At 44.1% G+C, this 72,089-nt stretch overlaps 1 protein-coding gene across 2 annotated transcripts; it reads left to right on the top strand.

The window, feature by feature from the left end:
- Positions 1–15,407: 15,407 nt before the first annotated feature.
- Positions 15,408–65,745, top strand: LOC309556348 (protachykinin-1-like). Of its 2 annotated transcripts, XM_082258802.1 has the most exons (5): positions 15,408–15,569; positions 28,340–28,445; positions 31,097–31,120; positions 43,001–43,054; positions 65,587–65,745. In XM_082258802.1, the coding sequence occupies exons 1-5, from the start codon at positions 15,459–15,461 to the stop codon at positions 65,634–65,636; spliced, it is 345 nt and encodes a 114-aa protein (XP_082114928.1). In that variant the 5' UTR covers positions 15,408–15,458; the 3' UTR covers positions 65,637–65,745. The 2 variants fall into 2 exon arrangements, with proteins under 2 accessions (XP_082114928.1, XP_082114929.1); XM_082258803.1 differs by lacking the exon at positions 31,097–31,120.
- Positions 65,746–72,089: the final 6,344 nt, after the last annotated feature.

Raw genomic sequence — 72,089 nt, 5'->3', positions numbered from 1 at the left:
GCTCCATCATAGCTGCTGGTTCCAGAATCCTGGTTTTGACTATGATGCCCCACTCTGCCTGTCCACCTGATTTAAGCTAGCCAAGCCTGCAGTCTCAGGCTTGTGATAGCATGTGTAATACATGGTCCAGTCTCCTTGTTTTTCTGCCCTTCTCTGCTAGATTGGATTCCCTCGTTGAGGACTTTGGATCTGATATCGACTATTCTCTGAAATCTGGTTGCCTTTTAACTTTAGATTTTGACCCTGACAATTCTGAACCTTGCCTGTCTGCCAACCGCAAGTACCTGTTTGCTTTGCTCAGTTTGTGCTTGCCCTGGCGTAGTAGCCAGGCACTATAGCATTGTATATAAGATCTGGGGCAACAGAGTACCGGTAGGCCTGCTTGCCTTATGGGAAAGGGGGCTGCTAAAGCTGCTATAGGTGAACACAGAAGCTAGCTATAGTGTTTGACCACCTGCGTTATGGGTAAGCTGACAAGAAGTTATTTAATGTGGTTATGTGTTACCTACCGGGTAGCTATGGTTAAGGCCCACATGGCTGAAACGCGTACGTTTCTGTCATGCTGGATTTTAGCCTTATATGCCAATAAAGTTGCTATTCATCAGATCTTTATTGTGGTGCCAACTTTTCATTTTGGAGATTTATTTGTTAGATGTCAGCGGTGCATTTGGTGAAACAATCCTCTCATTTTTGGAAATGAATGACAACGTGAAAGAAGTTTGTTTAAAATATTTTGCAAATTCATTAAAAATAAAAAAAAATCACTTGTACATGCTGTAAGTATTCACAGCCTTGGCCATGACACTCAAAATTGAGCTCAGGTGCATCCTGTTTCCGATGATCATCCTTGAGATGTTTCTACAACTTGATTTTCGAGTCCACCCGTGGTAAATTCAGTTGATTGGACATTATTTGTAAAGGCACACACCTGTCTTTATAAGATCCCACAGTTAACAGGGCATGTCAGAGCGCAAACCAAGCCATGAAGTCTAAGGAATTGTCTGAAGACCTCTGAGACAGGATAATATCAAGGCACAGATCTGGGGAAAGGTACACAAAAATTTCTGCAGCTTTGAAGGTCCCAATGAGCACAGTGGCCTCCATCATCCATAAATAGAAGAAGTTTGGAACCACCAGGACTCTTCCTAGAGTGGGCTGCCTGGGCAAACTGAGCAATCGGGGGATAAGGGCCTTTGTCAGGGAGGTGATCAACAACCCTATGGTCACTCTCACAGAGCTCTAGCGTTTCTCTGTGGGGAGAGGAGAACCTTCCATAAGAACAACCATCTCTGCACCACTCCACCAATCAGGCCTGTATGGTAGAGTGGCCAGACAGAATCCACTCCTCAGTAAAAGGCACATGACAGCCCACTTGGAGTTTGCCAAAAGGCACCTGAAGGACTTTCAGACCATGAGAAACAAAATTCTCTGGTCTAATGAAACAAAGAATGAACTCTTTGGCCTGAATGGCAAGCGTCATGTCTGGAGGAAACCAGGCATCGCTCATCCCCTGGCCAATATCATCCCTACAGTGAAGCATGGTGGTGGCAGTATCATGCTGTGGGGATGTTTTTCAGAAGGAGGAACTGGGAGACTAGTATTGATTGAGGGAAAGATAAATGCAGCAATGTGCAGAGACATCTTTGATGAAAACCTGCTCCAGAGCGCTCTGGACCTCAGACTGGGGCGAATGTTCATCTTCCAACAGGACGACGACCCTAAGTACACAGCCAAGATAACAAAGGAGTGGCTAGGGAACAACTTTGTGAATGTCCTTGAGTCCAGAGCCCAGAATTGAACCCGATTGAATATCTCTGGAGAGATCTGAAAATGGCTATGCAATGACGCTCCCTATCTAACCTGATGTAGCTTGAGAGAGAGGTCCTGCAAAGAAGAATGGGAGAAACTGCCCAAAAATAGCTGTGCCAAGCTTGTAGCATCATACTCAAAAAGACGAGGCTGTTATTGGTGCCAAAGGAGCTTTAACAAAGTATTGAGCAAAGGTTATGAATACTTACTGTATGTACATATGTTTTTTTTTTTAATACATTTTCAAAGATTTTAAACAAACTTCTTTCATGTTGTCATTATGGGGTATCGTTTATAGAATTTTGAAGAAAATAATTAATTTAATCCATTTTGGAATAAGGCTGTAACATAACAAAATGTAGAAAAAGTGAAGCGATGTAAATTCTTTCCGGATGCACTGTATGTAACAAAATATTCATAACCATTTTTTTTTAACCATGGTATAAAAAAATCTGTCAGAACACAAGTAAATAAAAAAAAAAAAAAAGATCTCCTGCAGTTTTCTTGTTTCGATACTGGTAACCTGCCCTCAAAATGATACAAATTTGACACTTCTAAAACAGTAATTACTGTGTTTTTACAGCAAAGCAAAGACGCTGCCGAGCCGAAGACACTTGAAACACAACGCCGGGAGTGTAATAGACTAGAATTTAGGTTATTGGCTAACAGACTACCCACCCTGCTAACTACTCTTGTGATGGGAGATGAGTAATATGTACGAAGATGGCTACAGGCTGTCAGTGGATGTCAGAGATGAGATTAAAGATATCTGGAAGAAAGGCCATTGTAAGACCTAGTGGTAGATCATTAGATCTCATCTTCTATCTTCTGTAGTCTCTGTAAATGTTTTTCCTTCCTTGGGGCCTATTAACAAATGTTGGGTAATGTGTTCTCATTTGCTTTGATGCCAAAACAGCCATCTATTTACTGGAACACAACACAGGGTCAGTAAAAGTAGTAGGAAAGTATAGCAGTAAGTCCTAGTTTACTGTAGTTTAATAGATAGTTGTGCTGAGCGAAAAATGTAGGCTGCTATTGCGGAAATAATAAAAAATCAAAATTCTGCGCTTATGGTGGAACAGTTGTTCAACAACACTGCAGCTGGACATTTTTTGCACTCTTTTCTATTTGTGTTTAACCACTTCTGAAATGGGAGGTTTTGCCCCCTTAAAGCGGTTGTAAACCCAAAATCGCGAACAAAAAAAAAAACCCTGCAAGACAAAGGCATAATGAGCTAGTATGCATCGTATACTAGCTCATTATGTATTACTTACCTTAGAACGAAGCCCCGACACGGACCCCCGGACATCACTGCGGGCACTGCCATGATCCCTCGCCGTCTCTTCCGGGTTCGGCGGCTCCGGCGCTGTGATTGGCCGGAGCCGCGATGATGTTACTCCCGCGCATGCGTGCGGGAGTGATTTTCCGGGAAGCTCCCGGCAAGCAAAACCGAAGGTCCCCCCGGACCTTCAGAGCGCATGCGCCGCTCGCGTGAGCGGCTGCATGCACTGCAAATATCTCCTAAACCGTGACGGTTTAGGAGATATTAATTGTACCTACAGGTAAGCCTTATTATAGGCTTACCTGTAGGTAAAAGTGTAATAAAGCGGGATACTACCACTTTAATGACCAGGCAATTTTTTTTCGATTTGGCACTGCATTATTTTAACTGACAATTCCGTGGTGGTGCGATGATGTACCCTAATAAAATGAATGTCCTTTTTTCCCCCACAAATAGAGCTTTCTTTTGCTGGTATTTGATCACCTGTGCGATTTTCTTTTTTTTTTTTTGCGCTGTAAACAAAAAAAGAGCAACAATTCTGAAAAAAAAAAAAAATTATATATATATATATATATATATATATATATATATATTTCACTCTCTGCTATATAACACCCCCCCAAAAAAAATGTTTTTAAAAATCGAATTTTTTCATCCTTTTAGGCCAATTTGTATTCTGCTACATATTTTTGGTAAAAATAAAAAAAAAAACCCAATAAGCGTATTCTGGTTGGTTTGTGCAAAAGTTATCGCGTCTACAAACTAGGGGAAACATTTATGTCATTTTTTTAAATTTATTTTTTTACTAGTAATGGTGGCGATGTGCGATTTTTAGCAGGACTGCGACATTGCGGCAGACAGATGAGACCCCTGGCTGAAATTTTTGACACTTTTGGGAGGTCCAGTGACATTACTACAGTAATCAGTGCTAAAAATATACACTGTTACTGTAATAATGACACTGGCAGGGAAAGGGTTAACACAGTACGTGATCAATGTGTACCCAGGGGAGTGTTTCTAACTGTACGGGGGGCGTGGCTTGTGAAATGATCACAGAGACCTGTGATCCTATATAGAAGGATCACAGGGGCTCTGTGATCATTCCAGAGAGAAGAACGGTCAGCGAACACACAAACAGCTGATGTTCAAATCGAACTTACATTTGACTCGAACACAGAGCCCATCCCCACTTCAATATATTCTCTTCTTTAAAGGGGAGAAGGTAAAAAAGAAACCAATGGATCACATAAAACTGCTTATAAAAACACATCACACTAGAGAGATGGTAGTGGTGCCACGCGGCAAGCCCAGAGACATCTCACTTGACAGGATCCCCAGATGCCATTCTTTATAGATGTTAAAGTTGGATTCACCCAAAAAATCACCCACTTGGATGGATTATAGGAGCCTGAAAAATGTGGGGCAGGTTGCACGGATTAGTGATCAAAGAATGTGACGCCTGTGGAAAGTTGCCTGTGGATTAAAATCCCCATAGATGAGCACAATGAACACATCTCCATCTATACTCTGTCCTCTTCTTTTTCAATAGTTTTTGTCCTCTTTCCTTCTCTCCATCTGTTTCTGTCTTCCTCTTCCTCTTCCTCTGTTTTTTCTCTCTTCCTCCTCTGTTGTCTCTTACATTTTCTCCTTTCCTCCTCTAACAAACTTTTCTTACAGTTATCTTATTATTCCCTAGTCATTTATTTCTTGGTAATATCCCAATGCATGGCCGAATAGGAAGAAGCCGAAACGCGTTGGAATTTAGACGCCCCCTGAAACATCCAAAAACGCATGGATGTCAGGGAATGTGTTTCTAAAAAGTCACTATAATCACAAGTGTCACACCTTTACTTTCTTGCACTCCATCACGGATGGGTATCTCACCCACCCAGCACAAAATATATTTATCTGTATGAAATTGTAAATAAATATGTTTTTTACGGGAAAACTTTGAAAAAAATCGCATAATCGCTCGAATTGCATTTCTTCAAAAAACTGCTTCAAAGTCCCACCCCCCACTGGCATGAGGAACCAAATATTTATGTACTATATCCCAATGCCATTGCTTACTAATCACTGGTATTGTACATAGACTGTGAGTCTATTCTTCAGACTAGGATTCATTATATTATTTTTTACATCTTTTTAAAAGACCATTTGTAAATGTACGACATGAAAGAATCTTCTTAAAACCTCAGAATGATTTTTCTGGGATATCTTTTTCATGAACCATTTAATTGCTACAACCAAACCACTCCAAATCTGTCTGTGGCTCTATTGTTAATCATTTTCCTGGTAGCTTTGCAACAAATTAAATATGTTCTTGGATATCAGACTTCCTTCATGTAGTCAGCGGTACCTGTTTAGAAATCACATCTCATTTCCTTTCTAGCTGAATACCGCAAACAAATCATATCCTATCGCCTTATATCAACAATTTTTTTGGAAAGCACCCATAGCAATCAACATGAAAGAGAGTATAAACAAAGCTTTCGTGACACCCACTGAATGCATGTATGTTACTTTGTATACACGGGGCACGATTTTCCTATGAAATCAATGAAGTCTGTACATGTTTTTAAACTTTACGGCGCATCATGACATCACGATGCCCGGCAACATGGAAGCACTGTCCAGCATACGATTCCTTAGAAGCTAGCAGACACGAGTTGACATTTACAGACTACGCACCTAGGAGGTGCCAGGCCATGACTTCACAGCTCCAAATTTAACTAGAAGGTCTAGGCCAGCCTTCTGTTTTTTCCAATGCTCACTCATCGGAACAAATTCTTCAACATGGCTAGGTAATCAAATAATGATTAAAAACAAACACGGGGAAGCTGTCACTGTTCCTTGTTTTGGGAAGAAAAATTTCAAAGTTTATTAGCTTTAAGCAAATTAAACTCATTTGCTGGGCTGGTCATCGGGGATATAAAAACGTAGAGGCTGTCTGGAGACGTTCAGATACTCTTAAGGCTGGAAGCTGATCTGCTCTACAAAGGAGTAAGTACTGAATATGACGTTTAGTGGTTTGTTGGCTTTATGATGGTCTTTGGATCTTTTCTAAATTGTATCTATAGCCTAATTTTTTGGGAGGTTTAAGAACCTTTGTCAGGCTTTTATTGCTTTCTCTGTCTCTACTGGGAGATTCACACTCTCTATTTGTCCCCAATGGCAAAAAAGTTTGGGAAATCCAATGACAACTGTCCAAAAGATTTCTACCCACTTCAAAGATTTTCTCGTATTTCCTGTTGTGTCTCCAGAAGGTGAAAAGGTTTTTAAAAACTGTTTCTGGTTTTTATTGCTTTCTGTGTCCCCACTGGAAGATTCACACTCTCTATTTGTCCTAGTGGCCCAAAAGTTTGGGAAATCCAACATTTTACAATTGTCGTCTAATTGAGACACATGTCTCAATGACAACTGTCCAAAAGAAGATGTGCACTCACTTCGAAGATTTCCCTTTTATTTCATGTTGTGTCCCCAAAAGGTGTCCAAAAACTTTGTCAGGATTTTATTGCTTTCTTTGTCTCTACTGGGAGATTCACACTCTCTATTTGTCCCAGTGGCACAAAAGTTTGGGAAATTCAACATTTTACAATTGTCCTGTAATGGAGACACATGTCTCAATGACAACTGTCCAAAAGAAGATGTGCACTCACTTCGACGATTTCCTCTCATTCCTGTTGTGTCCCCAAAAGGCATTTAAAATATTTTTCAGGATGTTATTGCTTTCTCTGTCTCTACTGGGAGATTCACACTCTCTATTTATCCCAGTGGCCCAAAAGTTTGGGAAATCCAACATTTTACAATTGTCGTCTAATTGAGACACATGTCTTAATGACAACTGTCCAAAAGAAGATGTGCACTCACTTCGAAGATTTCCCTTTTATTTCATGTTGTGTCCCCAAAAGGTGTCCAAAAACTTTGTCAGGATTTTATTGCTTTCTCTGTCTCTACTGGGAGATTCACACTCTCTATTTGTCCCACTGGCACAAAAGTTTGGGAAATCCAACATTTTACAATTGTCCTGTAATGGAGACACATGTCTCAATGACAACTGTCCAAAAGAAGATGTGTACTCACTTTGAAGATTTCCTCTCATTTCCTGTTGTGTCCCCAAAAGGTGTTTAAAATCTTTTTCAGGATTTTATTGCTTTCTCTGTCTCTACTGGAAGATTCACACTCTCTATTTGTCCCAGTGGCCCAAAGTTGGGAAATCCAATATTTTACAATTGTCGTGTAATGGAAACACATGTCTCAATGACAACTGTTCAAAAGAAGATGTCCACTCACTTCGAAGATTTCCTCTCATTTCCTGTTGTGTCCCCAAAAGGTGTTTAAAATCTTTTTCAGGATTTTATTGCTTTCTCTGTCTCTACTGGGAGATTCACACTCTCTATTTGTCCCAATGGCAAAAAAGTTTGGGAAATCCAACATTTTACAATTGTCCTGTAATGGAGACACATGTTCCAATGACAACTGTCCAAAAGCAGATGTCTACTTACTTGAAAGATTTTCTCTTATTTCCTGTTGTGTCCCCAGAAGGTAAAAAGGTTTTTAAAAACTGTTTCAGATTTTTATTGCTTTCTCTGTCTCCACTGGACGATTAACACTCTCTTTTTGTCCCAGTGGCCCAAAAGTTTGGGAAATCCAACATTTTACAATTGTCATCTAATTGAGACACATGTCTCAATGACAACTGTCCAAAAGAAGATGTCCACTCACTTCAAAGATTTTCTCTCATTCCCAAAATGTGAAAAGATTTTTAAAAACGTTGTCAGGTTTTTATTGCTTTCTCTGTCCCCACTGGACGATTTTAACTCTCTATTTGTCCTGATGACCCAACATGTTGGGAAATCCAACATTTTACAATTTTCTCCAATAGAAACACCTGTCCCAATGACAACTGTCCAAGAGTAGATGTCCACTCACTTCAAAGATTTGTTCTCATTTCCTGTTGTGTCCCCAAAAGGTGAAATCTCTACAATAGAACACAGAAACAAAAATTGGCAGGGCTTTTAGCCATTTCTCATGCTATCCAATAAAAAAAATAAAAAATTGGCTGCATATAGCTTTAAACTGATTCTGGTAGGAAATTCAGATGTTTAGTGATGGTTTATTTGAGTTGCTAGCTTTGTGTTCTATTCCTGGGCTTACTAATTAGAGAATCAGTGACTGTATGGTCAGAGACCCTCTTATGAGAGACGTTTGTATTATCACTCCACTAAAAAAAAAAAAACATGTCAGCTATGACAGCTCCCACATTTCTGTACTCACCTTCACTTTATGTAATTGTGTTATATGTGATGTATGATCACATGGTTGTAGAAAAGCCTAAAATAATGTAGGAAACACTTTTTTACTATTAATGCTATTAAAGTGTTATGCTATATCTGTTCAATAAGTGCAAAACAATACCTGTTGATCCTGCCAGAATTCCGGTGAGCTTCTATTGCCCTGGGCTCTCTTCCTGTGCTGTACTGTTATCTGCTGCACTGTTCTCAGTTCTCTTTGCGGACAGCAGGGTGTCTACCAGCTATGTTATGGAGGGGCAGAGGTTTTCCATAGTTCTAATACACTTCATGCCCAAGAGTGACAATGCTTTCCCCCATAGATACAGTACAGTGAGTGAGCGTTTTCACCCTAGAACAGGAAGCATGGATTACCAAGGTGAAAATTAGGTTTAACCGGTTACCGACTGCGCACAGTATATTTACTGCGGCAGTCAGCCCCGGCCAGGCAGAGTGACGTAGATCTACGTCACTCGCCTGTCACTGCTATTAGAGCCAATAGCGGGCGAGCGCGCGCCCGCTGAGGCGCGCACCCACCTCGGCTCGTTCAGGGAGGAGTGCGGGCGTGTGACCGGCGGACCCGATGTCCGCCGGTCACTCGCCGATCGTCGGTACAGCAGGAGAAAGGCAGAGCGGCTTATGTAAACAAGCCGCCTGTCATTCTCCCCTGTGTAAAAATGAAGATCAGACGGTTCTACTATGTAGAACCGTTGATCTTTGTTTTTACACCAATAGCATTGTCCCACTACAGTTAGAAACACGCCCCTAGGACACACTTAACCCCTCCCTGTCCAATACAGTGAACCCCTTCCCTGCCAGTGTCATTTTTGCAGTAACAGTGCATATATATAGCACTGATTACTGCAGTAATGTCACTGGTACCCCCAAAAGTGTCAAAAATGTCAGTCAAGGGTCCGATCTGTCCGCCGCAATGTCGCAAAAAAAATCGCAGATCGCCGCCATTACTCGTTAAAAAAAAAACACCAAAAATGACAAAAATCTTTCCCTTTGTTAGTAAACGCGATAACTTTTGCGTAAATCAATCAAAATACGCTTTTTGTGATTTTTTTTTACCAAACATATGTAGCATAAAACAATTTGGCCGAAAATGTTAAAAAATTTAGATTTTTACATTTTTTTGGGGGGGATTTCATATATAAAAAAAAGTGAAAAATATTGTTATTTTTGCAAAAATTACGCTCTTTTTTTGTTTATAGCGCATGATCAAAAAATCGCACAAGTGATCAAATACCACCAAAAGAAAGCTCTGTTTGTGGGGAAAAAAAGGATGTGAAATTCGTTTAGGTACAGCGTCGCACGACCGCGCAATTGTCCATTAAAAATCGCAAAAAAAACCCTGGTCAGGAAGGGGGTAAAATCTTCCGGGGCTTAAGTGGTTAAAAAAGCAGGGGAAAAAAAGGAACCACTACATCTAAAAACTGTAAGCTGCAATATGTTACTGGGGTTTGGATACACTTAAAGTGTATTTCCACTTTTGCAGCCAAATTGAGATAACACCTACTTTATATTTGTTTTATATTCTCATTCACATAGAATAATGTAAAGAATATGTAAACCCAACAATACCATGTACTTGTATGAAAAAGTATCTTGTTCTCTTTGAAGTGCTCCCTTTAAATGAAATCCCTGGTGTTCCTGCCAGTCCCTCTGCTTTGTAAGCTGGTCTTAGCACCTGGGGGTCCCCAAGGAATTCCCCTATTTTGCAGATAGTTCCTCTCTTCTTGTTTGGCTATGACAAAGGAAGTGAAGCAAAATCTTTGTAATGGGACATAGATGGTGAAATAAAATCTGACAGGGGTTATAACCCTCCCTTGCTCTATCCAAAATGAAAAAAAAAAGTTTTGCCTATAGTTCTATTTTACCCACTTCTGGACCGGAAGATTTTCCCCCCTTAAAGCGGAGTTCCGGGCCCAAAAACGATTTTTTTTTTTTGTGCCCCTCCGCTAGGTAGACCTCACCTGAAAAGGAATTGGATAGTTATTTTTATTTTTTTTGTTTACTCACCTTTTTATTGAAGATCGTCAATACTCACCTCTGACTGCTTCCTCCCTCGGAGCCGCGGCTCACCCCGTCACTTCCTGCCTCGCTATGATTCCTGGGAGCTGAACGTCACAGCTCCCAGGAATCAATGCGACGGCACCGGCCCCGCTCGTCATTTCCGGGCGACGCCGCATTCCCCTGCTAAACAGCTTCTGGGCATGCCCAGAAGCTGTTTAGGAATGCCGCGCCGCGCCAGAAGTGACGAGAGGGGCCGGTGCGGCGCATTCTGGGACAAGAAGACGCGGAAGAAGACAGAGAAGAGGACCGCGCCGGCTTCAGCTGCCCACAACAGAGATGGAAACGCTGTGGAAGAAATTTTATAAGTAAGTATTTCTTCCAAAAGGTAAGTGCGAACCGGGACAGATCAGAGGCTAGCCATTGTGGAATGTGCTAGCCCTGACTGTCCCGGGGGTATGTTCAGTAAAAAATCATTTCTGTGCCCGGAACTCCGCTTTAATGATAGGCCAAATTTTAAGATTCGGCACTGCGTTACTTTAACGGACAATTGTGCAGTCATGTGACACTGTACCCAAATAAAATTGATATCCATTTTTTCCCACAAATAGAGCTTTCTTTTGGTGGTATTTGATCACCTGTGCGATTTTTTTTTTTTTTTTTGCGCTATAAACAAAAAAAGAGCAACAATTCTGAAAATATTTTTCACTTTCTGCTATATAACATTCCCAAAAAAAAATGTAAAAATCAAAATTTTTTAACATTTTAGGCTAATCTGTTTTCTGTTACATATTTTTGGTAAAAAAATGTCAATATTGATTGGTTTGCGCAAAAGTTATCGCGTCTACTAACTATGGGAAAGATTTATGTCATTTTTATTGTTTTTTTTTTTTTTTTTACTAGTAATGGCGGCGATCTGTGATTTTTTGCAGGACTGCGACATTGCAGCGGACAGATCGGACCCCTAACTAAAAAAATATTGCCTATAGTTCTACTTTAAAGTAGGGTGACCAGACGTCCTTGGTTACTGGAGACAGTCCCCGGACTGAGGACACTGTCCCCGGACCAAGTTGGTCCCCGGTTTTGTCCCCGAATTGGACTTGAACAGGGGACCGAGCAATTTCAAAGACAGTCAGTGCAAAAAAATAGTTTTTTATTTATTTATGAGTTATGATACCATGCATGATGCCAGGGAGACTGGCACAGTGCAATGTAGTCTATTCACAGACACCCCCAAAGCACACCTGTGATGAAGCCTTGATGGCGCTGGCAGCCCCCCGATGGGATCCGCTTCTCCTCTGTTCCTGCTGCTGGACACTGTCAGCTCAGCTGCCTCTCTCTGCCTGTCACTGCTGCCGATGCCCGCCTCACAGCTTCTCAAGTCTCACTCCCGCTACTACTGGGTGAGGAGCGTAGCAGAGTGGAGGAAGATCACTCCGCCAGTGAAGGCAAGGAGATAGGCAGGCAGGCGGTTGCCCAGGACTTGAGCCAAGGCAGAAGAACATGCGAGCAGGAGCGCAATGGGCATGCATCCGAAACTGAAGAATTAGTCCCTCCGCTCCAACCAACACATGATCATCAGAAAGGGGCAAAGATAATGGAAAAAATACACCCTCCTGAGCTAGTAGGAGCGGCGGCGCAGGGGTGTGTAATTCAGATTTTTTTTTTTGCATTGACTCTCTTTGAAATTGCCCGGGCTTGGTACGGGGACAGTGTCCTCAGTCCGGGGACTGTCCCCAGAAACCGGGGATGTCTGGTCACCCTACTTTAAAGTAGAACTATAGGCAAAACTTTTTTTTTTCATTTTGGAAAGAGCAAGAGAGGGTTATAACCAGTGCTTTAAGTGGCCCAAAAGAGGTGCCAGTACTCTATTATAGCCTATAATTTTTTTTATATCAGGGCCCCCACAGAGCGCCCCTCCACCTCACATCAGGGTCCCCACAGAGCCCCCCCCCCCCACATCAGGGTCCCCACAGAGCCCCCTTACATTAGGGTCCCCACAGAGCCCCCCCTCACATCAGGGTCCCCACAGAGCCCCCCTCTCACATCAGGGTCCCCACAGAGCCCCCTCACATCAGGGTCCCCACAGAGCCTCCCCACATCAGGGTCCCCACAGAGAGCCCCCCCCACATCAGGGTCCCCACAGAGCACCCCCTCACCCCTCATCAGGGTCCCCACAGAGCACCCCCTCCTCACATTAGGGTCCCCACAGAGCCCCCCCATCCCATCCCACATCAGGGTCCCCACAGAGCCCCTCCCCTCACATCAGGGTCCCCACAGAGCCCCCCTCACATCAGGGTCCCCACAGAGCCTCCCCGCATCAGGGTCCCCACAGAGCCCCCCCACATCAGGGTCCCCACAGAGCCCCCCCTCCACATCAGGGTCCCCACAGAGAGCCCCCCCCCCCACATCAGGGTCCCCAAAGAGCGCCCACCCCCACCCCACATCAGGGTCCCCACAGAGCACCCCCCTCCTCACATTAGGGTCCCCACAGAGCCCCCCATCCCATCCCACATCAGGGTCCCCACAGAGCCCCCCTCACATCAGGGCCCCCACAGAGCACCCCCACCTCACATCAGGGTCCCCACAGAGCCTCCTCACATCAGGGTCCCCACAGAGCCCCCCCAAATCAGGGTCCCCACAGAGAGCCCCCCCACATCAGGGTCCCCACAGAGCGCCCCCCACCCCACATCAGGGTCCCCACAGAGCACCCCCCCACCCCACATTAGGGTCTCCACAGAGCACCCCCCTCCTCACATTAGGGTCCCCACAGAGCCCCCCATCCCATCCCACATCAGGGTCCCCACAGAGCCCCCCCTCACATCAGGGCCCCCACAGAGCACCCCCACCTCACATCAGGGTCCCCACAGAGCCTCCTCACATCAGGGTCCCCACAGAGCCCCCCCCAAATCAGGGTCCCCACAGAGAGCCCCCCCCCCACATCAGGGTACCCACAGAGCGCCCCCCACCCCACATCAGGGTCCCCACAGAGCGCCCCCCACCCCACATTAGGGTCTCCACAGAGCACCCCCCTCCTCACATTAGGGTCCCCACAGAGCCCCCATCCCACATAAGGGTCCCCATAGAGCACCCCCCCTCACATTAGGGTCCCCACAGAGCCCCCCATCCTATTCCATCCCATCCCACATCAGGGTCCCCACAGAGCACCCCCCCTCACATTAGGGTCCCCACAGAGCCCCCCCATCCCATCCCACATAAGGGTCCCCAGAACTGCTCCTACTCAAGTTTTTAGGCTGAGACTGACACACGGGACTCACTGTGCTGTGCTGGCCTGGAGTAGCTGGAGGGAGGAGGTGGGTGGAGCCAACACTCCACTCGGCGCGCAGCAGAGGAGGAAGGCTCCGCAGTGTATGCTGGGGCCTCTCTCTCCTCCTCCTCAGATGACCTCAATGGTTGCTAAATGCGATAGCAACCAGTGAACTGCAGTGAACTGCAGTACAGGCACTGCCGCTGCTGGCCTGGGCTGGGACTCCGGAGCAGGGGGACTCACTGGTGGTGACTGTTCTGGCTCTGGAGTGGGAAATATTCTCGGGGGGGGGGGGGGGGTGGGGGAATGAGTGTACCGGTATGCTAAGGTGCACGGAGAGGTGGCGGTATGCTCAAGAGCCATATTTGGAAGTGGCGGTATCAGTGCGTATCGGCCCACTTAAAGCACTGGTTATAGCCCCTGTCAGATTTTATTTCACCATCTGTGTTCCATTGCAAAGATTTTGCTTCACTTCCTGTGTCATAGCCAAACAGGAAGTGAGAGGAAATCCCTGCAAAATAGGGGAATTCCTTGGGGGCCCCCAGGTCACCAGAACTAGTGTCCCCATTAGAAGATTTCCCCTCTATTACTTTTCTGGAGGCAACTCAAAATGTGGGATTTTCTTTTACTTTCACTTTCAATGATAATGGTAAACAGGACAAACAGAGAGGGCGAATCTCCCTAATGGCGGCTCAGACAGCAATAAAAGCTGACGGGTGTTCTAATCCATCTCTAATCTAAAACTAAAAAAAAAAGTTTTGCCTTTAAAGGGTAATTCCACTTTCATTGGTAAAAAAAAAACAAAGAAAGAAAATTTATCATAGCGTATACAATTGCGACACAAGTCATATTGTAATTGAATGTTTACCTTTCCTTTTCAATCTGTAGCTGCTGTAATTCTATGAAAATGCAATACAATATGGCCACCTGGAGCTGTTCTGTACACAGAATGAATACTGACCACACCCCCAGAAACATAATTTCCTGCTTGTGTGATTGGCTCAGTAATTTTCTCAGAAGTCTGCACTAAGATACAAGTCAGATTTCTGGCATCCCCTGCAACAAAAATGTCATTTTTTGGTGAGATCCTCCCAATAGGAACACGTCTAAAGGGATGCAGGCCCTGCAGGTTTTCTTATCAGAGCCCTGCAGCTGCACAGCTGATAGATAAATTATGAAACCACTCCCATTAGACCCACTCAGCACAGAGGAACAAACAACGATTTCTTCAGAATAACAAAAGATAGCAATCTGCAACAAAGTTTGTTGAAATCCTTGCAATGTACAGAGATCACCCAGAGGGGAATGTTTTTTTTTTCAACAAAAGTGGAGTTACTCTTTATTATACTCTATGCTCATTGTTTAGATGTGTTTTTTTGTTCTGTTGCACAAAGCCCCTTTAAATAAGTACTAAAGGACTGTAACTCTTGGGTTATAGAGTCATGATCCTGAATTCAACCCCCATCAGGCCATTTTCTACATTGGGTTGAAGGTTCTCCCTGAGTTTGATGGTCTTCCTCCTAGTAGTGGAGTTTACTAATTACTCCCTAGATACAGAATTACCGTATCTGGCTTGTGAACAGATTGGCACTGGAGGAAGCCTGCGGAAGTGTTAGACTGTGAGCTCCTTTGGGGACAGCGGCTGATGTCATTGGTTCTACGCACTTTGTAAAGAGCTGTGTAATAACTGGCACTATATAAGTATGACGGATAAATGAATAATCACAACTGTTCTGTTGCTTTTAAGGAGCGACGCTGCTACCCCGGGGAAAGAGAAGACCAGATTTCCAATATGAACCTCGTAGTAGCCTGTCTAGTGTTCTTCCTCTCTGCGACACAGTTATTGGCGGAGGAGATGGAGTGGAACGAGGGCAGCTTCTGGCCAGAAAGTGAATTAAATCAGGTAAGACTGCTGGAATACATTTATGGGCATCGAAGTTTAAAGGTCCGTCCGTTCTTTGATGATCAGAGAGTTGATTAACTTAAATTTTAAAGTTGTACTTCAGGCAGATATAACAGACACAGGTGAAAGTACATTACATCATTCAGGCACCATTACATCATCTAGTCGTCCGGAACTTCTTTTGGGTGACAGGCATCCCGCGATTCTGTTTGCACAATTTTACCGCGATTCACGCAAATTCGCTGCAAAATCGCGCTGCGTTTGGGGTGCCATAGCAAGTCACGGGAATCGCACGGACGTCCTGCGACTTGCAGTGGATCGCGGAAATTCTGCCCACAATCTGAGACGCCCATATGTGAATGGAGCCTTATTCCACTATAAGACAGTTTCTCACCTTCTAGCCCCGTCCACACTCCCAAAAGGACAATATTAACCAATTTAGTAAATCCATTATAATGCATCTGGAATTTATCAGAGTCCCCAGAGACAGTATCCTGGGCAGTGGCGTAGCGTGGGGGGTGCAGGGGGGGCCAGCCGCACCGGGCGCAACATTTGGGGGGGGGGGGCGCATCCCACGCCAGTGTCACTCTAGCAAACTTTAAAAATTCTTCCTGGCGTGTCACTTCAGCCGCCGCCATCTTCAGGCTAAACGATGGCCGGTCGGCGCCCTGTGATTGGGCCAACATTGTCATGTGCGGCAGCGGGGCTTGCCAGTGGCAGAGCCCCGCCTCGCTTCTGGAGCCCGCCTCGCCGTCTTCTAAGTCAGCCCTGCATGTGCCTCCGTCCCGCCTCCTCTAAGCTCTCACAATCCTCAACGACCCGGTCCCTGTAAGGGCTCGATGACGCGGTGGTGTCCTCTGTGTAGTGGGAAGTGTAGTGGGCAGTGTAGTGTAGTGGGCAGTGTAGTGGTCAGGTAGGAATCAGGTAGGTCATTGTAAGGGTCAGTGTCGTGGACAGGTAGGTCAGTGTAGTGGCCAGTACAGGAATCAGGTATGTTAGCGTAGTGGACTGGTAGGTCAGTATAGGAATCAGGCTGGTCAGTACTATTGTAGGAAGGGACTCGGGGAGTACTAAAAGTCCGCAGGTTAGGGGGCGCAAATTACTTGCCTTGCCCCGGGCGCTGACAACCCACGCTACGCCACTGATCCTGGGTAACAAGTTCATAGTTGCCAACATTTGAAAAAAATTTCCAGGGATACTTTGCAGCACACATATCAATTACTTACCACACCCACTTCCCTGAAGCTCTGCCCACTCCACATAATTAAACTCCGCCTACTTATCATCAGATTATAGGGTCTACTTAATAAAGAGAGAATTACAGGAAATTGAAAAGGGAATTTTAAAATTAAGGCCAAAGTAGCAGAGTTGGAATAATTCTCCCATTCAGCTGCACTACTTCTGCCTAAAGTTTAAAATTCTCATCACAATTCCCTGCAATTCTAAAGTGTCAAATGTGCTCAGGTGTGACCATACAAAAAATGGAATATGGAAACATAAATAAGTACATTGCAAGGACAATGCAAATTACCCGGGACCGGCTCCCATTTTCCGGGACAGTCCCGGCAAAAACAGGACAGTTGGCAAGTATGCAAGTCTATGTACACCACTTAAATCTCCTTTAGAACAAAATCTCTTGTAATATGGAGGCCATATTCTGTGTCAACTCCAGTATAGCTGTCTGCTGAGCCAGCAAAGGGGAAGGGGCCACAGCCTCTTCTCTAAGGCACACCAGCTCAGTTTTCTTTGTTACCACTATAGTGGTTTCCATGTTATCTTGTCCCCAGGCCAACACTTCTGCCACCACAACATTAAAGGGGGAAGAAAGGTTTGGACCTCACCCGTTCTTGCAGGGCCCACCACATGGGGCCAGTACTTACCCCTCCTATGAATTGGTCCCGTAATAGGGGGTTTGCGAAGAAAAGCAAGGGCCACAATCGGTGGGGGTGCTGGCAGTGCCATCTTAAGAGCATTAAAGGGCCCCGGGCAATGCAGTGCACTGGGGCCCCGCTTACACAATCACCTACGAGAAAAAAAATGCAAATTATCGATAAGGCAATATTTATTCGTACAGCAGTGCCAGGCTAATAACAGCTTCCAAGTTTGGCGGCTGGGTCCGGTGAACACACACACAGACTGGAGTCAGACTCGACTGTCCTTTGTGTGCCTGTTCCCCTGGAGGTGGACAGGCATTGCTGCAGTTGTGGTTCTCCCCCTCCATGGCCCAAGTGGCCTGACAGCAGCGCAGGGCCGACAGGCGCTTGCCACCTGCTAAATTTGGCAGTGGGAAGCACACAGAAACTGGGACTAATGCTTGGCTGGGGCTGGGTCGCTGGGCAGGTGTGGCCCCCCGGGCACGTGGGGCCCCTGGGCAACTGCCCAGTATGCCCATTCGGTAAGATGGCCCTGGGTGCTGGCCTAAAAACGTGAAAGGGGTTTTAATTCTTGCTGCGGCTGTGAAGCAAAGCATCTTACTTGCAACATGGATAGGACCCCGTCCACTGCCCCTATCCCTAAGGCCTCTTTCATACGGACGCACTGCCCGACGGAGTTCATTCTGCTCAGCGGGGGGATCGATCCGCCGAGCAGGGGGATGACAGCTCCATCTCCGCTCTGTGTGCAGAGACGGAGCTGTCAGATCCCCGCTCTCCTCTATGGGGAGATCAGATGAGAACGGACTGCCTGTCCATTCTCATCCGATCCCATCCGATCCTCCAGTTGGATGGAAAAAAGGGTTTCCATCCGTCCAGATTTCACGGACAGGATCGGATTGGAGAGCAGCAAGTGTCAGCGGACATGTCACCGCTGACTACTGCTGCCCCATAGGGATGCATGGAGCATCCGATCAGGTCCGCCTAAAAAACTGACAGGCGGATTGGTTCGGATCGCCCGTGTGAAAGGGGCCTTAAGGGGGTGCAGTTGGGGGAACAGTAAAAAAAGTACCTCAACCATGTGTTTTTTTTTACCACCCCCCATCCACAAGTGTAGAGGAGCCCTTAGCCAACGTGATGCCATTGAGAGACAAAGAAAGAAAAGCAAAAAGCCAGGCAATGCGGTGATGATAATGAAGTCTTGATTACCATGAAGAATGGATTGAAGAAGATGCAATTGACAGGAATTATCAGGAGAGCGGGATGAGAAGGAGAGGCGGGATGAGGAATCCATTAAGCCTAAATGAGGCTAATGTTTATTTCATCTCGCAGTGCTCTCTGCCTTAGCAGAATATACTTGAATTAAACTCATTCTGTTATGCGCTGGGAATTATCACAATAGAAGAAAAGAATTTAAAGAAACCTTTTCTTTTCCCCCGTGACATGTGAGGTTGAGCGGTTCTCAGAAAACGCTGCGAGACGAACGGAAAAGCTTTGTGATCGCAGCCATCCCTCCCGCACACGTGTTGACAACTTAGAATTCATTTTCATTAACATGATGGACCAAATTGCTGGGAATCTGCGAGTGTTTGTTTTACAGGGTTCTTGCCGGTCTGAACAAATTTTAATATGTGACTTTCAGACAAGAAAAAAAAATATATTTGCTAATGTCAATAACAGCTAATATTAAATCCCAACTCCAGAAACAACACAAAAAATATAAATAAAAATATTTCCCCTTGACCTGCAATGGTTGAATGATCATTAACCACTTTAGCCCTGGAGGATTTGGCTGCTCAATGACCAGGCCCTATTTTGCGATTCGGCACTGCGTGACTTTAACGGACAATTGCACGGTCGTGCGACGCTGTAACCAAATGAAATTGACGTCCTTTTTTTCCCCACAAACAAAGCTTTCTTTTGGTGGTATTTGATCACCTGTGTGATTTTTATTTTTTTCGCTATAAATAAAAAAAGAGCAACAATTTTGAAAAAATAATATTTTTCACAATTTTTTTTATATGAAATTCTCAAAAAAAAATGTAAAAATCAAAATGTTTAAACATTCTAGGCCAATTTGTTTTCTGCTACCTATATATATAATAATCGCAATGAGCGTATTTTGATTGGTTTGCGCAAAATTTATTGTGTTTTCTAACTACGGGAATGATTTATGTCATTTTTGTTGTTTTTTTTTTGTAAGTAATGGCGGCGATCTGCGATTTTTTTTTGCGGGACTGCGACATTGCGGTGGACAGATCGGGCCCCTAACTGACATTTTTGACACTTTTGGGGTTACCAGTCACATTACTACAGTAATCAGTGCTAAAAATATGCACTGTTACTGTAAAAATGACACTGGCAGGCAAGGGGTTAACTGTACTGGTGATCAAGGGGTTAAGTGTGTCCCTAGGGACGTGATTCTAACTGTCAGGGGGCGTTGCTTGTGAAGCAATCACAGAGAAATACGATCCTATATAGCAGGATCACATAGCCTCTGTGATTACATCAATGAGAATGACAGACGGCTGTGTTTACATCAGCCGTCTGTCCTTCTCTCTCTGCTGCGGGAGATCATGAATGGCCGGCGCCCATCGGAGCCACCGGTCACAGGTGCTGGCTCCCCTGGTAATGAGCTGGGGCGGGAGCACGCCGCTGGCGAAGGGCACTAGCACCCTACAGTCTCCTGAGGTTAGGGCTATGTCGCTTTGCCCAGCAGTGGCAAAGTGCCGCTGTAAATGTACAGTGGGCGGGGCGCAAGCGGTTAAAGTGTTACTAAACCCAGGACCCTGCATTTACTATATCTGCTCTCCCGCAATACACAGAACATGGAAATGCAATTATTTTAGTAAATATAAACTGCTAAATACCTTTTCTCATCAGCAGTATACAGTATAGCAGTCTTGTGACTTCTATCAGTGTCTAGTTAAAGCTTGTAGGAGGAGTTTTCATTCTACTCTCACTGTCCTATGAGGCTGCAGGACCCCAGACCCTCTGTCTGGATAGTGTTGATTGGCCCTGTGCTGATCACATGCACCCTGCCAAAAAAAAACCTCTCTAGCAATACACACCAAACTGAGCATGTGCAGAATGCCTTCTAAGGCTCTGTGCTATCAGCAGATGGATTGGGGACAGTAAAAGAAGGGGGGAATCAGAGAAGACAGGATTAAACAGCCTTTTTACACAATACAGGGGATTAATCGCTTAGGTTCCGCAGTAAGTATGACAAGCATGCTTTGGGCCCCTGACACACTTGTGCGACTTGTCCTGGGACTTGGGACCGAAAAGTCACATGACGAGTCGTTCCCCATGATGAGTACCATTCATATCTGTGCGACTTCAAGTCGCAGCGACATCAAAGTAGTCCCTGCACTACTTTGGTTCGATTTTGATGCGATTTGAGGTCCATAGACGTCAAGAGTACACAGGCATTGCCTCAAGTCGTGTCAAAGTCATGTCAAAATCATGACAAAATTGCTGCAAAAAAATCACGGCAAAGTCAATTGAATTTCAAGTCGCACAAGTTTGAAAGGGGCCTAACTGCATATACTGACTGATTTTACTGTTATGGGTTTAGCAACACTTTAAAGACGAACTGCAGTCTGCTCGCATAATATGTAATAAAAACATCTTTGTCATTCTGAAGCTTCCCTCCAACTACTTTGCATATTATTTTATATATACTGTACTTGCCAAATATGCTGCAGAAATCCCCCTTCACTAAGTCTGGCTGCAGCCATTTTAACTGTGGGCAGCTGAAGCTGCTACCTGTTCCCAGACAAAAACACATACAGTATCTCACAAAAGTGAGTACACCCCTCACATTTTAGTAAATATTTTATTATATCTTTTCATGTGACAACACTGAAGAAATGACACTTTGCTACAATGTAAAGTAGTGAGTGTACAGCTTGTATAACAGTGTAAATTTGCTGTCCCCTCAAAATAACTCAACACACAGCCATTGATGTCTAAACCACTGGCAACAAAAGTGACACCTTTCCTGGTGTCATGTGACTCATTAGTGTTACAAGGTCTCAGGTGTGAATGGGGAGCAGGTGTGTTAAATTTGGTGTTATCACTCTCACTCTCTCAAACTAGTCACTGGAAGTTCAACATGGCACCTCATGGCAAAGAACTCTCTGAGGATCTAAAAAGAAGTGTTGCTCTACATAAAGATGGCCTAGGCTATAAGAAGATTGCCAAGACCCTGAAACTGAGCTGCAGCACGGTGGCCAAGACCATAAAACGGTTTAACAGAGCAGGTTCCACTCACGGCGCTGGTGGATGTTAGAGACCATGCGCTCCTCCACCTTCCGTTTGAGAATGCCCCACAGATGCTCAATAGGGTTTAGGTCTGGAGACATGCTTGGCCAGTCCATCACCTTTACCCTCAGCTTCTTTAGCAAGGCAGTGGTCGTCTTGGAGGTGTGTTTGGGGTTGTTATCATGTTGGAATACTGCCCTGCAGCTCAGTCTCCGAAGGGAGGGGTTCATGCTCTGCTTCAGTATGTCACAGTACATGTTGGCATTCATGGTGAACTGTAGCTCCCCAGTGCCGGCAGGACTCATGCAGCCCTAGACCATGACACTCCCACCACCATACTTGACTGTAGACAAGACACACTTGCCTTTGTACTCCTCACCTGGTTGCCACCACACATGCTTGACACCATCTGAACCAAATAAGTTTAGCTTGGTCTCATCAGACCATAGGGCATGGTTCCAGTAATCCATGTCCTTAGTCTGCTTGTCTTCAGCAAACTGTTTGAAAGCTTTCTTGTGCATCATCTTTAGAAGAGGCTTTCTTCTGGGACGACAGCCATGCAGACCAATTTGATGCAGTGTGCGGCGTATGGTCTGAGCACTGGCAGGCTGACCCCCCACCCCTTTAATCTCTGTAGCAATGCTGGCAGCACTCATACGTCTATTTCCCAAAGACAACCTCTGGATATGACACTGAGCACGTGCACTCATCTTCTTTGGTCGACCATGGCGAGGCCTGTTCTGAGTGGAACCTGTCCTGTTAAGCCACTGTACGGTCTTGGCCACCATTCTGCAGCTCAGTTTCAGGGTCTTGGCAATCTTCTTATAGCCTAGGCCATCTTTATGAAGAGCAACAATTCTTTTTTTCAGATCCTCAGAGTTCTTTGCCATGAGGTGCCATGTTGAACTTCCAGTGACCAGTAACACCAAATTTAACACACCTGCTCCCCATTCACATCTGAGACCTGGTAACCCTAACGAGTCACATGACATTGGGAGGGAAAATTGGGACAATTCGGACATTTTAACTTAGGGGTGCACTCACTTTGTTGCCAGCTGTTTAGACATTAATGGCTGTGTGTTGAGTTATTTTGAGGTGACAACAAATTTACACTGTTATACAAGCTGTACACTCACTACTTTACATTGTAACAAAGTGTAATTTCTTCAGTGTTGTCATGAAAAGGTATAATAAAATATTTACAAAAATGTGAGGGATGTACTCGCTTTTGTGAGATACTATACATATACAGACTGGCAGACACGCTCACACCACTGCTTGCCTGCACATGTGACCTGTCTTGATGAATACTCATGGATCTCTGTAGTCTCCTGTTATCTCCGCCCTCATCCAGCCCCCTTCAGCTTTGCAGCTCTCATAGGCCCTCCTATGACTCACCCCTCCTCCCTTGCTGGAAAACTCTTTCTAAAGTGAGAGAGAGATAGCTGTGCATGATGTCATTAGCCTAGGCTAATTACCAGACAAGAAAGAGGAAGTAGGCTGTATAAGGTATTTACTGGCAGAAAAAAAAATGTTTTACTATCCAAAGTTAAAACAACAAGGGCAGAGTATTTAATAGATAGAAGGATGAAAAAATTACTAAAGGTCAGTTTTAAGTTAAAAAAACCTGAAACCTTTACCGGCTGGTGCTCCATTTTTTTGGGGGGTGGCAAACAAACCCTCCCTCCCCCCAGTCAGGTCCGCACATACCCCAACCAGGTCGCCGACGGCATCCCCAGCTTCTCCTCCTGGCCAATCCAAACCGGCTTCCTGTCCTGAATGCCCGGGAGGAGAAGCAGGAAGGCAACAGCGAATGATGCGCTAATTTCACAACTGGGTGGGCTCAGGGCACAATGCTCTGCGCCCCGAGCCCAACCTTTTTGAAGCCAATTAGGGCCTCAGGCTCTAATCATGTGCTTCAAAAAAAAAAAAAGGCTTGTCGAAATCTATGCGTCCGGTGCCCTGCATAGAGATTAGGGGCCCCTCATGGACCGCTGCACTAATGTCCTTACTGGACTAATGCATGTAAGTATGCAATAGAAATCATTTCTGGAGTTCATCTTTAATAACAATCATTATTTCTATCATAATTTAGACTGAATCGAACAAAGCAGTAAGCACATAAGTGCCACCATTGAACAATTGTATGCACAATTTCAAGTGCAGATTGAACCCAAAAGAAAGGGATGGAAAATGAAGGTATAGGTGCTCAGCATTGCATTGTATTATCTAATGTTATATGTAGATTGCATACACATAATTTGCATCTAGCTTCAGATCTAGAATATATTATATATGAATACAACACAAAGCACACCACCCATTAATAGACTATTATCAGAGCACAATTCCGGCAGCCCGCTCTGTTGTCTGCAGCGGTGGGATCTCTTGGCATTGTTCCAGAGAAGTTAATTGTGGCTGACACGGTAAATGTGATAAAGTTGATCTCACAAAGGCTGTGATAAATAAAGAGCTTCACCGTGACTGAATAGACGGCCGTACGGTGACAAGAGAAGAATAAGCCATTACTGCATGTAATTGTCAATGTGAATCACAAATCTGCGACATTCCTCTTACAAAGCTTTAGAGATACTGTCAAAGCGCCAACGATCATGGTTTAGTAATAGTCCAGGCTGAGCTGGAATCTGAAAAATCTCAAACTTTTACTAGCCAACCAGTTTACACCAACCATTCCCAACCAGGGTTCCGTGGAAACATTGGGATTGATTTAATAAAGGGAAAAAGTCTGTGCATCCCACAAGTGCAGTTCATCCCGAGCTCATCCAATCATGTACAAGAAAAAATTCATTTTTTTTTATTTTCCTTACACATGATTGGGTACTCTTTGCAAAGTGCAGCCTTACCTCATTTGCTAAGCTCTGGAGCAACTGCATATTGCAAAGTGCACAGTCTATTTGCCTTTAGTAAATCAACCCCTTAGCCTTCCTCTAGAAATTGTTAAAGTGGTTGTAAAGTCAGGAAGGTTTTTTATCTTAATGCATTATATGCATTAAGATCAGGGCTTGAGTCCTGCGAGAATGCATGGGAACAGCATTCCTGTACTTTTTCTACAGCAGGAACGCCGTTACTGTTAGCAGCTAGTCCCCCCGACACGATCCCAGTGCCTGGTGCCATCTCCTGCTCTGGGATGGTGGGTCGGCAAGCCCAGATTGCGGGTTCCCGACCAGCCATCCCCGAGCATCAGTGTGAGGAAAGGAACCGCACTAGAGGAAGCAGAGCCGATGCTTCCTGTATAGTGCCGGCTCCTGTCACAGGTGAGTGATACCAAATGTACTCCGCCTCCACCTGTGACAGGAGAAAAACAGGAGGCATCAGGTCTGCAGATGACAGAGGGAGGTAGAGAGAGAGAGAGGAGGGAAGGAGAGGTAGAGGGAGAGAGATGAGAAAGAGAGAGGGAGGAAGAAGAGAGGGGTAGGAAGAGAGAAAGAGAGATGAGATATATATATATATATATATATATATATATATATATTATATAGAAAGAGAGAGAAAGATAGAAATAGAGGGGCAAGAGATAGAGGAGAAATAGAGAGGGACATTTGCAACTCAAACTATACGTAGCCCACCATAGTGCCCACCAGCAGTACCAGCCATTAGTAGCCACCACCAGTACCCGCCAGCAGTAACAGCCAGCAGTACCCACCAGCATTACCCACCAGCAGTGCCAGCCAGCAGTACCCACCACCAGTACCCACCACCAGTACCAGCCAGCAGTACCCACTAGCAGTACCCACCAGCAGTACCAGCCACCAGCAGTAATAACTAGCAGTACGAGGCAGCAGTACCCACCAGAATTACCCACCAGCATTACCCGCCAGCAGTACCAGCCAGCAGCAGCCACCACCAGTACCCTTCACCAGTACCAGCCAGCAGTACCCACCAGCAGTACCAGGCAGCAGTACCCACCAGCAGTATCCACCACCAGTAACCGCCAGCAGTACCCACCAGCAGTACCAGGCAGCAGTAGCCACCACCAGTACTTGCCAGCAGTACCCGCCAGTAGTAGCCACCACCAATACCAGTCAGCAGTAGCCACCACCAGTACTCACCACAAGTACCAGCCAGCAGTACCCACTAGCAGTACCCGCCAGCAGTACAAGCTAGCAGTACCCAGCCAGCAGTACCCACCAGCATTTCCCACCAGCAGTACCCACCAGCAGTATCCACCGGCAGTACCCACCAGTAGTACCAGCCCTGGAGGACAGCCAGTTAGCAGCCACCAGCCATACCGGCCTGGGTGACAGCAGCAGCCAGCGATACCTGCAGGAACCCAATTCAATCCTCTTAAAAAAAAAAACAGAAGGGGATCCATCTCCTTCTTTCTGGGCAGATCAGATTGGAGGGCCTATAGAGTAGAGCAGGCTGTGTCCATGTCTGCTCTGCATTTGCTGACATGGACATCTGATCTAATGTCATCTGATCTGCCTGCTCCGCTCATTGTGGCCCGTGACCGGTTACCAAGTCGCTAAAGTGGCCCTTGAGAGAGAAAGATAGAAATAGATGGGCAAGAGATAGAGGAGAAATAGAGAAGGACATTTGCAACTCAAAGTATACGTAGCCCACCATAGTACCCACCAGCAGTACCAGCCATTAGTAGCAACCACCAGTACCTGCCAGCAGTGCCAGCCAGCAGTACCCACCAGCATTACCCACCAGCAGTGCCAGCCAACAGTACCCACCAGCAGTACCAGTCAGCAGTACCCACCACCAGTACCCACCACCAGTACCAGCAAGCAGTACCCACTAGCAGTACCCACCAGCAGTACCTGCCAGCAATACCAGCCAGCAGTACTAGCTAGAAGTACGAGCCTGCAGTACCCGCCAGCATTACCCACCAGCATTACCCACCAGCAGTACCAGCCAGCAGTACCCGCCACTAGTACCCACCAGCAATACCCACCAGCAGTACCCACCAGCAGTACCAGCCAGCAGTACCTGCCAGCAGTGCCAGTCAGCAGTACCAGCCAGCGGTAGCCACCGCCAGTACCCACCACCAGTACCAGCCAGCAGTACCCACCAGCAGTACCAGCCAGCAGTATCCATCACCAGTACCCACCAGCAATACCCACCAGCAGTACCAGGCAGCAGTAGCCACCACCAGTACCCATCAGCAGTACCCACCAGCAGTACCCACCACCAATACCAGTCAGCAGTAGCACTGTAACTGACCCGCCTGGGGGAGAGCAGCAGCCAGCGATACCTGCAGGAACCCAATTCAATCCACTTAAAAAACAGAAGGGGGTTTGTCTCCTTCTGTCCGGGCAGATCAGATTGGAGGGCCCATAGAGTAGAGCGAGCTGTGTCCGTGTCTGCTCTGCATATGCTGACATAGACCTGTCATCTTAACTCTTTGTGGCCTGCGACTGGTTACCAAGTCGCTAAAGTGGCTCCCCATTCAAGTGAAACTATAGGCCAGGGATCCTCAAATTACGGTCCTCCAGCTGTTGCATAATTACACATCCCATGAGGCATTGTAAAACTCTGACATTCACAGACATGACTAGGCATGATGGGAATTGTAGTTCCTGAACAGCTGGAGGGCCCTAGTTTGAAGACCCTTGCTATAGATAAACAGATACGTAAATACACAATGGAAATATATACAGAATGTATAAACTGTCTTACCTACCAAACATGTAAAAATTTCTTCTATCCACTGCATGCAAAGAAATTTGGTTTGGTTAAGGCTGTTATTCAATGAAGGATCAGCAGCACACTGAGGCTATCTTTATCCTCCAATCAGCAGGCACACTTTAGCACTGTGCAATTAAATAAAGTTTGATTGGGTTATAGTACTACCCCTCCCTCTCCCCAGTTGAAATGGTGATATATTAGGGATTAGAAAAGGTTAATGGAAAGCCGAATTAAGATACGATTAACAAATACGCCAAATGTACTAGGAAGCCAAGCAAGTCCCACTCTTCTGCTGTAGTCTGTTAATGTAAACTGCTTAAAGTGGTTGTAAACCTGTGAAATGAAAAGTGAACAAAGCATATCCTTCTATATGTTTACTTGTCTCTAACCAAAATACTTAGTGAGATTTCTGTCTTATCATACCTCTGCTATCTGCATGAGACATTGTTGATTGATACTAGACAATCCTGGGAGACAGCTCTGCCCCTTTCAGCACACAGCAGGTGATTTGCAGCCTTAGTTGTGCATGTTTCCCTATGAGACTGTGTAGGCGGTGGGGGAGGGGGTGTCCGTTTCCTCCACTCAGGTCTCAGATTACACTCATCTCCCTGCTCTATGCTGTGTAGTTTGTGATATCAGACCCCCCCTCCCCTTTCTTTCTGGAGTTGAGAAATGCTGTATAAATTCTGTACTTTGAGCAACTGTAGAGAAGAGAGGGCTAAAGAGGATCAGGTATAACCTGGGTAGGATGATTTGTTCCATCTCTGTGTCTAACCTGAGGCACGTCACGTCACTGGGTATACAGTAAGTGAGGGTTTACTTTAAAGAATCCAGCAGCAAAACTGAGGCCCTTCCATAAACACCAAGTCAGATGGTGGAGTTGGGAACCTTTAGCATTAAGCAATGACACATCTCTTCATTTTCAAGGACCTTACCCCTTTAAGGCATTATATTTTGTACCTTTGCTTTAATTTATAGGTAGATCTAGATGAACCATTATACAGATATCGTCTGAGATTCGCACGAAAACCCAGACCAGAACAATTTTATGGAACCATGGGGAAAAGGAATACTGGCAACTTTGGTAAGATGCAGATTTTTATATATTTGTGTTGATACGGTGATTAATGTAATATTCTATTTCCCCCATACAAACCAAGCACTAGTTCCAGTCCTGCCTATCACAGTATGACAATCAGTGCCTCTTTGATCTTGAAGACTGAATCATAGATGCTGACTTGAACATAGTGACTTCTCCGGTAATAGAGGGGTCCAAAACTAAACACAACTTTACAGTATTAAAGGGAACCTAATGCAGTTGTATATATACAGAATCTCACAAAGTGAGTACACCCCTTACATTTTTGTAATTTTTTTTTATTATATCTTTTCATGTGACAACACTGAAGAAATGACACTTTGCTACAATGTAAAGTAGTGAGTGTACAGCTTGTATAACAGTATAAATTTGCTGTCCCCTCAAAATTACTCAACACACAGCCATTAACCGGTTGCCGACTGCTCACAGTATATTTACTGCGGCAGTCAGCCCCGGCCAGGCAGAGTGACGTAGGTCTACGTCGCTCGCCTGTCACTCCTTTTAGAGCCAATATATAAATATATATGTAAATAATAAAATAAGTGGCAGCTATCACCGTTTATGTTTTCACTGCATACAATAATCAAATGTGTAATCAAAAAGGTGCTGCGCCACTAAAATAATAATAATAATAAATAAATATAATAAACTAAAACATTAAATATATACTGTAAATATAGTAAAAATGCATTCATATAGTGGAAAAGTCCCACAATGCATAAATTAAGTCCCAAACCTGCAAATCCAATTCATACTGGAAAAAATGCAAGCGCCTTGACGATCAGTCCAGTATCTGTGCGCACCTTCACCCACTGTTGGATAGTGTTCACCTCTGAGGTGAGCATCAGTGCCTGACCTCACAAATGTGCTTCTGGAAGAATGGTCAAACATTCCCATAGACACACTGCTAAACCTTGTGGACAGCCTTCCCAGAAGAGTTGAAGCTGTTTTAGCTGCAAAGGATGGACCAACTCAATATTGAACCCTACGGACTAAAGCTGGATACACACTATACAACTTTTGTTGTCAGATTTCCTTTAGATTTACCTTTTCAATGTAGTGCAAGGGCCTGCCTGATTGCATACAAATTGAAAGTGTTTAGGTTTGACCTCATATTATATGGTTTTGGTAAGTCTGAAGGAAAAAATCTAAAGAAAATTGTATAGTGTGTATGGCCCCTAAGTCTGGGATGCCATTAACCACTTTACCACCGGAGGATTTTGCTGTCTTACGTCCAGGCCACTTTTTGCGATTCGGCGCTGTGCGACTTTAACTGACAATTGCGAGGTCGTGCGGCTCTGTACCCAAACGAAATGTACGTCCTTTTTTTCTCACAAACAGAGCTTTCTTCTGGTGGTATTTGATCACCTGTGCGATTTTTACTTTTTGCGCTATAAACATAAAAATAGCGTTTATTTTGAAAAAATAACAATATTTTTCACATTTTTTTTATATGAAATTCCCCCCCAAAAAAATGTAAAAATCAAAATTTTTTTAAATTTTTGGCCAATTTGTTTTTTGCTACCTATGTTTGGTAAAAAAAATCATAATAAGCATATTTTGATTGGTTTGCGCAAAAGTTATTGCGTTTACTAACTAAGGGAAAGATTTCTGTCATTTTTGTTTTTTTTTTTTTAACGAGTAATGGCGGCGATCTGCGATTTTTTTTGCGGGACTGCGACATTGCGGCGGACAGATCTGACCCTTGACTGACATTTTTGACACTTTTGGGGGTACCAGTGACATTACTACAGTAATCAGTGCTATACATATGCACTGTTACTGTAAAAATGACACTGGCAGGAAAGGGGTTAATTTTATTGGAGAGGGAGGGGTTAATGTATGCCTGGTGCTTACTAACGTGTGTGGGGGGAGGTGACTGAGTGACACAGGGACAGATCGGATGTTCAGCTATGCTGAACCCTGCAATCTGACCCTGCCTGTCACTTAGGAGATCCGCCCGCTCTGTTTACACAAGCGGGCAGATCTCCACACTCGATTCCCCGACGATTTGGGAAGAGCAGCGGCGATCGCCGCCGCTCCTCCCCTGGCCCGACTCCCGCTGTGACTGAATACAGCGGGAGCGAGCCACCAGCGGCGCCGCCCACAAGGGGAACGAGCCACTTTGCCGCAGTAGAGCTCGAGTGAGCGGTCGGCAAGTGGTTAAAGTTCATGTGCGTGTAAAGGCAGGCGTCCCAATATTTTAGGCAATATAGTGTGTATATTCAGTATATAAAATGAAACATTAAAGAACTTTAGGCTGAACTCCAGGCAAATGTAAAAATAAAAAAAAAGACTGCAGCTCCGTATTTATTATATGTGTTCTCTAATAGCAAGCAATGTTAGTATCTGAGTATGACTTGGTAATAGCATCTCACAGTTATACCTGGATAATTACAAATACAAATCCTTTGGCAGGTAAAACAGTTCCCAGATATGTTTTTAATTTGCATATTTGACTGTTCGCCTGGAGTTCAGCCTAAAAAATAAATAAATCAATAAATAAAAATGACCAGCTTTCCTTTTACTGATTATATTCCATTCTTCATCCCTCACTGCCCATTTTGTCTTGCACAAAAAACTTGTACTGTAGTTACTACTGTTATTCATATGTAACATATTTTTTTCCCTTTCAGAATATAAACGGTCATCTCCAAAAAGTAAGTAACCACTTAGTGATATCACACTCACACTGTTTCATTTACATTGTCCCTTCTATTTCTCTATGTGGATGATGGCACTGTAATTATTTTAATTAACCACTTTACCCCCAGCCCTATTTCGGACACTTTTTGTTCACAAGTTAAAACCAGTATTTTTTCCTAGAAAACTACTTAGAACCTCCAAACATTATATATATTTTTTTAGCAAAGACTCTGGAGAATAAAATGTCGGTCATTGCAAAATTTTTTGTCACGCGGTATTTGCGCAGCGGTCTTTAAAACGCCATTTTTTTGGAAAAAATTTGAAAAATCACATTTCACTGCATTTAAAAAATACTAAACAGTAAAGTTAGCCCATTTTTTTGTATATTGTGAAAGATGATGTCACGCCGAGTAAATAGATACCAAACATGTTACGTTTTAAAATTGCGCCCCCCCGTGGGATGGCGACAAACTACGGTCAATAGAGATCTCAATCTGCGACGCTTTAAATTTATTTAACGGTTACCAGTTTAGAGTGTAGCTCTTTTTTTTAAATTATTGCCTGCGCTCAGGCGATCGCGGCGATACCTCACATGTGTGGTTTGAACAGCGATTTCATTTGCGGCTCGACTTGCGTATACGTTTTTTTTTGTGTGCGAGCTAACGGTGACGGGGGCGGCTAAATTTTTTTTTTTTTTCCTATTTATTTTTTCTTTTTTTTTAACTTTATTACAGGTTTTTTTAAAAAAAAAAAAATCTGATCACTTTTATTGCTGTCACAAGCAATGTAAACATCCCTTGTGACACCAATATGTAGTGACAAGTACACTTTATGGAGGGATCGAGGGTCTAAAAGACCCTAGACCCCTCCACTACACTTCCCTCTATGCAAAACTCCGAAAACGGCATTTTTGCATACAGCCGTTTTTTAAATCTGCCACCTTTTGCAGCACAGTAACCCGGATGTGACGTCATGGACGCCGCCTCCGGGTTACGTCATCGGAGACCCGATCGATGCCGTTTCCGGCATTCATCGGGACTCCATCCAGCCGGCGGACGCGCCGGCTGGGTGCTCGGGGCTCCCCCTCCCGCCCCCCGGGTAACGATCGAGCGGCTCCCGAGCCGCATCGATCGTTACCGACGGAAAGCCGACCGTCGGCTTCAAACAACGGTACCGGGATGATGCCTCTAGTTAGAGGCATCATCCCGGTATAACCACTCAAAGTCAGCCGACGTAGATCTACGTGGCTGGTCGTTAAGTGGTTAAAAAAAAAAACAATGTCATTTGTCCTAATTGATATACAGCTGTCACATGACCCAGCCCTTTCCTGGCCTGTCTGCAGGGAAACATGAGCAGGAGGAGCTTCTAGTCCTCTGCTGGTCACATGCTCAAAATAAAAAAATAGCCTTTGGGATACAGGGTAGAAAATTTGTTTTTTAGATCAATAAGCTGTTTTAAATTGCCATACAAATATATATTTGAAATTAAATCTTTATTGTTTTTTGGCAATAAGATGGTGTGGGCGAACTTCTGCTAGTCACTGGCTCCAGCCTGTGTCTTTGAATAACAGGGCTTGTAATTTGTCAAAGTGGTGGACACAGGCATACTTCATAATATTACTTAATCTTTTTACACCACTTTGACAAATTACAAAGACTTTTAAAAGGTCTGCACATTGCGTGAAACCCTTCTGGTTCTTCAGGACCATGATGTCCATCCACATATGTTGAATAACACTTTGCTGTGATGGCTTAACCGGTTACCGACCGCCGCAAGTACATATACTGCGGCGGTCAGCCCCGGCCAGGCAAAGTGACGTACCGGTACGTCACTAGCCTGTCACTGACTTGTGAGCCAATAGCGGGCGAACGCGCACCCGCTGAGGCGCGCGCCCGCCCCGGCTCGTTCACTAACAAGTCAGTGCGTGTAACCGGCGGACCCGATGTCCGCCAGTCACTCGCGGTCGTTCGCCGGGAAGGGAGAAAGGCAGGCGGCTAACGTAAACAAAGCCGCCTGTCATTCTCCCCTGTGTAAAAATGGAGATCAGACTGTTCTACTATGTAGGACCGTTGATCTCTGTTTTTACAGTAGTAGCCATGTCCCATCACAGTTAGAAGCACGCCCCCTAGGACACACTTAACCCCTCCCTCTCCAATACAGTTAACCCCCTCCCTGCCAGTGTCATTTTTGCAGTGACAGTGCATATGTATAGCGCTGATTACTGCAGTAATGTAACCCCAAAAGTGTCAAAAATGTCAGTCAAGGGTCCGATCTGTCTGCCGCAATGTCGCAGTCCCGCAAAAAAAATCGCAGATCGCCGCCATTACTCGTTAAAAAAAAACACCAAAAATGACAAAAGTCTTTCCCTTTGCTAGTAAACGCAATAACTTTTGAGCTAACAAATCAAAATACGCTTTTTGTGATTTTTTTTTTACCAAACATATGTAGCATAAAACAAATTGGCCGAAAATGTTAAAAAATTTAGATTTTTACATTTTTTTGGGGGGAATTTCATATAAAAAATGTGAAAAATATTGTTATTTTTGCAAAATTGACGCTGTTTTTTTGTTTATAGCGCATGATCAAAAAATCACACAGGTGATCAAATACCACCAAAAGAAAGCTCTGTTTGTGGGAAAAAAAGGACGTCAAATTCGTTTAGGTACAGCGTCGCACGACCGCGCAATTGTCCGTTAAAGTCATGCAGTAAAAAATCGCAAAAAAAACCCTGGTCAGGAAGGGGGTAAAATCTTCCGGGGGTTAAGTTCATAAAATGAAAAAAAAAAAAAAAAAACAGTGAGTAAATTATAGGAATATCTCCATCAGTGCGGCTGGTGAATAAAATTTTTTTTTGGGGGGGGGGGGGGGGCGTCAAAAACAACAACCCCCACCCGTGGCAGTCCAAGTTTATATTGTGTGTTGGAAATATCTTTGAAACGTCAGTTTAGGAGTGCTAAGGCGAGATCAGTATAAATGGGGTGGCTGAAGAGTTTAGTTGCGTGTCAAATATTTTAGTCCAGAAGGCCTGCAATCTGCTCTACCACCCCCTCCCTCCTTCCTCCCCCCTCCCGGGACAGATGGCTTCCCAGAGCGCCGCTGTGTGTCTCGTCGGCCATATGTCCCTTCCCTCTTCCTGACCAATGGCCAGTAAAATCACGTCTCTTTTTAGCCACTCAGGTAAGGGGTCTCACGACCCGCTTCCTAATTGGCTGGGAGGAGAGCCAGTATGATAATAGCGAATATTCATTCGCTATTGTCATACAACTGGGTGGTGCTCTGCGCCCCAAGCCCACCCTTTTCTAAAGCCTATTAGAGCCTCTGGCTCCAATCACATGCTTCTAGAAAAAAAAATTACCCTATTGGAATCCATGCGTCCGGCACCCTGCATGTAGATTAGGGGGCTGGATGCATGGATGGGGGGGTGGCGCCCTGAGCCCTCAATGGACGGGCCGCCCCTGATCTCCATTAGCCCTAACATAGAGGATACTCCTGAATAAATACCTGTAGAGATTTGAGCTGTAACAATTAACATGTTAGGGCCCAAGCCCCATCAGTGAAAACACCAATTGCATGTCTGCCCTCAAATAGCCAGGCATAAACAGAACACTCCGCTGGAAAGACTGAATCCAAAGGTAGAACTTAGGATACCACGAGGAATATCCCAGAGGGTAGTGAATAGAACACTGAACTGTCAGCTAGCAGAGGAGAAGATACCTTAGATACTTCAAATGGTGTAATAAGTTGTTACATGGAATTGACACCTCATGTGCTAGGCCTGGTGTAGATTGATAAATGGTGGAGGGATGACATATAGGTTGAGATACCCGCTTGCTAGATGTAGGATATGACTGTCCAACTTAGAGCCTTTGATGCCATTGTTACACCATCTATGGCAGTCTTTTTTTTAACTGGGGTGTCCAAGGCTCCCTGGGGTGCCTTGAGTTTTCTTCAGGGATACCTTGGCAAAATACCTAAAAATTGCCCAAAAAATGTATACAAGCCAGCAAGTGGATGAAGGCTGCCTTTTAGTTACACTAAGTTATAGGTTTTCATTGTGCACCATTACAACCTTCTAGTGGCCGGGCATCCTAACGACCAATGGTCGTTGACCAACGGTCATTAGTTGATAAGGAGGATGTCAGCCGCCTGCAATAGCAATAGCATCCTTGTTTGACTCCCCCCTGCTCCTCTCCATCATGATGGAGAAAAACTGAGGGAGAAGAGAAAAATAGTCAATACTAGTCAACCTTTTTTCAGTCAGAACACACTTTAAAAATGATGGACAGTCTCAAGGAACCCCATTGTAAAATGTAAAAACTATTCAAATAGTTTTACATATTGCAGCAATATCCACAAGTCCAGGTAGGACATCCAATGTTACAGGTGATTTATTCTTCCAAAGAAAATACACGTTTGCAAACTGTTACTGTTTATTTGAATAGTTTTTACATTTTACAATGGGGTTCCTTGAGACTGTCCATCATTTTTAAAGTGTGTTTTGACTGAAAAAAGGTTGAGAAACACTGATCGAAGGTATCCTTCTCTGCTAGTTGACTGTTCAATGTTCTCCTCTCTCCCTTCTATTATACTCTTTGTGGTATCCAAAGATCCAGGCAAAAACAGAACACTCTGCAAAAAGACTAAACACAAAGGTATAGCATGGAGGCATGATGGTTGGGTTGAGATACCTGCTAGCTGAACATAGAATGAGGCTGTTCATGTAACAGCCTACAAGGCCACTGTTACACCATCTAAGGTGTCTTCTCTTCTGCTGGTTGATGGTTCAGTGTTCAATGCGCCCTCCTCTGGAATACACTTGGTGGTATCCAAATGGCCAGGCATAAACAGAACACCTTTGTGTTCAATCTTTCAGCAGAGTGTTCTGTTTATGCTTGGCTGATTGGAGGTAGACAAGCATTTGGTGTTATAACAAAATACTACTCATGGCCAAAAGTCCTCCCAGTAATATCTCAAATCTGGTGGAGGTATTCCCATCCGGTGAGGACTGTGCGGAAGCTGGGAACAGCGTGGCAAGGGCCGACATACAAGCAGAGGAGACACGCTCCCTATATTTAAGCTCTGGTCCTTCCTAAGTTTGATATGAGACATGGAGTGACTACCCTCACTACTATGTCACTATACATTGCCTTTTTTGAGCTTCCCAAAACGCACAGTCCTCCTCGTTAAAGAATTCTCTATGGAAATTGAGATATGTGCCTGATTACTATATGTACAGACAAAAGAAATGATATGCTCCAGATGAAGCTTTTTTGTCTAAGAAAGCGAAACATGTCGAGCAAAGGTCATATATTACATGGTGAATGTTAACTTATACTTTCAGTCGACCCCGCTGACCGGCACCATACTGCTTGGGTGTCCGTCGGCGGTTCTTCTGATATTAAGCAATACGTTTCCAAGGATTATATGACTACTAATGATCTTGTACTTTGAACTGTATGTAAATCGACTTTTATAAGTTCTATGCACTGAGATATTGTACAACATAGACCATTGTTGTGTGGTCTCACTGTGTCCTTAATACACAATTATTTGCCTGTATTTTTCTATGATTTTAAAATATTTAGTTTTGTGTTGAATAAAAGAAATCTTTTTAACAAAACTCTTGTGCCCGAAATCTCTGTTTCCCAATCCTTCCAAATGTAATTGATCAATTGAGGATAGGGGCACACCCTAAATTGGATACGTCATGGCCAAGATGGCTGCTATCTGTGGACACATGACTTGTAAAATAATTCAAATCTGTAAAGGAATTTTTTCCGGCGTATCCCCTATAATATAACCAATGGTGCTATTCTCAGTATTTACTCACTGTATTTTTGTAGCGTGTTTTCAGACATGTATGAACGTAAAATCAAAAATTGTGCAAAAAGGTAAATCAGCGCAATTAAATATAAAGTGGTATAGTGTTAAGACCCAATAATTTCGGACACATAAAGAAAATACAGCAGCTATATAGAACCTCCTTCACTAACGGGAGAAATGAACTACAGACAAATATGTATGCAGCGCTATATAAAATCAAATAAAGTGACAATGTGCATCATATAAATCAATAAACTTGCTTACAGTGCAATATATATTCCTCTTAGGTGCAATATATAATGTCCATAAAGTGCATTCAAAATAAAGTGCATAAGAGTCCACTAAAATATAAATATAACCGTGGTTTAAAATTCAATAAAGTGCTTGAAAGATTTTTCCATATAAAAGTGCAAGTGACACCACCACCGTTTAGCCACCAGATGGCCTCTCACCTCACTGAAGCATTAAACCAGCATTGAATCCTCAATAAAAAAATGCCACTTCCTGGATCGATCTCTCACCATCCCATGGACATGATATGTGAATAAAGATAATGAGGCATCTAAGTGTACACTGCTATTATCCTTTAATTGATTCACATTCAAAGTAGAATTGCACTCACATGAATCGGCACAATGGGCTTGTGCGGACCGTACACGCCAAAAACAGTAGCTGTCGGGAGCCGTGCTGGTGGGTGGCCGCTCGTCCGTCCAGGTCTCCGTCCCCTAGGGGACGGCACAGTGGTTTAGTGGTTAGCACTTTCACCTAGCAGCAAGAGGGTCGCAGGTTCAAATCCCAACCACGACACTACCTGCCTGGAGTTTGCATGTTCTCCCTGTGCCTGTGTGGGTCCTACTCTGGCTTCCTCCCACACTCCAAAGACATGCTGGTAGGTTAATTGGATTGAAAAAAAAAAAAATGGCCCAACTATGTATGTATGTATGAATGTGAGTTAGGGACCTTGGATTGTACGCTCCTTGAAGGCAGGGACTGATGTGAATGTGTGAATGTATAAATGTATATGTAAAGCGCTGCGTAAATTGACAGCGCTATACAAGTACCTGAAATAAAATAAATAAAAATATTTTAGTGAACTCTTATGCACTTTACTTTGAATGCACTTTATGGACATTATATATTGCACCTAAGAGGAATATATATTGCACTGTAAGCAAGTTTATTGATTTATATGATGCACATTGTCACTTTATTTGATTTTATATAGCGCTGTATACATATTTGTCTATGTATGAACGTAAGTCATCACAACTAAGTGATATTTTTTAAATGTTCAATGTGTATGGATTAACACTGTGGTCCGGAAGCATAAGGTATAAACAAAATGCATAGACCTGTTTGATATCTTTGAAATTGGTCAACATGCTGTCAACATTCTGATTACCTAATGTTATGTAGGGTGGCAGTCATATATGATTAGGAGATCTAAATTGATTTCAAATGTGCTTATGTGTTTATTGTATTAATAAATTCTATTTTTGCATAAAAACACTGTTTTTATTTAACTTTTTTGTTACATGTTAACATTTAAACTCCTATAAATCTTTGATTACATTTTTCCATTTAGCAGACGTAGGTGATTTAAGCTTGTTATTATGCCAAAGGTAGATATGAGCAATGGGTAAGGGGGGGGGGGGGATAAATAGGTCAGTTACCAGATTAATAACAAGGCTAATCATAGACCTGGTTCTGGATGTTTGAACTGAACACATGGCTCGTGATTAGCAGATGCTGAGCGGAGAAAGCTGGTGCTGGAGACACAACAGCTGTTAAAAATGAAGCCGAGATACTGTATATGGCAGGAAACGGCACCCTGGAACACAAACACAAAGTTTAAACTCTTTCAATAGTTTGCATCAGAAAGGAAGGTGTTGTAACATGTGTTTGGAGATATACGTATGTGAAGTCAAGCCACAATACCATGGCAAGGCATGTCTCTAAAGTATGATACCTGGCTCCATTGTATTGTATTTTTCTGTGATCTTCCCCACCCATGTGCAGCTTACTTTTAGTAGTCATAAATTTAACTTTACTAGTCATAACTAGTAGTTTACTACTAGTCAATTTTACCTTGCACCTTGGCACAATGCCTGCTGGATGGATCATAGGAAGGTGGAGAAAGATGTGGTAGATCAGGCAGATGTCAGTTTTTAGAATTCTTTGTTCTATATATACAGTATATATACCGTATGTATGTGTATATATACCGTATATACTCAAGTATAAGCCGAACCGAATATAAGCTGAGGCACCTAATTTTACCACAAAAAACTGGGAAAACGTATTGGCTCGAGTAAAAGCCTAGGGAGGGAAATGCAGCTGCTACGGCGGGCATGGTACAGGAGAGGAATAAGCTGTGGGCATGGTGCAAGAGATGCAGAGGCTGTGGTCATGGCGCAGGAGATACAGGGGCTGCGGGCATGGTGCAGGAGATTCAGAGGCTGTTGGCATGGTGCAGGAGATACAGGGGCTGCAGGCATGGTGCGGGAGATGTGGGCATGGTGCAGGGGCTGCTGGCATGGTGCAGGAGATGCAGAGGCTGCGGGCATGGTGCAGGAGATACAGGGGCTGCAGGCATGGTGCAGAAAATGCAGGGCTGAGGGCATGGTGCAGAAGATGCAGGGCTGAGGGCATGGTGCAGTAGATGCAGGGCTGAGGGCATGGTGCAGAAGATGCAGGGCTGAGGGCAATGTGCAGAAGATGCAGGGCTGCGGGCATGGTGCAGGTGATGCGGGTCTGAGGGCATGGTGCAGGATATGCAGAGGGGGTCTTACTTACCCATCCCTGAGGCGCCTTAGACTTAAAAATGGCACCGACAGGCGCCACATGTTATTGTGCATGTCTGCCCGAGAATGGCCGAGTGTGTACGGGCTTTCCCGAGCGGCAGCGACGCATGCACAGTGTATATGTCGGTCGGCCGCTGCTGACGTTCGGTCAGCCCCTGCTGACCGAACGTCAGCCCCAGGGAGAACAGGTAAGTGACTCGAGTATAAGCTGAGGGGGGCTTTTTCAGCATAAAAAAATGTGCTAAAAAAGTCGGCTTAATTTATATATATATATATATATATATATATATATATATATATATATATATATATATATATATATATATATATATATATATATATATATATATATATATATAAATTATATACATTTTGTTTAAGTTATTTGCACAGTGCTGAATAGTAAAAAATGGTCTGGTCATGCAGGGGGGGAAACTTCCCAGAGCAGAAGTGGTTTTATTAACCCCACACACACCTGTGCACAGTATGCAGGCCTCCAGCAAAACCTGGACACGGGGTTGAAGGCTATGTCCCACATAAGACACTTTGGAGCCAATAAAGTGATTGTAAAGTCTTGTTTCTTTTTTCTTAAAAATAACAAACATGTTATATTTACCTTCTCTGTGCAGTTGGTTTTGCACAGGGCAGCCCGGATCCTCCTTTTCTCGGGTCCCTCGTTCCTACTCCTAGCCCCTCCCTCCTATCGAGTGCCCTCACAGCAAGCAGCTTGCTATGGAGGCACCCGAGCCGAGCTGGAGCTCCGTGTGTCCATTCAGACACAGAGCTGCCATTTGGCCCCGCCCCCTCTCTCCTGAGTTAGTCACTTACTTTAATTGACAGCCGTAGGAGCCAATGGTGCCGCGGCTGTATCTCAGCCAATCAGGAGGGAGAGTTTGAGGACAGGCGAGGGATTGTAGACATCGCTGGATAGAGAGTGGACTCAAAGTATTAGGGGTGCTGGGGTGGCTGCTACACACAGAAGGCTTTTTATCTCAATGCATAGAATGCATTAAGATAACAAACCTTCCTGACATTACAACTCCTTTAAGCTCCAGGCTCCGATTTGGGATTACAAAACGCAAAGGAAACTTGAAACACAGTTTTCTCTGCTCACAAAAAAACCCCACTCCCCTGTCTCTCACCATACTTCTCTTCTTCTCTTCTCTTCCCTTCCCTTCTTTTCCTTTCCCTTCCCTTTTCTTCTCTTCTCTTCTTCCCTTCCCTTATTTTCCCTTCCCTTCTCTTCTCTCGTCTTTCCTTCCCTTCTTTTCTCTTCCCTTCTCTTCTTTTCTCTTCTCTTCTTCCCTTCCCTTCCCTTATTTTCCCTTCCCTTCTTTTTTCTTCTCTTCTTCCCTTCCCTTATTTTCCCTTCTCTTCTCTCGTCTTTCTTTCCCTTCTCTTCCCTTCTTTTCCCTTCCCTTCCCTTCTCTTCTTCCCTTCCCTTCCCTTATTTTCCCTTCCCTTCTCGTCTCTCGTCTTTCCTTCTCTTCTCTTCCCTTACCTTCTTTTCCCTTCCCTTCCCTTCTCTTCTTCCCTTCCCTTATTTTCCCTTCCCTTCTCTCGTCTTTCTTTCCCTTCTCTTCCCTTCTTTTCCCTTCCCTTCCCTTCTCTTCTTCCCTTCCCTTCCCTTATTTTCCCTTCCCTTCTCGTCTCTCGTCTTTCCTTCTCTTCTCTTCCCTTACCTTCTTTTCCCTTCCCTTCCCTTCCCTTCTCTTCTTCCCTTCCCTTATTTTCCCTTCCCTTCTCTTCTCTCGCCTTCCCTTCTCTTCCCTTCTTTTCCCTTCCCTTCCCTTCTCTTCTCGTCTGTTCCCCCCTTACTTCCTTCATTCCTTCCTTCCCTCTCAATAGTGTGACACAATCTGTATAGCCTCATGGGAAGAGAAAAAACACAAACTACGACAAGACTGAAGTCTCTGGGAAATATAAGATTTCAGCAACTAATTCCACCCACACCTGCCCACATGAATTTACAAAATAGATGATCAGTTGAATTATCACTTAATTTTGTGGTCCAGGAAGACTTAGCTAAAGGCAATTTACCTTTTTCTTTAAATATTATGTTTTTATTTGATATTTTTTTTCATTCCATTTTAGACAAGTAATTATTAAACATTGCATTTGCATTTAGAATTGACAACTTGCAGCCACTGGGTGGTGGGATCATGAGAGTTCTTTACCCTTCAGCTGTGTAAATTTAGTATTATGCCGTGAATGTCTCTCATTTGAGAGACACGCACAAACTCACACACACCTACTGTGGAGGTCTAATAGCAATGCAAACAGCTGAATAGATTGTCTTAAGCCCCGTACGCACGATAAGAAATTCGGAAGGGAAATTTCGTCCGACGACTGATCTGTCGATTTTCGGATTGTTAGTATGGTGCATTCGACAGCCGACTCCGACTTTTCGGCTAACAAAATCCTGATGTGCAGGCTATAGAATTTTTGTCCTCCATCAACACATGTCCGATTTTCGTCTCATTAGTACAGATTTTGACGGGGAAAAATCTTATGAGCAAGACTAGGCATGCTCAGAGACGAAAGAACACATACAAAGCAATCCAACACATGACATCACTTCTGAAGTAGAATTCTGTCGTACGGGAAAATTCGTATAAAAATAACCTCTTCACTTTCCACATCAGACTAGCATGCCACAAAAAACGGACGACAGATCGTTCGATAATCTGATCCTGTGTACGGGGCTTTAAAAGGTACCAAATTGATTCCCATTTAGAGCAAGGTAGTCTACCTTTAAGGTGCTGCTGGGCTTTCTTATGAGCAAGCCCAGCTTTGTTTTTAAAACATAGAACAATAGAAGCAATCACTGTTAAATCCACCAAAACTGAGCTTTGCACCAGTGAACAGGAACCATTGGCTGAAGATCCTGCAGCACAGAGGTCAATTTACAGCAGAGGTCAATACTCACCTACCTATTGCAGGGATCGGCAGCAGGAGATCCAAGTATAATGTCTTCTTTACAGGGAGCCCTTGATTATACAATTTTATTTTAAATGTTTATTTGCAAACTTTATACATTTATAAATGTAAGTAAACATTTTATACAAGTAATGAAAGATTTTTATTTTATATTTTTTTGTATCAAAATCAGGTATAAATGTAGAATAAACAAAAATGATCAACACCATTTTATCTCCACTGTAAAATCCAAGTCTCTCAAGTCAATGCATATCACACAAACAGCCAGCCCAAAAGATGTTCCTTCATTTCCATCAAATAATGATTGATCCTTGTTTTCTGTCTCAGGGCACAAATTGGATTCCTTTATTGGGCTGATGGGCAAAAGATCATTACGTCCTGGTAAGTACTGCTATGAATTTTAAAATATCTACAGTATCTATATATATATATATATAAGTACATGTTTAGAAAGTAAACACCTAAAGAATGCAAATTTTTTTAAAAAGTTTTCTTCTAATTGCAAAATGAACGCTACATTCATTTTTGATTTAAAACTGAAACTGTTGTACACCCGTTGCTTCATGTAGACCAGGCATGTCCAACCTGCGGCCCGAGGGCCACATGCGGCCCAGGACCGCAGGCAATGCGGCCCACTGCCCCCTGAAAAGTTTTTTTTTACTGGGGAGGAAGGAAGTCGGTTTGGAGGCATGGGCACAGCAACTTCCAACTAACTGTGTTCCTTTATTATCTCTCAGAAGAAGTAAGCCTCTGTATACTGATTCCATTTCATTTGATCATCCTCTAGTTTTGTTAAATTAGTGCAGGGGGTGCGGCGGCGCGGGAAGGGCGCGGCGGCATTTTATTACTTATATACCTTAACTATAGTATATATTTTATATGCGGCCCGAGAAAATTTCTCTACACTCAATGTGGCCCAGAGAAGCCAAAAGGTTGGACACCCCTGATGTAGACCCACATAAAGCACATTTCCAGTCACTTATGAAAAAGATTGAATGCGCTGTCAGAATTTTTTTGCTGTTTGGGAAGCTTTAGGGTCCTTTTACATGAACTTTCCGCCCGGCGGACTCCGTTTTGCTCAGCTGGGATTGATCCGCCAATCCCCCCTGAGCAGGTGGATGTCAGCTTTGTCTCCGCTTCCTTTGCAGAGACAGATCTGTCAGAGCTCCGCTCTTCTCTGTGGGGGATCGGATGAAAACGGACCAATCCTATCTGATCCGATCCTCCAGACGAATGGAAAATAGGGTTTCCATCCAGGGCCGGACTGGGAATAAAAACCAGCCCTGGAAATAATTTCATACCAGCCCCATAGCATTATTATAGCGGCCCAACAGCATAGCGTCATTTTCTTGATCATAAAAGGGAAAACCATGCATTTTAAAGCACATGTGAAGCGTGTATTATATGTACATAAGACAGATATGAAATCACATAGGGTTTTATATATATATATGTATATAGATAGATACATACATACTGTACATAAGAGCAAATTCCAGTTAAAAGTGGAGCAATTATCAAGAACAGTCCACTTATTGCGATGGTGATATATTACCAGAATAAAAAATAATCAAAGTCTGCCTTTACATGAGGGTCCGCAGAGTTCCCCCTTGCACTGTAATGGTGAATCCTGCAGACTGATGTAAAGGGGAACCCCAGGAACTCTGGAAATGTGACCAGAGACCACCTTCTGCAGAAAGAAGGGGGGGGGGTTACTGATATAAGGGGGGGCCTTTATATCAGTGCCCCCTTACATTACTGTATTCACTTCCCCCTTATGTCACTGACCCCCACTCAGACTGGTCTGGTGGAGCTGTCACTGACCTCCTCTCAGGTGCACCATGCAGGGCTCAGTCAGTTGGTTCCAGCTTGTTGGCTCTGGGTTTATCCTATAGTCTTCTCTCCACAGTCCACATACATCTGACTTCTCCCCTGACCCCCATCCCGGCGGCCCTCCCACTCCTGACTCCTCTCCAGACTCCCCCTTTAGAGACTGCAGACATGATAAAAGACAAGAGATGGTCATAGGCTGTGCGGACATAGTACAGGAGATGTCAGAGTTTGCAGACATGGTACAGGAGATGTCAGAGGTTGCAGACATGGTAAAGGAGAGGTCATAGGCTGCGGACATGGTACAGGAGAGGTCATAGGCTGCGGACATGGTACAGGAGATGTCAGAGGTTGCAGACATGGTAAAGGAGAGGTCATAGGCTGAGGACATGGTACAGGAGATGTCAGAGGTTGCAGACATGGTAAAGGAGAGGTCATAGGCTGCGGACATGGTACAGGAGATGTCAGAGGCTGCGGAGTGGTCCAGTCTTACCCGCCCCTGGTGTAGAAAGGCGCGCTCCACCACCCCGACCAAGATCAGTGCCTTCCTATAAAAATGACACCGCCCAGTGCCATTACGTCACTACTGGCCTTTCCCAGCCTAGCTGCAGCCATATACTATATGGGTGCCACCAGGGCTGTTGTAAAGATTTTTGACACCCTAGGCAACCCCCCTCCCCCCAGCTAGGAAGCAGGGCCAAGAGGAGTGAGCTGGGTACGGGCCTCCTGTATGAGGCCCAGGCCCCATCAGTTCAGCAGGAGGGCCCAGGCAGTAGGAGGAATCAGATCATGGAAAAGGGGGGTGACTGGTGCGGCGGGAGGAAAATTACAGGAACCGATCCCCTGTATGGGTCTCCCTGTAGCAGCTGAAAGCTGGCTTTTCCTCCTCCCTCTCCTGCTGCTTTGGTTCTTGCAATTGCCCCCCCTCTATACTGATCACCCCCTCCTGTCCATGATCAGATTCCCCCTTTTCCCTGCTGCCCAGGCTCCCCTGTATGTGTCCCCCTTACTCGCAGCGCTGCTGGCTTCATCTTCTCTCCCTTCCACCAGTTTTCAATTGCTGCAGAGGGGGGGGAACCACAGGAGATCTGTTCTAGTAAACCACTGTTGATGACCACTTTCCGCCTGCTGTCCTTTGTGCCCCTACAGCAGCGCTGACGCTTCTCTTTTTTCTGCTGCCGGCTGCAGGGTAGGGGAGAATAGCTTCAGGATAACAAAAACAGGTCTGGTAGGCTATACAGGGCCCCTATAATTTCTAACGGCAGCCCTGGTTGTAGGTGAGGAGGGTGATATCAGTGGCAGTGCTGAGGGGGGTGGGATAAGTGGCAGTGGATGTGGTGAGGGGTGGGATCAGTGGCAGCAGTGGTAGTGAAGATGGTGGAATCAGTGGCAGCAGTGGTGATGATGCTGGTGGTGGTGAGGGGGGGAGTTGGGATCAGTGGCAGCAGTGGTGATGATGCTGGTGGTGGTGAGGGGGGAGTTGGGATCAGTGGCAGCAGTGGTGGTGAGGGTGGTGGTGGTGGTGAGGGGGGGTGGGATCAGTGGCAGCGGTGGTGGTGAGGGGGGGGTGGGATCGCTGGCAGCGGTGGTGGTGATGAGGGGGGTGGGATCGGTGGCAGCGGTGGTGGTGATGAGGGGGGTGGGATCGGTGGCAGCGGTGGTGGTGATGAGGGGGGTGGGATCAGTGGCAGCGGTGGTGGTGAGGGGGGTGGCAGCGGTGGTGGTGGTGAGGGGGGTGGGATCGGTGGCAGCAGTGGTGGTGAGGGGGGTGGGATTGGTGGTGGTGTTGAGGGGGGTGGGATTAGCGGTGGTGGTGAGGGGGGTGGGATCGTTGGCAGTGGTGGTGGTGGTGAGGGAGGTGGCAGCGGTGGTGAGGGGGGTGGGATCAGTGGCAGCGATGGTGGTAGTGATGAGGGGGGTGGGATGAGTGGCAGCAGGGGTGGTGGTGAGGGGGTGGGATCAGTTGTGGTGGTGAGGGGGGTGGGATCGGTGGCAGTGGTGGTGGTGAGGGGGGTGGGATCAGTGGCAGGGGTGGTGGTGGTGGGGGGGTTGGATCAGTGATGGTGGTGAGGGGAGTGGGATCAGTGGCAGCTATAGTGGTGAGGGGAGATTGGTGGCAGTGGTGATCGGGGGGTGCGCCCCCCCATCCTATCAGGAATAAGATAAGTGGGGGTAGTGAGACCAGCAGGGTGTAGTGGTGATGGAGGATGGGATTAATTGCACTGCTGATTACTGTACTTACTTTGTCAGTCGATTCCTCCTCAGCCTCAGTGCCTCTTCACACGTGCCTGCAGGGAAGCTTCTTCTGACGTGTGGGTCTCCCAGCAGAGAGCAGAGCTCCTCCCCCTCACTCTATTGGTCGTCAGCTACATCGGCACCTTCAGCTTCTCTCTCTGAAGCTATGGGTGGAGAGGATAGGCGGTCTGCAGTGACACTGCTCAGCCAGCAGACAACGGTGGCGGCCACTCCCCCAGTCACACACAGCAGCGGAACTTGCGGGCGGCCGTGAATGGCGGGGGCGGGCGGCCTGAACTTGCGGGCGGGCAGCCTGAACTTGCGGGCAACCTGAACTTGCGGGCGGGCGGCCGTGAATGGCGGGGGCGGGCGGCCTGAACTTGCGGGCGGGCAGCCTGAACTTGCGGGCAACCTGAACTTGCGGGCGGGCGGCCGTGAATGGCGGGCGGGCGGCCGGAACTTGCGGGTGGACGGGCCCTCTGAGTGCTGCTGCTCTCAAAGCGGCCCCAGGGCAGTCGGCCTACCGGGAAATCTCCCGGTATCCCGGTACGCCAGTCCGGCCCTGTTTCCATCTGACTGGACAGGATCGGATTTGGAGAGCAGCGGGTGTCGGCGGACATGTCACCGATGACATCCGCTGCTCCATAGAGGTACATGGAGCATCCAATCAGGTCTGCCTGAGAAAACTGAGAGGCGAACCTGATAGGAAAGCCTGTGTGAAAGGGGCCTTTCCCTCACTCCTCTACCACTAATTGGTGGTATTGGGATCAGAAATGAAGCCTCGTACACACAATCAGATTATCGGACGATCTTTCGTCCATTTTTTGTTGCATGCTAGTCTCATGTGGAAAGTGAAGAGGTTACTTTCATACGGAAATTCCCGTACAACAGAATTCAGCTTCAGAAGTGATGTCGTGTTGAATTGTTTTGTATGTGTTCTTTCTTTGCTGAGCATGCCTAGTCTTGCTCTTACGATTTTTTTTGGGCGAAAACTGTACTAACCACACGAAAATCGGACGTTGTGTTGACGTTTGATAAAAATTTTATAGCCTGCACATCCAGTTTTTGTCGTCAAAAAATTCGTAATCGTCTGTAGAAAGCACCATACTAACAATCCGAAAATTTTACTTCCGATTTTCGTATCGTGTGTACGGGCCTTGAGACTAATCAAAGGCAAACCCAATTCTGCCCAAAGCAGAATGACAACATTTGGATGGAGTTGCCTGTTAGGCTGCATTCACATGTCAGCGTATTGATCGTGGGCAGAATCGCCGCGATTCCGCCCGCGATCCGGAAATCATTGCAAATCGCGGGACGCATGTGCATTGCCTGTGATTTGCAATAGCACCCCAAACGCTGTGCGATGTTGCCGCGATTTCCGCCTGCCGAATCGCGGTAACATCGCGCAAGAAAAAATTGCGGGACGCATTACGCCCAAAAAAGTACAAGAGCTTCTTTGGAGCGTAATGGGTCCCGCGATTTTTTTTGCGTGATGTTACCGGGATTCGGCAGGCGGAAATCACGGCAACATCGCACAGCGTTTGGGGTGCTATTGCAAATCACGGGCAACGCACAGGCGTCCCGCGATTTGCAATGATTTCCGGATCGCGGGCGGAATCGCAGCGATTCTGCCCGCGATCAATACGCTGACATGTGAATGCAGCCTTAAGGAAAAAGAATAATATTATTAGTTATTTTTTTAATAGGAAGCTGTTGAAAATGTTAAAGGCAGCAAATTAATTATTTGCAATGGCAAAGAAACTCATCTGTAGACCAGCATTGTTTTTTTTTATCTCAACAAATATGGAGTTACACCTTAAGTTGACTTAAACTTTTAAGTGGTTCTGAAGCCTTAAGGTTTTTCACCTTAAAGTGGTTGTAAAGGCAAACGTTTTTTTTTTATTTTAACGCATTCTATGCATTAAGATAAAAAAACCTGTGTGCAGCAGCCCCCCTCAGCCCCTCCTAATACTTACCTGAGTTCATCTAGATCCAGCCATGGTGTTTTGGCCGTCTGGAACTACCCTCCTCCTTGGCTGAGACAGCAAAGCAGAGCCATTGGCTCCTGCTGCTGTCAATCAAAGTCAGTCAGCCAATGAGGAGAGAAAGAGGGCAGGACAGGGCCAGGCCAGGCTTTGGCTCAGTTTCTGAATAGACACAAGGAGCTGCAGCTCAGGTGCCCCCATAGTAAGCTGCTTGCTGTGGGGGAACTCAACAGGAGGGAGGGGCCAGGAGCACCAAAGAGGGACCCAAGAAGAGGAGGATCCGGGCTGCTCTGTGCAAAACCATTACACAGAGGAGGTAAGTATAACATGTTTGTTATTTTTAACTTAAAAAACAGGACTTTAGAATCATTTTAACGCATTCTAGGCATTAAGGTGAAAAAACCTTCTGTGCTGCAGCTCACCGCCCGACGCCCCCTTTTTCTTACTTGAGCCTATCAGATCCAACAATGTGCCAGAGCGCAGCAGCTTCCACTCCTGCACTCTCCTCATTGGGCAGATTGATAGCAGCAGGAGAGCTTGGCTCCCACTGCTGTCAATCAAATTCAGTGGCATGGAAGCGGGGGGCAGGGACGGGCCTGCTGTGTGTGCCAATGGATGCAGCAGCGGGGACTCAGAAACGAGGACACGCGGGTGCCCCCAGGGAAAGCGGCTTTCCCTGGAGCCCCTGATAAAGAGGAGGTGCCTGGAGCTCTGGCAGAGGACCCCAGAAGAAGTGGATCAGGGCTGGTCTGTGCAAAACCATTAGTGTTGGTTCACATTGGGGCAGCTTCAAAGTCGTCTGACATTGACGCCGCCCAGCACAGGGTGACTTCAGTGCAGATTGCAAACTACTTATTTAATAGAAGTCAATGGAAGTCACTCTGAAGTCGCCCCCAAGTAGTGCAGGAACCTTTTTTTAGGTAGGAGCAACTTCAGTTAGAATGGTTCCATTGCACTAAATGAAGCGTGACTTGTCAGGCAACTAAGTCGCCTGACAAGTGGCCCCAGTGTGAACAGAGCCTAACACAGAGCAGGTAAGTATAGGCATGTTTGTTCTTTTTATTCATTTTTTTTTAAACACAAGGCTTTAGAACCACTTTAATACTGTGTACTGCTGTCCACTGACTGTTCTTTATCATAGGATGATAAAAAACTCTGAGTAAGCCTCCGTTCACATTGGAGCGACTTTTCGTGCGATTTGACACGTCAAATCCCATGACAAGTCACATCCTATTGCCTGCAATGGCACTGTTCAAATCAGTGTAATGCCGACTTTGCTGTGCCGCGTTGATGTGAAAGAGTAGTACATGTGCTACTTTTGGCGATTTCAGGTGCAACTTGAATAGACATCTGTGAATGAAGCCGCACAGATGTCTTCAAAGTTTCACCTGAAGTCGCACTGGGATGCAGCTTTGAAATAGTGCGACTTCATCTAAAATTGCAGTCAATGTGAACAGGGGCTTAAGGTTACATGTCAGTAGCTCCAGGCTCCCTCTGGCAGCCAGCACCCAACCAGAGCTGTAGAACCTTGGCAGCATCCATGCGACCCACCACTCAAGGAGCAGCTGTCAGGCATTACCTTACTTTAATACAGATGTTATTAGCCAGTTATGTTATAGGACTGTTATATTATGTTATTATTATCAAATATAAAAAACAGGCATGGATTAATAGAGCACCCACAGATTCTCATAAACTTAAGTCTGAAATGACATCACTCAGTCAGTGTCACCTCTGATGTCATCGCTTAATGGTAAACCTGTGAATCAGGCAAAACTTTATGTTGTACCTAATAACCTCAGCAGCAGAAGAATAATGGTAATGGCTTGCTGATTTATGAGAAGAATGTGGGGGGATTCCCCTAATAAAAGTGTCTTTATCAACTGACGTCAGATCTCTTATAGCTAAACGTCAGCTATAAAATGTATCTAAGTGAAAATACGATGGATTTAAACATTGAATTTACTGCTAGATAGATTTCTTTTACATTGATTAAAACAATATCCAGGATACATAAACTATCCCTGAGCTTTGAGAGCCTTCTGTTACTCATCCACTTAGAAAAATGAAGCTTTGAAAAGTCAAATAAAAAGTATTTTATTTGATCTAAACTGGGCATCTTAGGCCCCTTTTACAATTGTGCGACTTGTCCTACGACTTGGGGTGGCAAAGTCGCATTCCAAGTCGTACACCATGATTTCCAATAAATACTGTTCATATCTGTGCAACTTCAAGTTGCAGCGACTTTAAAGTAGTCCCTGGTCTACTTTAGTCCGACTTGCTACTTGAGGTCCATAGACCTCATTGTTACACAGGCATTGCTTCAAGTCGCATCAAAGTCGCCCCTTTCACACTTGTGTGAAATGAAAGTCACGCTACTTTGACACGACTTGAAGCAATGCCTGTGTAATCTTGAGGTCTCTAGACCTCAAGTCACATTAAAGTCGGGCGAAAGTAGTGCAGGGACTACTTTGAAGTCGCTGTGACTTGAAGTCACCCAGATATGAATGGTACTCATTGGAAATCATGAGGGACGACTTGTCATACAACTTTGCAGAACCATTTCGCAGGACAAGTTGCACAAGTGTTAAAAACTTGTCAGGATTTTTTTAAAACCACTTGTCAACCTGGCTATAGTCAAAAGACGTCCTCAGTTGGCCTTGGAATACTGGTGTTATGGCTGCAGCAATATGCCATAACCCCTATTGTTTTTTTCTAACCGATTTTCTAACTAAAAAGTAGTCGGAGCAGCGCATTTGCTGCTTGATCACTTTTGGAAGTGGCGGGAGGGGGCGCCTTCACCCTCTCGCCGCTTTCTAATTGAGGATCGGGAAGCCTGAGAACTGATCTGGTGGTTGGGGCTGCTGGTAAAATATATGAGTGGAGGAAAGATGGCCTCTGCTCATCTCTATGGTCTAGGAAGATCTGAGCGACGTCATGACGTCACTTCCAGTCCCTGCCCATTGTAAACAATACCATTTTTTTAAAGCACAAGATCAATGTTTGTTTGTTTGTTTGTTATCTTTTATCAAAGCTTTGCTTTGTTTTACATTGTAGAGGAGAGATGTGGGGTCTTATTGACCCCACATCTCTCCATTTAGAGGACCTGTCACTTCTTATGTCTATCACAAGGGATGTTTACATTCCTTGTGATAGGAATAAAAGTAATCCAAAAAAAAAAAATTGTTAAAGGGAAAGTATAAAAAAAAAAATAATTTAATAAAATATTTTTTTTAAAAAATAAATTTTTGCACACAGATACCTAAACAGGGTCAAACCCACACATGTGAGGTATCGCCGTGAACTTCAGAGTGAGAGAAATAATTCTAGCACTAGACCTCCTCTGTAACTCCAAACCTGTAACCTGTAGAGATTTTAAACTGTTGCTTAACCACTTGCCTACAGTGCACTTTTACCCCCTTCCTGCCCACGCCAATTTTCAGCTTTCAGCGCTCTCACATTTTGAATGACAATTGTGCGGTCATGCTACACTGTACCCATATGAAATTTGTATCATTTTTTTCACACAAATATAGCTTTCTTACGGTGGTATTTAATCACTGCTGGGATTTTTATTTCTTACCAAAAAAAAAAGACAGAAAATTTTGAAAAAAAAAAAAGTTTTTCTTATTTTCTGTGAGTACATTTTGAAAAATGTTTTTTCTCCTTCACTGATGTGCGCTGATGAGGCAGCACTGATGGGCACTGATAGGCTGCACTGATGGGCACTGATGAGGTGGCACTTATGGACACTGATGAGGTTGCACTTATGGGCACTGATGAGGAGATACTAATATACCACACTGATAGGCGGCACTGATAGGCGGCACTGATGAGCACTGATAGGCGGCACTGATGAGGAGGTACTAATATACTGCACTGTTAGGTGGCACTGATAGGCGGCACTGATGAGCACTGATAGGTGGCACTGATGAGCACTGATAGGCAGCACTGATGGGCACTGAGAGGTGGCACTGTAAGGTGGCACTGACGGGCAGCACAGGTGGGCACTGACGGGTGGCACTGATGAGCAATGATGGGCAGCACTGATGAGCCCATAGTTCTGCCAATCAGTGCTCATCAGTGCCTAGATGAGGAGGCACTGATGGGCACTGACTGGCAGCACTATGGGCGCTGATTGTGGGCACTGATTGTGGGTACTGATGGTGGGCACTGATGATGGGCACTAATTGGTACTTTATTTCGATTTTCTGTAATCAGTGCCCTGATTACATGTCTTTGTCTTCCCTGCGAGGAGGAGCCGCTGATCTGCTCTCCTCGCCTGCCAATGTCAGAGTGTGAGGAGAGCCGAATAACGGCACTTCCTTATTTTCATGTGACCTGCTGTGATTGGACACAGCCGATCAAATGGGTAAAGAGTCATTTCATTGACTCTTTACCAAGATCGGGGTCGTGTCATGTCCTAGCAACATGGTGCGGCCACGATCGCCGCTCTGCACGCCCCCGGGGCTTCGCGAGAGAGGCAGTTCTGGTGCGCCGTCATATGATGGCGTCCCAGAACAATGGATACACCACTCCGCCGTCATTTGACGGCGGGCGGGTAAGAAGTGGTTAAGGAGATTTTTAAGTGCCATAGTTTGCCACCATTCCAAGAGGGCAATTTTTAAGTGTGACATGTTGGGTATCTATTTACTGAACGTAACATTATCTTTCATATTTTACAAACAAGTTGGGTTACATTTTGAGTTTTGTTTTCTTTTAATTCATTAAAATGTATTCTTTCCAAAAAAATGTGTTTAAAAAACCGCTGTGCAAATACCGTGCGACATAAAAAAATGCAACAATCGCCATTTTTTTCTTTAGGGTCTCTGAAAAAAAAAAAATATATAGAATGTTTGTTTGTAGCAAAAAGTGTCAGAAATTGCCCGTTTGGCAAGTGGTTAAACTTTCAAAAGGAAAAGTCTTGCCTAGGAGTAAGGACCTCCAGAGGTGTACTACTAGCTTTATAGCCTCTTCTGTGCACCTCTTTGATGACAATTTTACTTTGCTACTATGGGTTTTATTTTCCTGGTATTTAGACTAAAGCCTGGTCTGAGATAAACACCAAGCAACCATTCATGTCCAATTAGATAGTCCCTATTTGACTGCTTAGGCACCCTTAGGCCTCCCACAGGTGACCAGAGGGTGGTAAAAACAGAATAGTAAGATGTCGATAGTAAGTTAGTAAGATAGTGTGTGGATGATTTACTAAAAGCAAATACACTGTGAACTGCAAAATGCCGTTTCTCTCTGCAAGAGCAATTGCTCCAGAGCTTAGTAAGCCTCCATACACACCGGAGCGTATTGTTTTCAGGCGGGGTTTTTTCGGGCATTTTTCAGACATTTTTTGCAGGTGTTTGGAGGCAGGCATTGACATCTAACAAAAACGTTTATAATCTGCCAAAAAAGAAGCTCATGTACTTTTTTGAGCTTCAGGCATTTTGCTTCTGGTGACAAAATGCTCAGATGTGATCAGGGGCCATTGAAACGAATCGGATTTTGCTTGTTAGGTGTATTGAGACTTTAGAGATGAGCATTTTACAAGCTGATAAATGCTCAGGTGTGAACAGGGCCTAAGGGTCCTTTCACACGGGCTTTCCGCCCGATGGACTCCACTTTGGGATCGATCCCCCAATCCTCACTGAACAGGCGGATGACAGCTCTGTCTCCGCTCACTGTGCTGAGACAGACCTCTCAGAGCCCCGCTCTCCTCTATGAGAGATCCGATGAAAACAGACTGCCTGTCCGTTTTCATCCGATCCTATCCAATCCGATCCTCCGGGCGGATGGAAAATAGGGTTTCCATCTGTCTGGATTTCACAAACCACATCGGATCGGAGAGCAGCGGGTGTCAGGGGACATGTCACCGCTGACATTCGCCCCTCCATAGAGGTACATGGAGCAGCCGATGAGGTCCACCTGAAAAACCGAGAGGCAGACTTGATAGGAAAACCCGTGTGAAAGGGGTCTTACCCTCACCCTCACCCTCACCCTCATCCTCATCCTCACCCTTACCCTCACCCTCACCCTTACTCTCACCCTCACCCTCACCCTTACCCTCACCCTCACCCTCACCCTTACCCTTACTCTCACCCTTACCCTCACCCTCACCCTCACCCTCACCCTTACCCTCACCCTCACCCTCACCCTTACCCTCACCCTTACCCTCACCCTCACCCTTACCCTCACCCTTAATCTCACCCTCACCCTCACCCTCACCCTTACCCTTACCCTCACCCTTACCCTCACCCTTACCCTCACCCTTACCCTCACCCTCACCCTCACCCTCACCCTTACCCTCACCCTTACCCTTACCCTCACCCTCACCCTCACCCTTACCCTCACCCTTACCCTCATCCTCACCCTCACCCTTACCCTCACCCTTACCCTCAGGCGGATGATAGGTCCATCTCCTCTCACTGTGCAGAGACACCCCTGTCAGATCCCTGCTCTTCTGTATGGGAGATTGGATGATAACGGACCGCCTGTCTGTTTTCCTCCGATCCAATCCGATCCTCCAGATGGACGGAAAATAGGGTTACCATACGTCTGGATTTCACAGACAGGATCGGATCGTATAGCAGCGAGTGTCAGTGGACATGTCACCGCTGACATCCACTACCCCATAAAGGGGAATAGAAAGTCAGATCAGGTCCGCCTAAAACACTGACAGACGGACCTGATTGGAAAGCCCGTGTGAAAAGGGACCTAAGTGAGCAAAAGCTCTGCTGACTTCCAACATCCAATTATGTGCAAGCAGAAATGCAGTTTCTTTATTTTACTTGCACGTGATTGGGTACTCTTTGCAACATGAAGCTTTACCTTAATCACTAAGCTCTGGAGCTACTGCACTTTGCAAAGTGCACAGTCTTTTTGCCTTTAGTAAATGAACCCCTAAGTGTGTAAGCAAACCAGCTCTGATGAAGATCCTTACAATGAGTTAGTCATGATGCAAACTGGAAAAAGCGGCTGCTTGCTGTCTAACAGGATCTACTACGGGAATTTCTTCTGTGCCGTGAGGGTCGCGCAGGTCTCTTCCGCAATCTCAATGTAATTTCTTAGGAGAAAATGAGTTTGTAAAGAACGTTTGCGAGTACCAGTCTTTATTTTTAATAAAGATTTTATGAAGGTGTCACACGATGCTTGGGTGTTCTACCGTGCCTCAAGAACATGTCAGATTTATCAGCAAAGCCTGTGTGACTCATCAGCCTCATCGAATATTGTGCTGAATTTGTCAGATTTATTAACCACTTCCCCCAAACTGACATACCTTTGCATCGGCTTAAAAAAGTGGTTGTACCGGGTGATGGCTGCAGCTAGAGGCATCACCCCGGTACCGTTTTTTAAAACCGGCGGTCAGCTTTCAGGAGATAGCAGCAGATGCAGCTCAGCAGCGGCTGGGCCGTTACTCCCCTTCCGCCGCCTTCCACCGCTCTGCCTCAGTCTCCCGTCCCACCAAGAGACCCAAGCAACCAGCCGCCACGTCCGTCAGCTGGTTAGAATAGAGTACCGAATGAATCCGGATTCGACTTTGATCAAGTCTCCAATCATGTAACCCAAAAGTGATGTCACAATGTCACTTACGGTTTACTCGGCTGCCAATGGCGCCGATTTAACCACTCCTGGACCGGAAGGATTTGCCCTCTTAATGACCAGGCCATATTTTACGATTATTTTAATGGGCAATACAAATATATATATAATATATAACACAAATAGTATATCATAAAGTGACAGTGCAAGAAAGGCCTTGCATAAAGGATGCATTTCTTTTGAGCACCAAGCACTTTAATACACAGAACTGATTTGTTGCACAAATTGCACCTGCACTTTTTGAGTATAAGGACTATAATTGTATGCTTTATATAAATGATTTCATTTAATTATTTACAATTGCATAGACACCTTTTTTGCACTGTCACTTTATGATATATTATTTATTTATTTAATTTTGAAGACTTGTGATTCACCTTAGAATTTGTACACAATCTTGAGCGCTGTCTCCCCTTTTGCTTTATAATTCGCTAACACATGTTGTTTTGTGACTAGCAGCTCATATAATTTGAGGTGATTTGTTACACCTATTAAACCTAGGTGCGGTCACGTGACTAATCATTAGTCACTTACTTTGTTATTAATTTAATGGACAATTGCGCGGTCGTGCGACGTTGTACCTAAATAAAATTGATGTACTTTTTTTCCCACAAATAGAGCTTTCTTTTGGTGGTATTTGATCACCTGTGCGATTTAAAATTTTTGCGCTATAAATAAAAAAAGAGCGACAATTCTGAAAAAAAAAACAAAACAATATTTTTCACATTCAATATAACAATCCCCCCAAAAAAAACATTTAAGAAATCAAAATTTTTTAACATTTTAGGCCAATTTGTTTTCTGCTACATATTTTTGGTAAAAAAAAAATTGCAATAAGCGTATTTTGATTGGTTTGTGCAAAAGTTATCGCTTCTACTAACTACGGGAAAGATTTATGACATTTTTATTGTTTTTTTTTTTTTTTACTTGTAATGTCGGTGATCTGCGATTTTTTGCGGGACTGCGACATTGCGGACAGATCGGACCCCTAACTGACATTTTTGACACTTTTGGGGGGACCAGTGACATTACTACAGTAATCAGTGCTAAAAATATGCACTGTTACTGTAATGACACTGACAGGGAAGGGATTAACATTGTGGGTGATCAAGGGGTTAAATGTGTACCTAGGGGAGTGATTCTAACTGTGGGGGGGCCTGGCTTCTGAAATGACCTTATAGACCTACGATCGCAGGTGTGAGGCGGCAATCGGAGCCACCTGCCCCGTGCATCGCCCCCCCCTAGCTCCCTGCACATGACTGACGTATACCTACGGCGGTTTGCGCAGGAGCGGCTGCCTGCCGCAGTATAACTGCGGCGGGTGGTTGTAAAGTGGTTAAAAAAACTGTCAGTATTCACAAATGTCGATTTTGGCATTTTGAATACTTTGAAGTACATTGAAGGGGTTTGGGGTCTTTTAGAGTACCTGTCACTGCCTATTACTGTCACAAGGGATGTTTACTTTCCTTCTGACAGCAATAAAAGTGAGCAGAATTTATTGTTTTTTTTATTTAAAATTTTTTTTTTTTTAAAGTGCCCCTATCCTCATGAGTTTGCGCACCAAAGAAAACGCATACGTAAGTTGCGCCAGCAAATGTAAATGGTGTTCAAATCACACATGTGAGGTATCTCCGCGTTCGTCAGAGCGAGAGCAATAATTCTAGCAAAAGACCTCCTATGCAACTCTAAACTGGTAAACGTTACACAATTTGAAAACGTCGCCTATGGAGATTTTTAAGTACCGTAATTTGTCCCCATTCCACGAGTGTGCGCAATTTTAAACCGTAACATGTTAGGTATCTATTTACTCGTCGTGACATCATCTTTCACAATATACAAAAAAATTGTGCTAACTTTACAACTTTACTGTTTAGTTTTTTTTTTTTTTAAATGCAGAGTAGTGTGTTTTTTTTTTTCCAACAAAATTGCGTTTAAAAGAGCACTGCGCAAATACCGCGTGACAAAATATATTGCAATGACCGCCATTTTATTCTCCAGAGTCTTTGCTAAAAAAAATATATATACAATGTTTGGGCATTCTAAGTAATTTTCTAGCAAAAAATACAACATGTGTCAGAAATAGGCTTGGTCCTTGAGTGGTTAAATGACTTATTAACAAAGACAACTAGAAAAGCCCAGCAGAGATTCTATTCCCAACCTTTCCCCTTATTGTTGTAAAATGCAAACGTTTTAGACTTTCATTTGTTAATATTTCTAAACATAAATTCAGTTTTTCCATCAAGACATCCACCTTTGAGAGAAATTCTCTTTTCCACAGAAATAAAATACAGCGATCGATATTTTGCGCAGCATAAATAGAAACAAGCCCAGGAATTGTCACTTTTTGACTTGTTCAATATTCACGGCAAAGTCTCCTGACATCTGAGGTCGAGGATTACCACAGATGAATATTCTGAGTTCTAAAGAGGTCATTCAAGCTTAACCCTTATAATCTTATGCCCTCCATAGATTTTTTTCTATCGTGTGTCAGGTGTTTGACTCCCCTGTGGCCAATCCAGATGTTAATAAAGAAACAGCTTAACCCATCATGCTTTTTACTACTAACTATGTCCCAGTGCTACCATGCATCGATCCAATGTATTATTTCACATTGCAATGCATTCACAGCTTAACTAATTATGAACATTTAAGGAAAATTCCACCTAAAATAGGTCTAAACACAATTGCTAAAAATGCACATAGGTTTTACCATGTTAATCTAATTTCAGAAGTAGCTTTCATTTAAAATAAATACCTGGTGATCCTGCCATGAGGGTCCTTGTTTGGATAATTCTTGTTATTGCTAGGAGCATCTTGTATGCTCCTGTGCTTCCCCACCTCCCCGGAGGGCCAGCTCAGCCACTGTCTCTCCTTAGCCTGGGTCATTTGCTAGGCAAAAAGCCCTGCTTTGCATGTGGCGCCCCCTAGACTCTGACTGGCACACCTTCAAAAAGCTTCCCGATTTCTGAGTAGCAATCAGCTTGAGCCTCTTCTGCCCTCGTTGGCTGCAGCACTTATGGCACCCTATTTAAGCATCCCAAGTCCACTGCTCTAAGCTTGTGATAGTTCTGTCAACAGTGGTTATGGTCACTATTTCTTACATTCTCAGTTCTGACCCTAGATAGTCAGTCCCTGGAATACTCTTGCGCTTGCTGCCTGCCCCAACTTCATGCTGTCCCTGGAATTCTCTCTAGTCTGCTGCCTTCCCTGTCCTCAGCCTGTCCTTGGGTTATGCTCACTGTCTGCTGCTAGCTCTGACTTTTGTCTGTCTTTTGATTGCTCTTGCTACCTGCTAGCTTCCCTGACCTCTGCCCATCCCTGAATTACACTACCTGCCTCCCCTGACCACTGCCTTTCCTTTAATAATGCTTACAATCTGCCGCCTGCCCTGAATTATGCTTACTTCTTGCCACCTGCCTTGACCTCTGTCTGCCCTGAAATATACTTACTTCTTGCCATCTGCCCTGACCTCTGTCTGCCCTGAATTATGCTTACTTCTTGCCATCTGCCCTGACCTCTGTCTGCCCTGAATTATGCTTACTTCTTGCCACCTGCCTTGACCTCTGTCTGCCTTGAAATATGCTTACTTCTTGCCATCTGCCCTGACCTCTGTCTGCCCTGAATTATGCTTACTTCTTGCCATCTGCCCTGACCTCTGTCTGCCCTGAATTATGCTTACTTCTTGCCATCTGCCCTGACCTCTGTCTGTCCCTAAATTATGCTTACTTCTTGCCATCTGCCCTGACCTCTGTCTGCCCCTAAATTATGCTTACTTCCTGTCCTGACCTCTGCCTGTCGCTTGATAATGCTTACTTTTTACCCCCCTGCCTTGATCTTTGCCTGTCCCTGGATTACGTAACTGACTGCCCTCAGCCTCTACTTCTTCCTCTCTTTGGATATCACTGCTGGCTACTCACCCGCTGAAACGCTGCCTCTTCTAAGGACCCTCAGATGCATCATGTTTGATATCTTTGCTCTTCCCCTAGTACCTTTTGGCCAAAAAGATAGCATTGTGTGTTAGCTCCTGGGGGCGACCAAGTTGGTTTCTATAGGTGAAGCTACACTAGCAGGCTATAGTCTTTGACCACTGTTTTGGGGGCAAGCATTACATGACAACTATCTCCTCACTGTGCCCCTGCATTGTCACCATGTCACATGCTCCCCTGGTGGAGACTGCGCAACATGATGCACCTGAGGCACATTGTACAATCATGGTCCACCATTAACACTATTAGGAAGTCAGTCCAGACCAATGGTGTGAAGCCAATGCTGAAGCGAATGCACAATAACAAGAAGTGGCCAAAAATGGATGGATGAGATCAACATTACTGAGATAACAAACAGGATGAAAAAAAGTTCAAACAATATTTTGGATATAGTAGATAAATAGTTGGGCTAAGTAAAAATCATTAAAAATCTTGGGCCGCTCCCGATTGGATGCCTTGACGCTCATGCGCAGTAGAGGACAACCGCGGCCATCTTGTCGGCTAAACACGGAACCACGCAGGTCGGCGTTTACACGCTAGGATACCTCCTTTGCAAATGTGAGTTGTACTCTTATGCGTATTAATAAATGATTATCGATTACATACTACACTATGAGGAGGTTTATCTTGTCTTTATGGTTCCTGATTTGGTATGACGTTCGGTGTATACATATGGGTTTTCCCTTTGAAAGTTGGATTGAGATGAAGACCCTGAGACAGTGATCTACAGCCTAGTTGAGGTTCAGCTTGATCGCTTGTTTGTCTTATCCGTCTGGTAAGCGTGTTTTGGCACTCTACTTGGTGGCGGTTCTACTTCACTGATTCACTCAGACCTGGTTGTTGAGCACCTTCTTTTCACTGGGATCTCTGGAAATTTATATGAACTGTATATGGACTTTTTCAACCATTTGTTTTAGCGCTACATATTTATATATTTTTAATATTTTGGATATATGGAAAAGGCCAGTTGTTTAAGCATTTAACTAAATTCTAGCCATTTGGGGGCTTTAGATCTACTATAATTGTCGAAAATCACCTTAGTTGTGTCAAAGTGCAGGGGATAATGTATGTTAATCCTTAGCAAGGTGGTTGTGTGGAGATAATGGATTCTGGGCCTCCACTATACACAGGACCTTGGACATCTCAAGTCAAGTGATCTCACCCTGGATCTAGTACAGCCTCCACCTTTAGATTTTATAGCCTCTACTGATTTCTGGGACTCTCTCAAAGAACACGATGGGGGAAGTTGAGACTTTAAATGAAACGCATGAGCTTGCCAATTGCATAATGGAACATATTTATTACAATAATAAAAACATTGCATGTTACAGAAATCCAAAGAAAATTGTTAGGTAAAAAACATTGTAGATATGAGCTGGAATGCGTAGATGAAGAACAGTGGTATGGTATAGTAGTCAATACATATTGCTGAATAGCATCAGAGTAAGCCCGACGCGTTTCTGTGGATACTGTTCCACTTCATCAGGGGCAAGTAATAGTGTATATCTGTAAAAGATATATATGTATAATAAAGTACAAAAATAGTATACCAAAAATATGTAATATTGAAAAGGAAGAGGGAAAATCGAACCTAGTCAACTTACGATGCAGCTCAGATCTACTGGTATGCTGGTATAAATTGCAGGGAATGACCGGAGGTGCAGCTCTCACAGGAGCTGAGGGGGCATGTGGATTGCAGACAGACAGGGCACAAAAAACGGCAAGAACTGAAAAAAGACGGACTCTCTCAAAGATCTGTTTGAAAACATGAGCAGGACTTAGTTGAGTGGACAGGGCATAGCTCCAAGGTGGTCCCTGATCCTTTGCGTTTTCGGGCCCCTGGGAACTTGTTCACAAAAACATGATGAATAAAAAATGGTAGTCTTTGTTTGAAACCTTTGCTTAAAGAAATACAGGGGCTGCTATTGCTGCTCTTTCTTCTTTTACAATTTGCTAGCTGCCTGGCTGCCGTGTTGGATTAATGGCTTCAATGCAAATAGCTTCAATAAGTGACCAACCCAAAGCAAGCAGGCATACGTATACATATTGTGGGTCAATGTCCCTTTAATGCCACCTTGACTAATATTTGTTTCGCGATTAGAAAACTCTCTAAACCACAGTGCCAAATCTACAACTCTTCTAATCCAGGTATAACTATTTCTGAATTCATTACACTCCAAAGGATGCTAAAATGACAAAATGGATCTGGCACGGCCATGTAATTCCCCCTCTAAAATAATATAGCCTTGTCCATATCAGGAGCAGAATAAGCAGACAAGGAGAAGAAATTGCTAAACAGGCCCATTAAAACCTTTCTTCTCTCCTGAATAACCCATTACAAGGGAAAAATACATTAACCATGCATTTTGTACAGCAGGACAATTTTTCTCGTTAATGTCCTTTGATATCCTGTTTAAAGCCTATTTGGTGCATATAATGCCTAGACCAAACCCTAAAAGGAGCAAAATCCCATTCCTTAAAATTACTAAAGACTTGGCCGTCAGAGAGCCTTCACTAGCCCTTAATGTAGAACATTCCCAGTCTTGAAAGGAAGCCAACTTTTGTCATTATGGAACTCGGAAACCTGGGGGGGAGAGACACCTGTTGTCTATAACAAGCCTTTTGAAAAATTAAACTTCCATGGTGACCAAAAACAAAGACCAAACAAAGTCCTATTAAATTAAGAATTACCCACGAACAACAATAACATGCCTGTGAAGTGTATGCAACGCATTATCTCCATCCAGAGCCTAGGTTGATAAGTAATAACAGAAATAAGAGTTACGTGCCAACAGGAACGGTAAACCTTTTGTTTGCAGTATACAATTTAACTCGAGTTCACCTTCCTTGGAACTTGTTGTATAGTCTTTATTGAAAGGGCTCACAAATTCCTGGGGGAATGTTATTTATGCATGAGGGATTCTATTTGATGTCATCATTATCTAGGGAATAAAGAAATGAAAAGAAAAATGGCAAATTGGGACAGCTACGTATATTATCGTCATAATTATTTTCCATTATACATGAATTATAATCCAAATCATAAGCATCAAAAATTCAAACGGCCACATTAAGGAGCCTATTTAAAAAATTATATATATTTTTTTTTAACTAATCCCCCCCCCCCCCTCCGATATCTCTAAATATGAAAAAAGAAAAGCTACCAGTATTTCTTTGGATACCACGTTCTTGTCATTGTAAAAGACAGAATCACATCAAAATCAAAAATCCCTAGCCCCGAAACTTCTTGTTTAAACGCCACCACCCTGTTTTTAATAGAGGTCCCTACTTACCTTTTTCTGAAGGTGGTGGCCTCCCGGTTTCTTGTTCCAGGAATTGTGTCCTGCTCTGCCTGTGTCTGCACAGTAACTTACCCTACACTTGAATGGGCCCTACCCATACCATTGAAGTAAGGCCCCATTCAAGTCTATAGGGAGATACTGCACAGATGTGAGATTTCTGAAGTGAGGCCATAAACAACACAGGAGGCTGCCATGATCAAAAAGAGGTAAGAAAGCACCGCGGTGTTGGGGAGGGGGGGCTATTTCAGAATAAGGTAAGGGATAGCCAAGGTGGCTGGGGAGTTTTCATTTTAACTCCCTAAAGACTTGAATGGGGCATTACTTCAATGTTACATAGTTAGTCGGGTTGAAAAAAGACACTTCAAAAGTCCATCTGGCTCAACCAATATAAAACAAACAAAAAAAAAAAACTGTAATGAAAACCCAACCATACAATCCCATATGCACAATCCTATACCTGCAGTTGATCCAGAGGAAGGCAAAAAAAATCCCCCCAGCAAAGCATGATCCAATTTGCTACAGCAGGGGAAAAAAATTCCTTCCTGGTCCCCCGAGAGGCAATCCAATCAACTTTACCTATAAATCTTAGTACCCACTTATATTATGTACACTCAGGAAAGAAGCCAGGCCTTTTTTAAAGCAATCTAGTGAGCTGCCAGAACCACCTCTGGAGGGAGTCTATTCCACATTTTCACAGCTCTTACCGTGAAGAAACCTTTCCGTATTTGGAGACTAAATCTGTTTTCCTCTAGATGTAAAGAGTGCCTGCTTGTCCTTTGTGTTGACCTTAAAGTGAACAACTCAACACCAGGTTCACTATATGGACCCCTTATATATTTATACATGTTGATCATATCCCCCTTAATCTCTTCTCAAGAGAGAATACATTCAGTTCCTCTAATCTTTTCTCATAGCTCAGCTCCTCCATGCCTCTTATCAGTTTGGTTGCCCTTCTCTGCACTTTCTCCAGTTCCCGATATCCTTTCTAAGGACTGGTGCCCAAAACTGAACTGCATATTCCAGATGAGGTCTTAATAATGATGTGTACAGGGGCAAAATTATATCTCTCTCTCTGGAGTCCATGCCTGTGTTGCAAGAAAAGACTTTGCTTGCTTTGGAAACCGCAGCTTGGCATTGCATGCTATTATTAAGCTTATGACCTACCAGAACACCCAGATCCTTCTCCGCTATGGATTCCCCTAGTTCTACTCCACCTAGTATGTATGATGCATGCATATTCTTAGCCACCAAGTGCATAACTTTACATTTATCAACATTAAACCTCATTTGCCGCATAGTTGCCCAATGAAACAGTGCATTGAGGTCAGCTTGTAAATTGGAGACATCCTGTAAAGAAGTTATTCCACTGCAAAGCTTGGTGTCATCTGCAAAGAATGAAATTGTCCTTTTAATCCCAGACCCTATATAATTTAATGGTACGGGTACGGCCCATCCAGCGGGAAGTTACTGTGCAGGAGTGGGCAGCAAGGGACAAGATTTTTGCAATGAGATCATAAACACCACAGAATGCCACCTTTGTCAGAAAGAGGTAAATAGGCAGCTGAGTGTGGATGATTTAGCATAGATTAGGATTGGGGGGGGGCTATGCTTTTGGGTTGATATTGTCAGGGGGCTACACTTTTAAGTTGATATCCCTACCATTCTGCCAAAATTACCAGCAGTTAGGTGCAATGAAGTAAGTAAAATTACAATTTTGGAGAAAACAAAAAGACAGCAGACAGTAAAACGTTTTCAAAATGGATTACAATGTCACACTTCCAGAAATAAGAGTTTTATTCCTCCATATGTTAGATTTTACAAAGGTGCTCATGCAGTGAAGGGAAAAGATTTGCTTGAATATTTTCAAGATAAAATATTATATTTAGCCTTTCACAGCAATTTCAATGACTTTTAAGAATATGAAGATCTGACCCCTACCTGAAATATTTCACTGCTGACCAGAGCATGATTTTGTTTTTCAGACTCGCAAGAAAGCAGCAATGAAATGGATTTCATCAGAAGGCGTAGATAAATTATCTCTCGCTGTAATGAGTTATGGTTCGCTGGCTGGAAAGTCTTATCTTCTCTTTCAGTGGCTAATTCAATGAAATTAGCCAAATGTATATTCAATAAAGTATTTATACTACTGACAGTGTGAAGCCTTTTTCTGAAAAGTTGAATTTAAAAAAATCAAACAAGAAAAACAGACAATGGGGATAATTTCTAATGCACAAAAATGACATATAGATTGTATTGTTATGTGATATTCTGTCTATTTATACACATGTAGCACTACCTCCATAGGAGCTGCTGATTAGGTTGGGTCCTATGTTCTTTGCCTCAACCTTTTCCAGAAACCTCAGCCCCTCTAAAACACATGGTTAAGTATACAAACGTACAATATCACAGGAAATCACTGAAAGTAATACTTAGTACCCATCAGTAGCGCTATATTAAACAAAACAGGCACCAAACAAGGTAGTAAAGGCAAACAATATATTGTCACCCGATTTGGTTGGCAAGCATAAAATGGATTACCAATGGTACTAACACAATTTAGCATAAAAAGTGATTAACAATAAGTAATGACATAAGATGATTTTTGGTGTCCAGATCAGCATAAACAGTAGCAAGGTTATCTCAAGTGCAGCAGTGTGCAGTAGTAAAGTTTCATTCACCGAATTAAATACATCTCACTGTTCTGTACATCGCACTGTACTAAAGAAAATGAGGATGGTAGAGGTGGAGACCAAAGGAGACTTTTATAATAATTGTTACAGGAGGGGCAGTCCTATGGAATGTTCTTCTGATGGCTATTGTTGGGGCCCTTTAAGAGCATTGGTGCACTTACCAACAGTTCCAGTTAACCTGCATGCAATATAGGTACAGTATAGTCTTGGCACAGGTGCAAGGTAGATGTGGTTCAGATGCGGTAAAGGTTCAGTAAATTGCGGTATAGAATTGGTATAGGTGTAGTGTTGTCTAGGTTTAGAATAAATGCGGTATATAGAGCATTATGAGTGCAATATTAATTGGGTAAACTTAGAGTCCTACTCTCAGTGGCTCAGTCCCTGCTAGCAGTATCAGCAATGGGCAAATAGTCCAATCACCAGTCTCTGGGATGCTGCGCTAACCTCTCCCTGTAGCAGGGGCCCTCTCGGTCTCTTCCCAAAGGTCTCTGGTGATCAGTGGTGGGAAGAAGAGGGTGGGTAGATGCTCAAATCTCCATGCGGAAGCGGTGCAGGTGCTGGGAGGTCGATAGTGCTCACGGGTGTCTCCACACCCAGTCTCAAGCTCAGATTTCTGCTTGTATGGTCTCCTGCTGCCATGCAAATATTCAGACAAAGGTGCTCTCTCTCTAACTCTCTTGGCACCAGGAGGAAGAACTTTCCGGGGCAGTTTAAAAAAAAAACATCTCTCCACTCATCCTACTGCACAGTGCCTATTAGGAGTGACCCATTATATGGCTGCTGTCTTAATCTTCAACTTTCAGTAGTCTTAGCACTCTGCATAGTAGTCTATGGGCTTGCTTGGCTTTAGCTCTCCCCCTGCTGAATAGAGGAGAAAGGTGCAGCATAACATCAGTATCTCAGGAGAGGGAGAGTAGAATAAAAGACAAAGTCTCCCTCTCCATATTACTTTAGCCCAGCACCTGGCTACACACGTCTATTAACGGCCCTGTAATCTTTTTTTTTTTTTTTTTTTTTTTTTTAATAAATCCTTTCTTACTGTGTTTTTCTGCTTCTTATATTGCCTTCCGTGAGCTCAGAAACCTCTCCTTTTCTCTCCTCACTTACATTTTTTTGGAATGAGGAATGCATGTTAGTTGTGGTCATGTACACAGCTCCATGCACACTACAAATGCCATCGCCCATAGTCCATATTGATTGCGAGCAACAGAGGTTAGCTACCTTTCTACATACAGTGGGACCATGGAAAACAAATATAGCCACCCTTTAAGGGTGGAGGAGGCCGAGGGCAAAAGAAGGGACTTTTTTGAGGTAAAAATACTTACTTAGCTATAAAAAAATATGAAAAGAGCTTTTACAAATGATAAAAATAAAGAAACACTATCATCATTTAAATGTTTCAAAGAATATAACAGAATATGTAAAAAGGAAATCGAGGACGCAAACATTCAAAATGAACAACAGTTTGCAAAAGGTAGTAGGACAAACCCCAAAAAATTCTTCAAAAATTTATTAAATACCTTCTTCAGCAACATGTATACAAAGGAGCATGGGGGAGCTCATATCCATAATGAAAAAGAAGCAGGCGCCTCTAAGTGCAGCTTGTAATACTTTAATTGCACACACGAAAATCAAACACTTACAGGATGGATGAAAAATCACATCTTAGCTTGGGGCCTCTTACCGATCTGGTGGCTCATTCCTCTTAAACCGTCCAGCAGCAAGGAAGTGATGGAAATGGAGGAGCCCAATCAGGAGCAGTAACTCAATCCAAGGCTGCGATGGAACGCATGCCTCGCTCGTGGACCGCACAAAGCGTAATGACGTCAGGGGGCGGTAACGCGTTTCAGATCATACGCAGTAGTGCTCCTTCCTCAGACCGATTAGAAGCACCCACTGTTTTATGTGCATGTCCATAATGGGGATGTTATTGACACAGCTCCAAATGATCCACAATGGCTCAAAATTGATATGGTCCAGAAATATTTAAACAGAATAAAAGGTGAATAAAGCACATGGACCATACACCCACAGATCCTAAAAGAATTGAGCTTTGTCATTTCAAAGCCATTGTTTATCATTTTTAGGTACTCTTAATGACTGGAATAGTACCACAGAATTGGAGTAAGGCCAATGTGGTGTCCATATGTAAAAATGGATTAAAGTCTTTACTAAGTAACTATAGACCTGTTCAATTTTTTTTTTGTTTTTTTTTTTTTGTTTTGTTTTTTTCCAAACAATTTTTATTTCTGTTAGTTTATGTTACTTCTATAGTTTGGAATATACTGGAGAGTTTAATAAAAGACCACATAGATGAGTTCTTGCTGGGAAAAAATATTTTAACCACTTGGAAAGATTTACTGTATGTCATTTTATTTATTTAAATTTTTTTTTTTACTAGTAATGGCAGCGATCTGCATTTTTAGCGGGACTGCAACATTTTTGACACTTTTGGGGGGGGGCCAGTGACATTACTACAGTAATCAGTGCTAAAAATATGCACTGTTACTGTAATAATGACACTGGCAGGGAAGGGGTTAAACCAGGGGTGAACAATGGGGTAAGTGTGAGCCTAGGGGAGTGTTTTCTAACTGTATGGGGGGAGGGACTTGTGGAATTAACACAGAGACCTGTGTTCCTAAGTAGAAGGATCACAGGCGCTCTGTGTTCATTATGAAGAGAACAACGGTCTGCTGTGTTTACAACAGCAGACCGTCTTTCTCTCTCCGCGGGGAGCGATCGCGGGTGCCCGGCAGCAGTCGCAGCCGCCGGCCCCATGGATCGACTTCCCCGCTGCCTAATGGGGGCGGACGGGCGCACCCGGCAGTGCGCGTGCCCCCAGGAGTGCTCCTGCAGACCGCCGTACAGGTACATCGGTTCGCACAGCCGAGCCAGCCTGCCTCAGTATGTCTGCGGCAGGCGGTCTGCAAGTGGTTAAGCAACAGAGAGCATGGATTCATGAAAGACAGAAGTTGTCAGACAAATCTGATTTTTTTTTTTGAGGAGGTAAGTAAAACCTTGGCCAGAGGGGTGGCTGTGGACGTGGTATACTTGGATTTTGCAAAAGCGTTTGACACAGTTCCCCACACACGGCTAATGTGTAAGGTAAAGTCTACTGGCTTGGAAAGATCAGTTTGCAAATGGCTGTAACTGGCTAAAAGACCAAATTCAGAGAGTAGTGGTTAATGATTCTTACTTTGAATGATCTAAGGTTATCAGTTTTGTACCCCAAGGTTCAGTGTTGGGACCCTTATTTTTTAATATTCACTATATTGTCAAAAGTATTGGGACGCCTGCCTTTACACACACATGAAATTTGATGACATCCACGCTTAGTCTGTAGGCTTTAATCTTGAGTTGGCCCACCCTTTGCAGCTATGACAGCTTCAACTCTTTTGGGAAGGCTGTCCAAAAGGTGTGCCTATGGGAGTGTTTTACCATACTTCCAGAAGCGCATTTGTGAGGTCAGGCACTAATGTTGGGTGAGAAGCCTGGCTCGCAGTCTCCGCTCTAAAGCTGGATACACACTATCCAACTTTTTTGGTTAGATTTCCTTCAGATTTACCTTTTCTATGTAGTGCAAGGACCTGCCAGATTGCATACAAATTGAAAGTGTTTAGGTTTGACCTCATATTATATGGTTTTGGTAAGTCTGAAGGAAAAAGTCTTCAGAAAATCTTATAGTGTGTATGGCCCATTACTCATCCCAAAGGTGTTCTATTTGGTTGAGGTGAGAACTTGCAGACAAGTCAAGTTCCTCCACCCCAAACTCACTCATCCATGTCTTAATGGACCTTGCTTTGTGCAATGATCCAAATCATTTGGTGGAGGGGGGGCTATGGTATGGGGTTATTTTTCAGGGGTTGGGCTTGGCCCCCTTGGTTCCAGTAATGGGAACTTTTAAGGAGTCAACATGTCAAGACATGTTGGACAATTTCATTCTCCCAGCTTTGTGAGAACAGTTTGGGGATGGCCCCTTTCTGTTCCAACATGACAAAACTAAAATGTGGAATATATTACCTCCAGAGGTGGGTCTGGCCAGCTCAGTAGATTTCTTTAAAAAGGTCAGGCTTCTTCCCTATGTGTACATAATATAACTGGATACTAACATTTATAGGTAAAGTTGATCCAGGGAATATCTGATTGCCTCTCGGGGGATCAGGAAGGAATTTTTTCCCCTGCTGGAGCAAATTGGATCATTTTTTGCTGTGGTTTTTATCCTTCCTCTGGATCAATTGTGGGTATAGGATTGTGTATATAGGATTATATGATTTATTTATTTTTTCTCTTTTATTGGTTGAACTAAATGGACTTGTGCCTTTTTTCAACCTCACTAAAGATGTAAATATGTAACTTGAAAATATTTCTTAAAAAAAAAAACAGAGTTTAGTGTATGCTCTATGGCCAAAAGTATGTTGTAGACACCTGGCCATCCCATAAGTAGAAGCTGTTGGACATCCCATTCCAAAACTATGGCCATTATTATTAAAGAGCTGCCTTTCCCTTTGTGGCTAAAACTGCCTCTGCTCTTAAAGAGGAGTTTTGGCCTATTTTGCAACTTTAGTGCTTCCTGTTGTGCTCGCTATGCTGATCAACAATTGGGCATTTTCAATTTTTTTCGGGGGTCCCTTACCTTATTTTCAGGGCATTTTTGATTGTACTTCCTCCTTCTCCCCCCTCTGTGGCCACGGCCACCGACATCACTTCCGCCTTTGCATTGCATCCTGGGAGTTGTTTGTCATCACTCCCAGGAGGCTGGAATCAGGAAGAACTCCCAGAACACTCCCTGGAATCAGGAAGAACTCCCTGAACACTCCCTGAAATCAGGAAGAAGGACACAGCAGATTACACTGTGGCTTCAGATGCCCACGTCTAAGATGGCCGCGCCCAGACAGCGTTTTTAAAAGTAAGATTTTGACTAAAATCCAATACTGTACACCTTGTAATTATGAGAATAGCGGTTCTGTAAAGGGCGATGGATTAGTATTATAGGGGTATTTTTAGTTAAAAAAGGTATTTGAGGCCAGAACTCCGCTTTAAGATTTATGTCTGTGGGACTTTGTGCCCATATAGCGAAAAAAAATATTTGTTGGATGAGAGGACCTGGACCCATAATTCATAGTTAATCTCAGGAGCCAGTAAGAGAAGGGTGGCTACCTTCCTACATATAGTGGGACCATGGTGAACTAATGTAGCCACTCTCCAAAAGGACGTCAGATCACAGCAAAGTAAAAACATATTGGGGATTTTGAGGTGGCTAAGAGCAATAGAAGGGACTTTTTAAGTTAAGAATACATACTTGAATAGAATTTGTTTTTTAACCAGAGTTTAGTGTTACCTTAAAGGTAATTATTAAAAAACACCCACATACTATAGAAATAGTAACCAAATCTCAGGATCAAAAATATAAAGGAATTTGATTTGATGATAAGAAAAGCCAATTTATATTGTACTGCCTGTAAAGGATTTGTTTCCTTTCAGAAGTTATTTTATAAAAATCTTCTAGAAGTCTTTTCATCCAGTTTATACAGAACATTAGGTCATCTTGCATCCTTGAGCTACAAAGATCCCCCACATTTAGAATCTCTAAATATATGAAATTTTCCATTTTCTGTTTGCAGAGACTACAGATGTCTCCAACAGGTACACATTACACCAAATGACAGGTATTAACCTAAACAGCGGTGCAGAGGAACAAAGTGTGTCATGCTTCCAAAGAAAAATGCAAGGCGCCTTCAAGTGAATGTATCATCTTTTCAGCTATTTTAATATTTATTTATAAAAGAGATGGGCCT

Source organism: Pelophylax lessonae (genome assembly GCF_965119305.1).
Source record: "Pelophylax lessonae genome assembly, chromosome: 5".
NCBI classification, from domain to species: domain Eukaryota; kingdom Metazoa; phylum Chordata; class Amphibia; order Anura; family Ranidae; genus Pelophylax; species Pelophylax lessonae.
Note: the sequence above shows the minus strand (reverse complement) of the source record. Positions and strands in the feature narration are given on the sequence as shown.

Bases quoted from the DNA above. Each gene is read 5' to 3' on its own strand.
- LOC309556348 (XM_082258802.1), top strand. From the start codon at position 15,459: ATGAACCTCGTAGTAGCCTGTCTAGTGTTCTTCCTCTCTGCGACACAG. The intron at 31,121-43,000 runs GTAAGTAACCAC...TTTCTGTCTCAG, and splicing joins TAAACGGTCATCTCCAAAAA to GGCACAAATTGGATTCCTTT. The intron at 43,055-65,586 runs GTAAGTACTGCT...TTTGTTTTTCAG, and splicing joins CAAAAGATCATTACGTCCTG to ACTCGCAAGAAAGCAGCAAT.